This window comes from Eleutherodactylus coqui, chromosome 2 (assembly GCF_035609145.1).
Source record: "Eleutherodactylus coqui strain aEleCoq1 chromosome 2, aEleCoq1.hap1, whole genome shotgun sequence".
Classification (NCBI taxonomy): domain Eukaryota; kingdom Metazoa; phylum Chordata; class Amphibia; order Anura; family Eleutherodactylidae; genus Eleutherodactylus; species Eleutherodactylus coqui.
In genome coordinates, this window is record NC_089838.1 from 213645069 (window position 1) to 213717157 (window position 72089).

Sequence of the window (72089 nt, forward strand, 5' to 3'; positions counted from 1 at the left end):
TCTCCAACAGACTTATTCTACGGGCTTGACACCAACACATGCACACCATAAACAGGAGGGAATCACCTATTGTGTACCTCCAAGCTGAATCACTGCACTTCACACAATGCACCAATGAAAAAGTTAATCCATTAATCCATTATTTTTATACATTGTGGCTTGTTGGGGTTACTTGCCCCGGATCTCTTGCTTATTTTCCCCTGCCCAGGGGTGGCAGCACCGCAATGATGTCCAGAAACAGGGTAAAGTCCAAATGCTGGTTCCTCCAGCGTTTATTTCAGCATAGGTATTCAGTTTACAAACAGTCCAGCATATCATATGCAACATGCAACTGCACACTGTTGTCCACCACAGTGCTCAGAGCAACGCACACCACTTCTTCCAGCGGATCTTCCAGGAAGGTGACTTTGCCCTGACAGGCGATGAGCGAGGGGCCGACTACCCCCTGTCCACCCCGTGTTTCCAGGTCCCTCACAGACCAGCAGCAAGTCTACATAGACCTCAGGCCCCACAGGCCTCCATGGACCTAAGCTCCACAGCTTCAAGGACACTGAGTTTGTGAGGGAGGGGAAATTTAAACTGTGTAGCCGCACCCTTGCAGGTGCAGGTTAGCTAAATCAAACACAATGACTGTGCTCAGAGGCCCTCTGCAGGCCACTCTTGCTACTGCACTGTCACAGCATTTTAACTTGTTTATTTTTTCTATGCTTTCATTTCAAAGTACATTTGAGACAAACTGTGTAAATATCAATAATAACTGGAAAGATTGAGATGTTCTAAAACTTTTGACCAGTAGTGTATGTAATATATACACATACATACATATTGTCTTACTTACAAAGCAAAGCACTCATTACAATTGTAATTAGATGTGTATAAATGTTAAGAGAACGTAATGCTAATAGTTGTGTCAGCAGTAGTATTCTAGGTACTATACATTGACCTAATGCTTAGATATGATAATAAACCTAAACGTACTGATAGCGCACCAGTACAAAGCTTACTACATAAATAAAGTAATAGATCCAAGCCTTCTGATTAGAAGCAGGCTTATGCCTAATTTAGACACAAAGATTATCACTCAAAATATGTCTTTTACTGTGCAGATACAATTTTCACATCTGCATAGTGATTTAACTTCAGGTTTCATAGTGTTATCCATAGTGTTTCTGATGATAAGAATAGTGCAGCACGGTGGCAAAGAGTGAAACTACCAGCCGTCATTGTCCCTAAAAAGGCATTCATGTCTGAATTGATGAGTGGGCTACTATTCCTCAACAGCAATTTGACAGACTGACAACACATTATAGTAAAACCTCGGTGAGAAAACCATTCCTCTATCCAGACCATATTTCTTAGAGCAGCTCTTCAGTTTAACCATATATGGCGCATGCTGAGTATCTGCTTTGACCAGACTACCCCTGTGGCCATGTACGGTCTGAGAACTTCAGATACAAGAATCATTGGGCCATTGGGCAGTACTGGATGCTGCCTGTGTGATGTCCAATCTTAGCCATTCACTGCAAGTCCTACTCTTGTCCGTGAAAACAACAGCGATTCATTTTTTCATATAGACCGTTGGTCTACGAAAAAAGCATCCCTGTGAATAGTCTAATAGTCTATTACGGATTCATGTGCTGTCTATGAAATGCAAAGACAGCTCACAGACTGAAAATATCTAAATGGGCCCTTAGAAGACTACTTTTCAATGCCATTTGGGTGTTCATCTCACAGAAGGTTTCAGTGTATAAAGTGTTTAGTTGCAATGCTTGTATGCACACAATATTAATGAATATTCATTGTGGTTACATATGCAGGTCCAGAACTGCAGTGGCTGTAGCAGTGTATTTGCTTCTCAATTGATATAATCTTATCATTTGATTCGCTATTCGGTTAGATAATGGGTAACCGTTGGACACAAAAACGATAAGATATATAAAAAACTGGTTAGGACACCACATGAACTCTTTAACGACCATTCACTATCTTTTACCATGTTTGTTCATGAGCTATGGCAATGCCCTCAACCGTACCCATCATATGACTGCAAAGGGACAAATGAAACCAAATATACTAATACATAGATACACAAGGTCAGGTACAAACACCACTTCAAAGCAAAATGCTCCATATATTGTAGGAATGTCTGTTTTGTATTTTAAGGTCCATTTAGACAGGATGAATGTTGGGCAAATGATGCCCGACACTCGTTCCGGTGTGTCTTCGGTCCTGTGCTGTTCCACAGAAGCTAGTAGCACTGGCTCACTCACAGAGCAGCCAGCAAAGGGGCGGGGAGGCTACAGGAGATTTCACTCTTCGCATTGACATAACATAGAGGCTGTTCAATACTGAACTGCTGCTATTTGCACTGAGCGATCAGCTCATCGTCCATTGTGTATGCTGCATAAACAATGGGCGGTGAGCTGAACGATCATTGTTTAGTGTAAATAGCAGCCGTTCAGTACTGAACGGCCATTATGTTAAAGGAGATGTCCCGCGCCGAAACGGGTTTTTTTTTTTTTAAACCCCCCCCCCCGTTCGGCGCGAGACAACCCCGATGCAGGGGTTAAAAAAACCACCCGCACAGCGCTTACCTGAATCCCGGCGGTCCGGTGACTTCAATACTTACCGCTGAAGATGGCCGCCGGGATCCTCCGTCTTCGTGGACCGCAGCTCTTCTGTGCGGTCCACTGCCGATTCCAGCCTCCTGATTGGCTGGAATCGGCACGTGACGGGGCGGAGCTACACGGAGCCGCTCTCTGGCACGAGCGGCTCCATAGAAGACTGCTGAAGACCCGGACTGCGCAAGCGCGGCTAATTTGGCCATCGGAGGCCAAAAATTAGTCGGCTCCATGGGAACGAGGACGCTAGCAACGGAGCAGGTAAGTAAAAAACTTTTTATAACTTCTGTATGGCTCATAATTAATGCACAATGTACATTACAAAGTGCATTATTATGGCCATACAGAAGTGTATAGACCCACTTGCTGCCTCGGGACAACCCCTTTAAGTCAAAGGAGAGGGGCAGGGGAGCGCGAGGAGTGAAATCCCCTCAAGCCTCCACACTTTGAGCCAGCGATACTAGCTCCCATGCAACAGCACAGGAGCTAGCATGTGCGGGGACGAGTGTCAGGCATCGTTTGCCTGACATTCGTCCTGTCTAAATGGGCCTATACTTACACATAGATAAGGCATACAATGGGTGCCAAGTCCCATTGATACGTGTAATGCACCATGCAGGCTTACAACCTATTAATGATGTTACATTCAATTCAGCCCGGCTTGTTGCCCTGCACCTCAAAGTGAACCACACTGGCACTAACACTCTAGGCTCACCCAGTATCTAAAGCCAGACTGCTTACTGCAAATACAATTATAAAAACGAGGAATTAGTTAATATTGTGGCTAAAATACGTAAGCTCGCAACTACCATCAAGAGTCCTCGTTATCTTGTGAGTTTTTAACTTTATTTTAATTAAAACCAAATATTGAAAATATTTTGTTGTTGGCTGTTTTTATTTTTTCCTTGTATGTTTTTTTTTTATTCTGTTTTCTGTACATTAATATAGGGCAGCCTTGTTTCCTGGGCTGCTGCTAACATTCAGAAATACTCCTTACAGCAGCCATGTAGACATAGCTACATGTAGTCTGGAGTAATTCCTTGAGTTACTCTGCGATCTATGCAGAGGTCATTGTGCAGGAAGAGGCAGAGGTGAAGTGTGACTATGTCCTATTGTAAGTTTGGGTCCACATTGGGCGTATTTGCCACGGAACTTCCATGTGGACCCTCTGCACGGAACTTCCGCAGTATTTACTGTAGCAACAAAGTGGATGAGATTTTGAAAATCTTGTCCACAAGCTGCAGATATAATCCACACAAAACTCGTGCGGAAATTGACATGCGGTGCAAAATTCAATTTTAGCGCCATTTCCCCTGTGGAATTCACCTTTTATCAATGAAGGGGTGAATTACGCACAGGAATCTGGATAAAACTTTCACCAACTGGTATGAATGTGGAGGCAGGTTTTTTCGTGGCTGATCTGCAGCAGAATGCCCACTGCGGATATTCTGCTGCAGATCAGCCCCTGTGTGGACCCAGAATACTAGTTATTACTTTTCATTGCAATCCTACCTGTGATGATAATGAGATGACTGCAGGGGCGTAATTATAGAGGGTGCAGGGGATGTGGTTGCACCCGGGCCCAGGAGCCTTAGGGGGCCCATAAGGCCTCTCTTCTCCATATAGGGAACCCAGTACTATGAATAAAGCATTATAGTTGGGGGCCCTGTTACAGGTTTTGCATTGGGGCCCAGAAGCTTCAAGTTATGTCTCTGTGCAGCATGGTTTAGGTATGGGTACGGGTACAGATACAGATGGGGGGGGCCCAGCTCACGTTTTGCATCAGGGCCCCTGAGCCTTTAGTTACGGCCCTGGATGACTGCTGTGAAATGATCTCTACAGAGCAGGATATGTCAGCCTATTATGAGGCTCAGTGGTCAGGTTTTTTTTTTATATAGTTGGTAAATAAAAACAACTAATCACTAAAAGTTCTTTAAACACATATTTAACATGAAAACTCAATTTAAACACAGTGCTCTTTTCTGATGGCACATTCTCTAAAAGGCATAATAAGCAGTACCAATATCCCATAGATTTTAACTGTGCTGCTCTCATGATGCGCGTGAAAAATGCATACCGTATCTTGACACATTTTATGCGCGCTTACATGCACACATGTCATTGCGTACTGGCTGCGTGCTCGTGGGCAGTTAAGTACGGTCAAGTGAGGCTGGCCTAAGTCTATGTTCATGTTAGCATCATGAGTTCCTTTCTTGTAGAATGCACAATAGATATAATAATATTACGGATATGTTTCCTAGGACACTTTCTATTAGATTGTAATAATTCTGCAGACTCAGTGCAGCCAAAAGCTGCAGACTCAGTATTAGCAAAAGTGTGATGGAACAACGCTGATATCAATGGAGCTTAAGGGTAGTATTTGTAAAACTTGTAATCTAGAGTGGAAAAACTTGCCTTCTCTAAATATTTATAATCTTTCACCTTCATTATACCATGACGCAAAATATCCTCCAGGGCATCTGTTGGCAGAACTCCACCACACCTCTTTGTTCTGGATACAATAATGTGACTCCACCACACCCACCTTAATCATGCAATAAAGCATTTTACTGTAAATATTGAAAGAAATTTCACAAAGAAAAATAATTGGCTTTCATCAGTATTATCAAATAAGAATTACAAATTACCAACGCATTATCTTTATGAACATCAATTAGTCCTGCAGAGCAGTTCAGGCAAAAATACACTGAACATGGGTGTAACGTCCAAGGTAGAAAGCACAGCAGCTGCCATGGGACCCAACAATTATTGGAGTTCCTTACCACGCAAACACAAGCTGCTGGTAATGATGACTATGGATGATACAATGAAACATATTGATAATTAGGGCTTAAACACATGAGATGAAAACATTGATTTCAATGGTTTCGTTTTCACTATCGGGATTCTTGCATGTTAATACTGTACGCAAGAAAAGATAGGACTTGCCCTATCTTTCTCGCATGTAGTAGGGCATGACCTATCTTCTCACTTTTTTTTCAAACTCGTGCAAAGTTTAAATAGTCAAAAAGAAGAAACCCCGATTTATGCGCTAATATGCTCTATAGCGGCGAGCGCATTAGTGCATGCACCCATATGTTTAAGCCCTTAAATTCAGCTCCATTCTAAGATTTATTATAGAAGCCCATGGTTCTCCTTGTATGCATTATCCTTTCTCTATTACACTACTTTTTGTATTATTTATGTGTTGTGGTATTAGTATTTAACTCCTCGACTGTGATATTATGTGTGCATTATATCTGAAAAAAAAGACCAAAGTAGATGTGCTGGGTGATTGAATACTTTTATTTAATTTCCAGGTTGCCCATTTAGGCTATAACCCCTTTTATTAACCCTTTGCAATCCAATTTTGGATGCATGGTTTTCTAGGGGACTTTCTCTTTCTGCCATTATACAATGGCGCCATCTGCTGGCTAGAGCCAGTACTGCCGTGTGGGACATGCTGGAGAGGCCCCCGACAACAGAGTGGCCAGTAACCTACAGTAAGTATACCTTGCCGGACGTCTTCCGACATCGGAGCTGTGCAGCCTTCAATGAAAATGTCTTTAGATGTCAGACAGTGGATTGGAAAGGGTTAAACCACATTAAAATATATATGATGTTTGTGTTTTATTCCAACTTCTCTCAATCCTTACAAGCAGTAGGAATCTGTCCAGTAAGTGATTATACTCTCTGTGATCTATTGCTACTAGAGATGAGTGAACGTGCTCGGCCACGCCCCTTTTTCGGCCGAATACCGCGATTTCCGAGTACTTCCGTACTCGGGCGAAAAAATTTGGGGGGCGCCGTGGCGGCACGGGGGGTAGCAGTGGGGAGTGGGGGGGAGAGGGAGAGAGAGAGGGCTCCCCCCTGTTCCCCGCTGCTACCCCCCATGCCGCCACGCCTCTCCCCACCCCCCGGCGCCCCCCGAATCTTTTCACCCGAGTACTGAAGTACTCGAAAATGGCGGTACTCGGGTGCGTAAGTACTCGAAACGAGTACGTTCGCTCATCTCTAATTGCTACCCTTTTCATAATAGTCTGGCTACCCTCTAAATTTTAGTTAGCATAGCTAAACACGGTGACCTATTTTTTACCAAAATCTATACATAATCATAATTTAAGAAAATGTAAAGCTTGAATAACTAACACACATGACAATTTTAGAAAAACACATGCATTCATAATAAATGGTGGCTGGATTATTATGAAAAGGGGTAGTGTTATTTCCTAGTGATTGATCCACCAGGTTATGCAACATCGCTTGGCTTTTCCTATATAAGCTAGGGATCAGTGCCTGTAGTAGACTGAACTCCCCTATAATTCATTGTTCTACAGACTATCTAGTTATGTAAAATATACAAAGCACCCCCCAATATCTATAGGAGAAAATATGTAGGGAATATATGATGTATTTGTAGTTACTGATTCCTATTTCAAACTCACCATACCTGCAAACCTATTGATGGTCATGTTATATCTGCTGATACCCTAGTTTGCCAATGTGTTTTTGAACTTTGTCAGGTTGTCTCCTAAACTTTCCTTTGAAACAGCTCATCCTGTTTGGTGGCATATTTATTTTCTGCATTGGATTGACTTAAAATCAGAAGTCACACAGATACTTTACCACACTTGGCTTTTCATGTATTCCATTCTTGGTCAAGGAGATATGATGACAGCAGAAGTTTCTATAAATCCATTTTAAGAAGTAAAAACTTGTTTTTATACTATAGCACCACAAGTATCACACATATTGCAATCTACAAATTATGTTTACATTACATACTATCACAGGCACAATGAGTAAATGCTGCAAGAAAGTGATTGGCAATATGAGGGTTGGGGGTTGTATGTAGGACCTCCGCACGACAGCATTGCTTTCATACCTGAATGGGGCACTATAGTTACCAGTGCCTTTCTTTTCTTGACCAAGAAAAGTAATGACTTTGAAGGGTTAAAAGTTTTAGATAACTTTTATTTCAATATATCTTATTTATGTTAGGCACAAGCATACATAGATAGAACAATTGAGACTTTACAAAAGAATAAATTAACCATGAAATGGTGAATGTGTAGTGGTATATGCTGTACAAGGGGAGCCTCTGCAGTTCTCTGTTACATTAGACCAGTTTTGAGTGAACATTGCCCCTAATGACCTAAATGCTTTGAGCCAACACTGTCCCTATACAACTAAACCTTGGGAAGGGCCCTGCCTGAAAGCAGGATGAGCGCCCTGATAAGGACCGCATGCCTCGACCCCTAGTTGACCGTACGTGGTAAAGAGAAACAGCACAAGAAAACCAAAACTATAAATGAAAACAAATGCAGTACTTAGCTTGAGATGCAGCAAATAACTGAGCAATCCAGGAGCAGGCTTCTGACTGCCATCCCAGTCAGATAAAAACTTAAATCAATCACGGTTCAGCCCACTCCCAGGCCAGGCTAAATAGTCCTAGTAATTACCCACAGGTGCGACTAAGCACTTCACACCTAATACCACACCCACTGAGCCAGAAGATCTAGAAACATCTCCAAAACCAGCAGCAGACTCAGCAGCAAGGCAGCAATCCCAGAACTGCTGCAACACATAGCAGTGCAATATAGATACTTTCAATTCCCTGTCCGTTCTTAAGGTGGAAAATAAACCATAGATTTCAGCCAAACCCCTCCATATGCAAGTACATTTGATTTGACCAAGCGTGCATGTGTTCACAATAGAAAGAGGGAAAGAAGATAGGGCGAACACCTTTCCTTGTGACAACAAAGGATTGAAAACAAAGATCTGGTACCGTGTTAGCCAGTAGAGCAAAATGTGATTGTTCTCAGCAAGAGAAACGACGTAATCTTGTAGATATGATACCTTTTAATGGCTAACAAAAATACATGATGTAATAATAGTGAGCTTCCGAACCAACGCAGGGTTCTTCTTCAGGCTTATGGATTGGATCTGAAGAGGCATGCATATTTATACACACTTATAACATACATACTTATGACAAGGCACAGATATGGATGTGATTGGTTCGCACTTAAAAGAAATTCTGCAACAGCAAACAAACTTTTTTTGTCTAAGCACTGATAGCGGAGTGAAAGTTTTATGGTCCCTAAGCCTGTAGATAAGGGTGGTGCTATAGTCCTCATGAACACATCGGACTACAAAAAGGAAGCAAACAGACAGCTGACGGACACCAGATACTACACCAGACTGAATCAAGACCCGACTCAGAAATATGTAAGGGAATTGAGAAGGGTGATTAGAAGCCTGTCTGTGGGCTCCACAAAACTTCTGGACTTGATACCGGAGAACCCCAAGGTGGGAACATTCTACATGCTTCCAAAACTACACAAAGCTGGCAACCCAGGAAGGCCGATTATCTCAGGTGTGGGAACCCTCACTGAAGGAATCTCAGAATGGGTGGAAGGCATCCTCAAACCACTGGTGAGAAACACAACCAGCTACCTGCAAGACACCACGGACCTACTGAACAAACTGTCAACCGTAGGTCCCCTCCCCAATGGCACCATCCTGGCCACTATGGATGTGGAATCCTTGTATTCCAACATCCCACACGAGGATGGACTGACTGCCTGCCAGGCGCACCTTGAGGCCAATGGGGTCGCCTCTGATGCAGTGCTACAACTCACAAGATTCATTCTCACACACAATTATTTCTCCTTTGGCAAAGAGAAATTCCTGCAACTCACAGGGACTGCCATGGGCAGTAAAATGGCACCGCAATATGCCAACCTTTTTATGGCAAAACTGGAGAGTGACTTTCTGGCCTCTTGCCCCAGCAAACCATTGGCCTACTTCCGCTACATTGATGACATCATAATCATCTGGACCAACACCGAACAAGAATTAATAAAATTCCATGAAAGATTCAATGCATTCCACCCCACCATAAAACTGACATTAAGCTACTCGCATACAGAAATCAACTTTTTGGACACCACTATAAAGATTTCAAACAACTCAATACAGACATCCCTATCCCGAAAACCGATTGATCGGCCCACATACCTCAGATGGGACAGTTTCCATCCTAAACACATCAAAAAGTCCATTGTCTACAGCCAGGCCATCAGATACAACCGGATCTGCTCCAACCCAACGGACAGAGAGGAACATTTGTACCATCTTAAAAGAACATTTATAAATCAGGGCTACCATCCCACCTCAATTGATGACCAAATCACCAGAGCCACCAGGATACCCAGAAATCAACTACTCCAATACAAGGAGAAGGAAAGAAACAATCGTGTGCCTCTAGTAGTGACCTACAATCCGCAACTAGAGGTACTAAGGAAAACCGCAAGAAAACTCCACCATACCCTGCACAAGGATGACCGTCTGAAAACCATATTCCCGGACCCTCCGCTTCTGTGTTACAGGCAACCTCCTAACTTGAGGAACTTTATAATCAGGAGTGCATTACCCTCTGACACACAAAAAGGAACTTATCCCTGTAATGTAAGGAGCTGTAAGACCTGCTCACATATACTGACTGCGGACAGGATACGGATCCCCAACACACAGCAGGACTATAAGATCCCAGGGACATTCACATGTTCCTCGTCCAATGTTGTGTACCTGATCATGTGCAGTAAATGTCCTGTTGGGGGTCTTTATGTTGGAGAAACAGGACAGAAACTGAAAGCCAGGATGAGATCTCATCGCCACACGATTGAACACAGAAAAAGGGAATTACCTGTGGCCGAGCACTTCTCTAACCATGGACATGACATAGGAGATATGAGGGTTTTGATATTGAAGGGTGGTTTCAAGTCACAAAATCACAGAAGAATTTGGGAATATAAATTGATAACAACCTTTGACACGCTGAATACTGGGTTAAATTATTCCCCAGGATTTATGCGTGAATGGGAAGTGTGAGACTTGATTGCACAGATAAGACCCCCATCAACAGTAATTCAGGGATCATAAACTTTCACTCCCTTATCAGTGTTTAGCTAAAAATGTTTGTGTATCTCTTGTAGCAATTCAAGCCTGATGACCTCCCCCCCTCCAACAGTAATTTAGGGACCATAAAACTTTCACTCCGCTATCAGTGCCTAGACAAAAAAAGTTTGTTTGCTGTTGCAGAATTCCTTTTAAGTGCAAACCAATCACATCCATATCTGTGCCTTGTCATAAGTATGTATGTTATAAGTGTGTATAAATATGCATGCCTCTTCAGATCCAATCCATAAGCCGGAAGAAGTACCCTGCGTTGGTTCGGAAGCTCGCTATTATTACATCATGTATTTTTGTTAGCCATTAAAAGGTATCATATCTACAAGATTTCGTCGTTTCTCTTGCTGAGAACAATAACAAAGGATTGGGCATGTTGAAATCGAACATGCCTGATTCTTCTTTGCCCCAACATCTGCCATTGGGGAAGATTTGGGATACCATGCATATTAGGTAGCAGCAATTCCCACTGAAACTGGTAGATGTAGACAAAGTTCAGTTAATGTATATGACTACTTTTATCTCTGTTATCATGTATCCAGCAAACGGTTTATTGAACAATCAGATAGCTGGCAACAGTTGACCATTTGATAAGATACAGAATTTATTTTTATACATATGTTTGTGAGAAAGAGGAGACTGATATCATGTGGTATTAAAATATGAGAGGTCTGTACAAGAGTTATATGATATTCAGTAATATGTCTGGTAATGCAGCTGTTGTCTGGGATGTTGACTATTCTGATTTCAGATCAGCTTGGTCAGTTCATTAAAAATAATAGGTAATAACCACGGTCAATTAAATCTAATTGGAAATTAAGTACTTTTTCTCCAAATCTCAATAACATTCCCATTAACAATGTACTACATAATGTTGTAATTTTTATAAGTTATGACAAAGAACACTACAGAAAAACTCCAGACCACACTATAAATACTGGGTTTACTGTATAGATGCCTGATTGCAGTGCTGTGTTCCTCCAAGTGACCACAGCTCCAGTCACTATTTACGGTACATGTAGTTGGCTAATCAATCAGCTGTACCTTTCGTTAGCCGTAGCCTTCCTCCTCTGCATTGACAGCAAGTTTGGGTTGTCAGGCAATCAGCACACTCATCCGAAGATTAAGGAAGAATCCATGCCTGACTATTTATTCCTGTATTATTCCCAGATTGCGCTTCTGTCTTGTGCTCTAGTTTTTTCACCTAGTTCCTGTGGTTCAATTGCTTATTTTCACTCCTGACTTTTCTTCCTACTACTTTTCCATCTCATCTTCCAGTTTACTTCATTCTGAGTTCTATTCTGTTGATGACCCCCGACTATGTTATTGACTTCTTTACGAGCTTTTAGCTAAAGCATCCCCACCACTGTTTGGTGATTATTCTGGAGACTGCAACATTATCATACAGGAGACACATCTTTAGATGAAGTACTCACTATGCAAGTCAAGCCTGAAATTCAATTTTTTAATAGTCTATAGCCCATGGTGTTGAATAGTGATGAGTGATTAGCGGAGTAATAAGTTTGTGTCGGTATTGGTCTGATTTCACAAAAATCATCATGAATCGGTATAGTTGATTTCGACTTCCATAAAGGAAATAATTGGGAATAAAAATTGTGTTCACTAATTTGCCCTCCAGCAGGTCCCTAATGCATTCATAGTCCCCCAACTTGGATTGGAATACAACCACACATTTGGGAAACACTGTGCTCCTCCCAAAACCTGGTCGAAATAGTGTAGCATGGTGTAAGGAATCACTCGTAACACAGGGGGTCACTAAGAACAAAAGATGGCCCTAAAAGGTTCTCCTAGATCAAAAATTGTGCCAAGGAAAACAGCAGGTGTGTTGCTTGTTTTAAAATTAATATCATAAAATTTGCAAGGAGAAATTCTGCAAGATGAACACAACACTCAAGCGGGGAATGGGGGGGGGAGGGAGAGAGAGAGGGCTCCCCCCTGTTCCCCGCTGCTAACCCCCGCTCCACCATGCCTCCCCCTGCCTCCCGGCGCCCGCCGAATCTTTTCACCCGTGTACGAAAGTACTCGAAAATCGCAGTGCTCGATCGAGTAATTACTCGAAACGAGTAGGTTCGCTCATCTCTACTGAACACCCTTTCTGATAGCACAGTGGCTGTGGGGCAGGTAAACACCTCTAAAGCATGTTGTGTAAGCTCTGGCCACTCATCCAGGTTAGACACCCAGAAGTCAAAGGGGTCAAAGCCATGTCTGAGTAAATTCACATGGAAGTTGATATACTCTTGGGCCATAATGGGTAAGCGCTGTCTTTGACGCTGAGTCCTACTTTATGCTTTTTCTGCAGCCTGTGATGGGCTGTTAAAACTATGCCACGCCTCTGTTAGACCTCCACTGCTACTTGTGGTTGTACTGCTGCGGCGTCTTCCAGCTTGTCTGCCATGAGCTACAGAGCTGCGATCCATTGCAGATGCATCCCTTCTGCCATGGAAAATGCTCTGCTCAAGCTGCCTAACAATCTGCCCTTATAGTGCTTCATTTTGAAGTCCCTCTCCACTGTCGGAATGAGATTCGTCATTTTGGCCTTGTAGCGGGGATCAAAGAGGGTGGCCACCCAGTAACGATTTGATGTTTTAATGAGGGCTATGGGATGGTCCTTCTGCAAGCACTGCAGCATAAAAGCCCTCATATGCCTCAAAGTGCCAAAGGGGTCAAGCCTAACAGTGGCCTCCAGCTGGTCCTGACAATCATATAGAATAGCTTGGGTTAGTAATGGATGGAAGGAACATTTCTTAGCCCCCTTTTCTGCCTCTGGACCTATATTATCCCCTCCTCCTATTTTTCTTCTGTACTTCTCTCATAGGTGTAGAAATGTGTTGGAGAAGGTGCCCCCTTTCTTATCCAAAGCCACCCTCCCTGCTGTGTTGCGTAATGGCCGACTGGCTAGACAGTTGGGAGATTGGTATCCCTTCCTCCTCCTGTGACAACAACACGTCATTGTACATCTGTTCCAGCAGGCAGACAACAGGGATGGTCATACTGATTAGTGCATCATCACAACTGACCATTTTGGTCGATTCATCAAAGCAGGCTAAAATGCACAAACGACTTTGATCAGTAGCCACTCCACAGATGTCAAGTGACCGATCACCATACAGCACCTGCTAACAGCATATATTATCTGATACTCTGTGATAGCTCTCTGCTGATAATCACGGCCCTATAACGGGACAAAACAAAGCCATTGATTTCAATGGCTTTTCAGTGGTTTTGTTTTCACTAGCTCTTTTCTTGGCTGTTGATTATTGGCCGAAAAAAGATAGGACCTGCCCTATCTTTCCCGCACGTAGTGAATACTATGTGCGGGGAAGAGCAAGCAGCACTTATCTTTCCATGGCTCTTTTCAAACCCCTTTGCTCTGGCGTGGAGTTTGAAAAGCCGGCAAAACTAAAGAAATTCTCTCGTCCAAACAAAACTACGCTCTGCGACGGCACTCATCTGAATCCGCCCTGACATTGTATGCTGTATGTTCAGTTCATGGTCTATAAGCAGTGGCATACTCACCATAGAGAAAAAGTAAGCCATTGCTATGGGGCTTGTGATGAGAACTGATCTCCTGCTTCTTAACATAGAGCCATTCCATTGCATTTTCCGCCAGCCACCACTAGGGTGAGCTCAGTGCATAGATTTTTACAGCTTTCTTTGACTTCACTGGTGTCTGTATAACTTCATATGGACTCAGTTCCCCAGTGGTGGCCGCAGGCATCCCTGCATACCGTGTGAAGAGAACTAGATCCGGAAGATTTGTCATTGTATCTATTTATGCTCGTTGTCTGATGTAACTACAATGAAAAACGTAGGGGCACATTTATTACTGCTGTTGTGCCAGAATTCTGCCACATTTTGTGCCTTCTTTTACCTGGAAGTGAATGTAGACAAAAAAATGTTGATTTTCACCAGAAAGTACAGATTTTACACGTCTCTTTCCATTTTTTCAAAAGTGTTTAGAAAAGTGGGCGGGACATGCTGCCTGGTCAGGATTTAGAGACATTTATGACATGCAACTTTTTAAAAAGTTGCAAATAGTGTGTCAAGTGTCTCCACATCTCTAGTCATATTTAAATAAGCAACACATATATCAACATTCTGGGACATTTGATACATCTGTTGCATTTTAAACTGGAGAATGGAAAAAAATCATGTCAGTATGGAGTTCCCCAGAGTGAAGCACGCCAAGTTTATTACGAAGTACACTCCTCTTAATAAACTTGGTGCACATGTCTAAACAGACCAACTGAAGTCTGCACCCGCTAGGATTTGGCATAGATGTTTCACCAGAACTCTGGCATCATCAGGGGTGTAGGAGTTATAGTTGTTGATGCCAGAGTTCTGGTGAAACTAGTTGGGGGAGCTGGTCTTTTAGCACAGAGCCTCATGAGGTTTATCCTGCAAAAGCTCATCTCAGACTTAGTTTATCTGGCAGCATTTATCACACATGCTGGCAATATATGCAGGGATCTAATCACCTGCCAAGTCTTTAGCACATAGCGGTGTACTGCTACATGGTAGCACGCACCATTTGCAGCAAGTGTGAGTCGTGACCCTCATATTTGTGCATAATCAGCGAGGCAGGATATTGTTTCTCTTAGACCGGTTTTGTCTATTGTATTACATTCACTCACACTGAATTGAGACTCGGACCTTTTTTAATTCATTGCTACTCTAATATATTGTATCAATAAAATTTACTTTTTAAGGGGACCCAACTGTGGGTTTCAGCTTATGGCAAAGGCTGTGGTGGGATTGGTTACAATTTAACCCTAGTGGGCCCTTGAGCCCCCAAAATTTTCATTTGCAAAGTTACATCAAAACAGAGATACACCAGTTCCGTATCATAGCTTATCTATTGCGCCTCCATGAAGTTCCTTGCCATACATACGCCGCATTAACCTCCGCATAAACAGTACACCATGTTAACTTCCACATTAAAAGTGTATATATCAACTAGTCACGTCTGTCCGTCACAGTCCATAAAGTCATACAAGTGTCCACACACTTAGTCGCTATAGGCCGGCTTCACATATCTTGCAGCTTTTGATGTTCCAGATCTGTCAGGACCGGCGGTTCGCGGGTCCCTCGTGCCCTCACCACTGGTCCTGTCACATGGGCTGCTGTCATGCGGCGCAGGGGAGCCCCGGTCCTCATCACCTTCCCTACGGCAAAGACACAGAGGCTACTGAACAAGGGAGAGCTGCTGTAATACAGAAATGCTATAGGGAGCAATGTTCTACAAGGCAGAGAAAGCGTGGAACTGTTCCCACGTACAACAGACCAAGGAAGGCAGCAGACATCAGGAGTTCTGCAGCAACTGATCTTGAGTAAGGTCAGCTTCAATAAAACCTAATGTGTGCACATGCATCATGATGGTTAGGAACTATGCAGGCCTGCGAATCACACAACACCATTATGCTGGAGATTAATGAAGATTGGTTCGAACACTTAGCAAAAGGACTGACACTTTAATGTAAATTAACCTGGGATTTTCAGGGACTTCGCTTGCGTATTTATAAATCTGCTTGTTGCAGACAGTCCTTGGGTTATTTACGAACTCTGATTACTGATTTACTAGAGGCTGTTCATGTACTATTTGTTCTATATTTGATGTGCATTGTTGATATTATAATTGATAGTTGTACTACATATCATATATAAAAGACATTATTATTTCTAGTTAGCGATAGTCAGAGTTGTGAAATGAATCCATAGAATTTCCGTAATATCTCAACTGCGTTCTGAACAATTGCATAACGAATGCTCTTTTGCAGTTTATTAGTTATAATAAAAATATATATTTTTGTATTTCCAGTGTCCGCTTCGTATCCTGGTACCTGTGTCCTCTAACATTCACATGTATGTGAGCTTTACTTTAAAGCTTCTTTCCAACATACCAAATCTATACATGAGGCATGAGTGTAGGTATTACCGCTCAGTAATATAACAGCACAATGGTGCATACAACTCCACTGCTATAATAACTCTTCAGGTCAGATGTGAGACGCGGTACAATGCAGGTTGCAAGTGGTTCATCTCAACCTTCCATTTACATATGAAGGATACTAGATGTTGAACAATCTGTTTCCATTGTCCTGGCCACTCCTCTTGTAATCTGACTGCAACGAAATCTGATGGACATCTGACTTCTTCGAAGAAAGAGATTATCATCTTATCATTGTAATGTGATTTACATCTCAAGTTTTCCATGGTGATCTTAACTAATTTACATCACAAGTGAAAATCCGTTGAAAAGAAAAATGACTTCATCGCATTCATTGTACATATAAGTAAAGGTCCTGTGATAGTATGCAGAAATAGTGGTTGCCTGGGACTGAACATACAAATAATAGGCGCCTGATAAACTGCTCCATCCTAGACGTCTTTATACAAAAGTCAAGTTTTCATAGCAGGTATATTGCTTTCACGGTGCATGTGCCTGTTGTTTACTAGGGAGTAAGCAATATTGTAAGTGAGTGGATGTGGATCTGCTTTGCCACAAACTGGTATGGATTTGGGCTAGATCTGAGGTACCTTGGTTTTTACCCCTTCACCCCACTAATTGGATTCTGGTCTTCACTGCAGGATCCCCAGGCAATTGCTCGTGGAAGTATTGCCAGTTATGTGGCAACTGATGCTACATGAGATTAAGTTGCAGTACCTGAGTGTGTGAACAGAGGCATAAACAGGAAACGTAACTGACGTAAGGGTAGGCAGTATAAATTTCAGTATGAGAGTCAGGTAAGAGGTCAGACGTGCGCACTGGTCCTTTAAGTATGGGTGGGTATGTGCATGTGCTGTATGGATAGTTGCAAAGGAATAAGAACTAAGAAGGAGGCGAGGTCTGCCGCATGGGAGAGAGAAGTGTGAATGGGGGCCAACTGCGGCAGCTGCAATAGGAGCTCATGAGCAAAGATGATGGCCGTGACAAATATGTCGAAGAGAATTAGTTTTTTCCGTGGAGTATGGGGCTCAACTGGAATTCTCTTTATTTATTTAGCACATTTTTTTCCTTTTTATAAAGTGCTGATGGGTTCACTTTTAACCCTTTCCAATCCACTGTCTGACCTCTAAAGACATTATGATTTAAGGCTGTACTGCTCCGTTGTTGGAAGACGTCGGTGGGGTTCTCTTACTGTATATTGCCAGCCTCTCTGCTGTCGGAGCCTATCCAACATGTCACCTCAGGCAGTACTGGCTTTAGCCAGCAGATAGCGCGGTTGTATAAAGGCAGAAAAAGAATAAGCCCCCTAGGAAAACCAGGATACAAATTGGATTGGAAAGGGTTAATTGTAATGTCAAATATAATGAAACAGGTCTAATATTACAGTGAGTGCCAGGATTTCCCATCCTCTAGAAATAACTCATTGTTTCACGTATTGAAACAATCCCTTATGATAGATTACATACCGGCAGGAGCCACTAGACATAGAGCTTCAGGTACAGAAAAGATATAACTAAATGGAGGAAGATTGAGATGTTAGTAGATAAATGGTTCTAAAGCAAATTCATTAATCAAGGAACTGTTCATACCGGTAAATCTAGCAATGCTGCCAAAAATAATGACAATCGACTTAGCACTATGATGAATAGCGCATGTGACTGTGCCTCTTGGTTATTATTGTCTATCTAGTTGATTGTATCAACACATCACAATAGTGGATGTTGATATTGGACGAGCTGTATGGTTTTAATACAATAAGTGCTGCTGTATAAGTGCTCTGCAGTAAGCTTCATTTAAACAAATGTGTGATTAGGTTTATTTTGGAACTGCATCTTAAAATGTCCCTCTAGTTTTACTTTCCCATCCAATAACCTGGTCCGATGATCAGCCACCGCCCAGTGCGCAGTTGTGTTTCTCCATGGCTGCTTGAATACCGGTTGAGTAACATTAGATTCACACAGTAAGGTGTTTTAACAGAATTAACTTTTGTCATCTATCCATAAGATAGGTGATACAATTTTGATCAGTGAGGGGTTTCACCACTGAGGCTCCCATCAATACTGAGAACTGGGGACCCATGTCCTCTTCTACTTCTCACTGGATCACTGCACCCTTTGCAGTAAGGAGGAGATTGAATGGAACAGCATTGGTGCATACTCAGCACAGCTCCATTCACTTACAACGGGACTCTTGCAGATAGCTAACCTCTTGTACCTGGCTATTTCCTTTGAGACATGGGACTCCCATTGGGATTGGTTCCGGTCTCAACACTGAGACTCCTACTAGAGATGAGCGAGCACCCAAATGTTCGAGTCCATGTTATTCGAGTCGAGCTTTTCGTAAAATTCGAGAGCTCTACTAGAGTAACGAACCCTATTGACTACAGTGGGAGACTCGAGCATTTTTGTATGTGGGACGCCGGGTGCCGAGCTTTTTTTTTTTTCCTAGGTTCGTCCGTCTCTCTCTCTCTCTCTTTCTCTCTCCCCCCTGCCTGCCAGACAAAAAAATTTGCCAATGATGCGCGCTGCGTTGCGGCAGGGAGGGGCCAAAACAGGCACGTCATAGCGGGGAGGAGCCAAAAACTGGGGCGGGATCGAACACGGCTTGATGCTCGTTCGAGTAACGAGCACCATCAAGTATGCTAATACTCGAACGAGCATCAAGCTCAGCAGAGTATGTTCGCTCAACTCTAACCCCTACAGATCAGAATTTTAGCGCCTATCCTATGATCAGTGGGAGTCCTGGTGCTGGCACCCCAGCTAAATGCCAACGCAAAGAAGCTGCAGCACTCATCCAAGTGTTATACGTTTTTTTTGTTGTCATCGTTCTTTGCTGGCTCTTCTCGGCAGCTGGAGATGGATGTATATAAATATGCATGGATGTATATATCTACAGACATCTGTGCATTCGTCTAAAGCTGCTAAGAAGAGCCAACAAGAAATGATGACAGCTGAGGGAGCACAATGCTCGAGTGAGCGCTGCAACTGCTGCATTTCAGTAATCAGTGGGGGTCTCAGCACCCAGACACCACTGATTAAAACTTTTGATATGTCACTCTGACATGTCAGAAGTTTTTTGAAAGTGCAGTTACTCTTTAACCTCTCAGTGACCAAGCCTGTTTGTGCCTTACATTGGGTACAATTAATGTATTGCATAACTTTTATTCATTTTTTTAGGGGATTGTGGAAAAAAAAGAAATTCTGCCATTTGTGTTTTGGATTTCATTTTTACGGCATTCAGTGTGCAAAAGAAACCATGTGATACCATTGATACCATTATTCTCTGAGTCTGCACGATTCAAGCGAAACCACGTATAAAGTTTTTTATGTTTTGCTATTTTTGTACACAAAAAATACTTTTTTTTAAAGATTTGTTTTTGTGTTGCCGCACTGCAAAAGACATCGCATTTTCTATCGAGCTCTATGGGGGCTTGCTTTTTGTGGGATTAATTCCAGTCTGCATTTATTCAACTTTTGGAAACATGCAACATTTTTTTTTTATTCCATTTTTTTCTAGAGGCAAGATTAACAAAATCTACAATTATGGAATGTTTTTTTAAATTTTCAACAGCAATCACAATGCAGTATAAGGCCTCAGTCAGACGGGCGTTTTTTCGCGCGATTTGCGCATGCGCATGCGTCCGGCGATTTTTTAAAACCATTGCTTTGCAATGGTATCGGACACATGAGCACTTTTTATGTGCTCGTCCGATAAATTATAGAACAGAAATCGCAGATCGCACCTATCTGCGATCTGTGATTCCTGTTCTCTTCTCTATATGCGCTCAATGGGGCCGGCGGCAGCAGCGAATTCATGAATGGGTGTGAGTGAGACCTGCCTCTGATTGGCTCAGCGCTGAGCCAATCAGGGGCAGGTCTGACTCACACCCCCTTCACACCCACTGCAGGCCGGCCGCGGGGAACTCCGGCTGCCGGGAGCAGGTGAGTATGTATATTTTTTTTATTTTAACACTTTTCTGGATGAATTGCAGGGAAGGGCTTATATATTTAAGCCCTTCCCGACAATTCATCCCACACTCGCCCGCAGCGCATTGCTTTCAATGGAGGCGGCTGTATTGCCGGCTCCATTGAATGCAATGCGCTGGACAGCTCCGACCCGTTTCTAATGAAACGCAGCTAGGAGCAGATTTTCGGGCGCTTTTGGGCCCTGGTCACGTGATTTGCGGATGCGCATCCGTCATGCGATCCGCAAATCGCGCGAAAAAACGCCCGTGTGACTAAGGCCTAAAGGGCATATGCATAAAACGGCAGCATTTTACACATTTTGCAGCCATACACTCTGCCGACAGAGGCGGCAGAGACCACATACGGATGTGTATGGCACTGCGCATGCCTGCATATCACACGTATACGGACATGCGAAATGTGACTTTTTTTCTTTCAAAATTCCCCGCTCTGAAACAGTTGTAGCATGAAACAAACGTATTTCATATGGTCAGCATTTCATACGCTGCATATACCAGTGTATAGGGCTTACGCAGCGTGGTACCCAGAGAATTAGTGCATGCTGCGATTTATTTCTCTTTGAATCGATACGCAGTGTCTACATGCAGGTGTGCATGGATCACTTTCATTGACTCTATTCATCGTGTATTATGCGTCCATGCAACACACTCGTGATACCCAGTAAAAACACAGTCATAGAGTCCGAAATGATATGTTGAATGAATTGTGCAGGCCTGTACAATTATTTAAATAACAAATTTATATGGGGTTTTGGGGGATTTTTTTGCAACTTTTTCATACTTCTTTATCACTGCATTTTTCTTTCTTTGTCAACGGTGCTGTGAAAGGGTTTTTTTTTAGCAGGATGAGTGGCAATGGCGCCATTTGTTGATCCATGCGATGTTTTGATCACTTTTTATTCCGTTTTTTGCAAGGCAGATGTGCAAAACGAACTATTTTCGCCATGTTTTTGTATTTTTTTTCATGACGTGCACTCTGATGGTTAAATGATGTACTAACTTTTTTCTGGGTAATTGCGAATGCACTAATACTAGAGATGAGCGAGCATGCTCGTCCGAGCATTAGCCTACTCGAGATACTCGTTACTTGAGACAAGTACCACGGGTTGCTCGATAAAAATTTCCCCACATGTTTTCAATGGAGCCGCGGCAAAAGAATTCCCTGCTGCACCTGCCACATCTGTGACAGATGCAGCAGAGGAATTCTAAATCCCTAAGGGGAATAAAGGATTCCCTACCGCAGCTGTCACACATGGCAGCTGCGGTGGAAGATCCTGCTGATGGCACCCCTGAAATGTTTTTCAGGGAAGGGCTTGAAAAACAAAGAAAAGTGTTAAAAAAAAAATACATACTCACTTCCCTTTGGCTGCCGGGCTTAGCCACGTCTTCTCCTGGCTGTCCCTGGATCTGTAGATATCAGCTATTTTAAATTCCTGCCTACTGGTAGCTCTAATTGTGATTGGCTGAGCAGGGAGGCAAGTATTTATATATATATTTTTTACACAATTTTAAATGGCTTTTCAGGGAAGGTCTTATGAAGCCCTTCCCTGAAAAGCCATTGACGGCTGCCGGGGCTCAGCGGCAATTTCTGCCACTGTCCCTGGGTCTGTGGATCTCAGCTATCAGCATCACTTCAGCCAATCACAATCAGAGCTACCAGCAGGCGGGGATTTTAAATCCCAGCCTGCTGATAGCTGAGAACTACAGAGTCGGGGACAGCGGCAGAAGTCGCTGCTGAGCCCCAAGAGGTGAGTATTTTTTCTTTTACACTATTTTAAATGGCTGTTCAGGGAAGGGCTTATGAAACCTTTCTCTGAAAAGCCATTGACGGCTGCCGGGGCTCAGCGGCAACTTCTGCTGCTGTCCCCGGCTCTGTAGATCTCAGCCATCAGCATGCGGGGATTTAAAATCCCCGCCTGCTCGTAGCTCTGATCGTGATTGGCTGAAGCGCTTCAGCGAAGGGAGGTATATATTTTTTTTAACACTTTTCTTTGTTTTTCAGGGAAGGGCTTATATTTAAAGCCCTTCCCTGAAAAACATTTCAGGGCTGCCGGCAGCAGAATCCTCCACCGTAGCTGTCATGTGTGACAGATGTGACAGGTGCAGCAGGGAATTCTTTTTCCTTGCGGGGATGAAGGAAACATCTGCTGCACGCGGCAGATGTGTTCTGCATCCCCGTGAGACATGGCAGCGGTGGAGAGGTCCGTTTTTTATTTATTTATTTTTTTACACTAATATTTTTGTTTTTTGGGGAAGGGCTTATATGTAAAGCTCTTCCCTGAAAAACATTTCAGGGGTGCCGGCAGACTATTGTTTTCAATGACACCGCCGGCAGTAGCCACGGCTCCATTGAAAACAGGTTAGGCAGCTACCGAGCATTAGTCACCCTGAAAAATGCTCGGGTCTCCCATTGACTTCAATGGGGTCCTTTACATGAAATGAGCTCTCGAGCATTACAAAAAGCTTGGCTCGAGTAACAAGCACCCGAACATTTTGGTGCTTGCTCATCTCCAAGTAATACCACATATGTATTTTTTATTTATTTTTTTATATAGTAAAGGGGGAAAGATGGAATTTTGCCATTTTTATTTTTTACTACTTTTTAAACACTAGAGGACTTGATTAGCACCATATTTTATCATTCTTTTAACACACTACTATACTTCAAGCCTCCAGGTGCCAAAGCAAGCTATAAGGACATCGTGATTACCTCTCATTGGTTTGATGGGTGACAGAGGGAGCCAAGGTTGCAACGGACAGGGGTGGAATACCAGGGATCCAAGGTTTTGTTGGTCCCCAGTTTTAGAGCAAGTGCCTGGCTGTCATACAACAGCTGAGCACCCGCTTTCCTTGGCACGGCAGACTTGTGGCGGGCCTCCCCATCGACCTCACTGCAGGGTTACTGCACCCTTTGTAGTGAGCAGGAGTTTGAATGGAGCTCTGGTCATGCAAGCACAGTGACACTCCATTCATATCCAATGAGATTGCTGGGTATTTTTGAGAGCTCCATTGGAATGAAAGGAGAGCTGACCGCGCATGCTCAGCCAATGCTTAATTTATTCTGATGTCATTGTGGGGGAAGAAGAGGCCCTGCAGTCACAGGCAGATGGGGACATAGGAGTCCTGTTCTGGAGATCATCGTGAGTCTTCTTGGTGAGACCACCCATGATCAGCAAGTTATCCCCTTTCTTGTGGATATCCTGTCCTTAGAGGATACCTTGTAATCCTAGTCCAACCTCTTTAACATCAAGATGGAGTGAGTCTAAGAGGTAGAAGGGAGAGATTTGTATTCCCTTTCTGTACTCTAATGCTCTGCTGCTAAACTGCCATTGGTGAAGCTTCTGGAGCATGGAGCTGCAGGACTAGGAAAGTATTAAATAGTGACAGGACTGAATGGCCACTGTCTAAATCCACACAGCAGCAGAGCACTTCATGAGCTAAGATAAGGTCTGGCTGAGCACTGTCTATGTAGACTAGTGACTGACATCTCTTGCAGCTGGTGATCTTTGTGCTCCTCTGTCTCTCTGCCTTGTCATCCTGATTGATGTTCTCAGTCCTGGCTCCTCCATTCAGAACAGTTCTCAGGCTCCCACAGTAACAGCAAACAGTCCACACTTCCTGCAACAAGCTCATGCTGTTGCTGCTATGCTTATGGCTGTCTGTGATTGGTCTACAGCCCAGCGGGAGGGTAAGCAAAGAGGAGAGTGATTGGATGAGTAATCTCTGCCCCTTCCCATCTCCTGTTGCTGCAACTAGGTGTTTGCTCTGTACACATTGGCACCTAGCAGTGCAAATTTTGCAAACATTTTTTTTTAAATAATGGACACTACAAACGGCAGCAAAAACACCCCTTTTTCGTGGACTGTCTGTGAATTCACAGAGCCCCCAAGTGTGTGACTTATATGGTCATGATTTTAATAGACCCTAGTATTCCTTGAAATACAAAGTTAAGTGTGAAAATTCTATTTTTCAATTCACTCAAAAAAATATTTGCTAACAGCAAATGTATTGGTCAAAAACTGCATGGAACCATTCCTCATAGCTGTAGTTTAGCTTTGTACATCATTTGAGTTGTACTGAGCCATAATAAAGTACTCAGACAGGTGAAAATTAGATTGTGACCCACACCAGGAGCAGGGACCGATGTGATTACAATCTGTGTACAGTACTGGGGAATATCTCAGTATTGTCTAAACTATTAAAAATAATTAGTTCTCCATTTTTCAGCCTGTTAATGGCATCCAATTACAAACTGGATTTTATTGACCCCAATGGAGGAGATGATTCTGCAGTAGTCTCCATTTATACAGAACATGTACAACGTACACTTTGTTATAATTGAATACATAGCACACATAATTGTTTAGCTCCAAATTCAGCTCCAGATGGGTTATTATTGGAGCGTATTCTGGTAGGCCAGTTCTACCTTGAAGGATTCTTAATTTTGTGCCACTCTGGTATAGATACCAAGATCATATACACGTTGTTTAAAGCAATTTAAAGCATGATGTAAATGATTGATAAATCAAAAGCACAATTCAGTACAAGCATTGGTTTATTTATACAGAGTATTATGCAAGATAAGAGGGTATCAATGAAATTATACTACATTCACATCAATATAAATGTAGATACATTTCAGATTTTACAAGTATAATTTTACAGAAATAAAGTCACAGAAAATCCACCTTTAACAATTACTCCAGGAAATCAAAGCTTGCTGAATATTGAGAAATGTTGCACTTGTTAACATCACGTTTGACCTTGGCAAAGCCATCTTCTCCCCATTCTGGGCCCCAGCTGTGAAAAGAAATGCAAACACAGATGATGTAGGTGACTGTAAACCAATAAATGAATAGTGAATAGAAAAAAACATTGAACTGCTGACTCTACTACCAATCTTATGAAGGTTGTGCTCAAAAGAAAATGCAGAAAATGATTTAGTCTGGGAATAAAAAGGAAACATATTTAAAACCCATTGGGAAACATGAATTAAAATAGTGCAATGGCAAAGTTGATGGGAGGTGCATAACAACTAGTTGGGTCACTGCTTTCAATTTCAAAATGGCGTCCAAAATATTTGAGGGTTTTATTGGCAACTCCATGTTTTCTTGGACCACTTTTGATAACTTTCCCCCAGTCATAAATAGTGATACATAAGGTAAAAGCTAATATTTAGCATTAGGCCTCAGTCACACGGGCGCATCAGCAATCGTACACCGGCGCCGATGCGCTCGTGTGACTGCAGGAAGGAGACGGACGTACCTGCAGACGGCCGTCTCTCTGCAGCGCCGGAGGAAAGAACACATGACCGGCAATGAAGCCGGTCAAATGTTCTTTCCTCCGGCGCTGCAGAGAGACGGCCGTCTGCTGGTGTCAGTCACACAGGCGCATCGGCGCCTGTGTACGGGTGCCGATGCGCCCATGTGACTGAGGCCCTAAAAGGCAAGTGCAGAAATGAGAAGTTGCTAAGACATTCGTAGACTATTATACACATATTTATATCATGTTCATGAAGCCCCCCAGGTAATGCTTGATCAGTTCAGAGATGCCCTTAACCTTATCGACAGGGAGAATGTCCTCAAATTTAAGAGTACCGACAATAAATGGGAAATGCTTAAAAACATCTTAAATACTTACTGTGAGAGGTTCATACCTTACAGAAATAAAACAGTTAGGAGTAGGAGAAAACCAATGTGGCTCAATAAAGAAAATGTTTAAACAGTCAGGAATAGGAAAAAAAACAATGTGGCTCACAAAGAAAGCGTTTAAACTACGGCTGGGTTCACACGGGGCGTATTCCTGCCGGAAATCCCGCGGTTTGGCCGCAGCAAAAACTGCGAGATTTCCGCCGGGAGAACCGCCGTGGAAAAACCCGCGGTGGCTTTGAAGCGGCCCGGCCGCCCGCTCTTCCGCTGCGGCCAGCGCTCCCATAGAGGAGAGCGCGGCCGTGGCAAGAAGAAAAGATAAATAGACATGCTGCATCTTCTGAAGACCGCAGCCGCGGTTGCAGCCTGACTTACCGCAGCGGATTGGCCGTCCCGTGTGGACGAGATTTCTGAGAAATCTCGTCCACATGGCTGGCTAAATCCGAGATTAGCGGCCGCAGGCAGATTTGCCGCGGCGAAATTCCGCGCGGAATTTCCGCGGCAAATCCGCCCTGTGTGAACCCAGCCTACTAAAACTAGAAGGCAGCAAAGAAGCAAAAACAAAATCAAGTTATGCAAAAAACAGATAAAAGAAGCAACGGTGGAAACATAGATACTTATTGCCAAAGAGGGTAAAACTAACCCGAAACTGTCCCTCAACTATACAAATAGTAAAAAGTTTAATACTGAAAGTGTTGGCTCTTTAATAAATAACGTAAGAAAAATAGTAGAGGGTAATGAGGAGAGAGTAAATCTATTTAATAGTACAGATAGTCCCCGACTTGCGAACATTCGACTTACGAATTTCGCAAGATACGAACTATCTGTCCTGCACAGTATGATGGAATGCTATGGCATTACATCCTACTGTGCAGGGACCGGGCAGGCTTCTATCAAGCCTGATAGAAGCCTCTCCGGTCAGATTGCGGTTGCTAGGCAGCCGAGCGCCTTCTGAAAGGCCCTAGGGCTGTCTATGCAGAGCGCCTATCAAGCCGTGCGCTTGATAGGCACTCTGCATAGGTAGCCCTGGGGCCTTTCAGAAGGTCCCTGGCTGCCTAGCAACCACACAGCGTCCCGCGATCTCATCGTGGGACGCTGTACAGGCCCCCTGAACGTCGGGTGCAGGCTGTTTCTTACAGCGGACACCCGGCAGCAGCAGTTCCGACGAGACGCGCCGCTCGTCAGAACTGTTAACACTTTAAATACTGCTGTCAGAGCGGTATTTAAAGTGTTAACAGTTCCGACAAGCGGCGCGGCTCGTCGGAACTGCTGCCGCCAGGTGTCTGCTGTAAAAAACAGCCTGCACCCGACGTTGTATGGAGCGGGATCCACCCACGATCCCGCTCCATACTACCATTTGTTCGGACTTGCGAACAGGTTCCTGGAACGGAACCTGTTCGCAAGTCGGGGACTACCTGTATTCACAGAGGAAAATGAAATGTCAGATGAGATGCAGAGTGATAAAGTAAACTCTCCACTAAATGTCACCATTTTAACCCAAGAAGAACTGCAGACCTACATTAAAAAGATTAAATGGACAAATTGCCAGGAACCAATGGTTCTAAAAGAATTAAGTAATAGACAGACTGTTGTTTCTTATATATAAGGACTATATAGTGATGGGGGTCTGTTCCACTAGACTTATACATGGCCAATGTGGTGCCAATATTCAAAAAGTAGTCAAATAGTGAACCTGGATACTACAAGCCAGTAGGTTTTACTTCTATTGTGGGTGAAATGTTTGAAGAGTTTCTAAGAGGTACTATCCTGGAGTACTTCAAGGAAAAAGTAGAGAAGATAAGAAGTATTGTCCCACCTTGTTGGTCGTTTCTGCACTCACTCAGTGCTTGCAGATTTCCTCACAAACCAGCCACACCGCCAAGTCACAGCGGTACTTCATTCATGAAATCCAAGCAATGGCGAACTGGAGGCTTGTGAAGAAATTTCTGCTTTATTATAACATGCTCGATATTACAGGATAAAATTCAATCCTGTAATGTCGAGGACGTTATAATAAAGCAGAAATTTCTTCATAAGGCTCCAGTTCCCCATTGCTTGGATTTCATACTTCAAGGAAAATAGCTGTATAATTCCATATCAGCATGGTTTTGTGAGGGGTTTTTCCTTTCAAACCAATGTGATCAGATTCTACGAGGAGGTAAGTTGTAGACTGTTATAGAGAAAAAACAAATAGCTCACCAGTCTTCTTGCAGGTTTCCTGTTTCTGCTATCGATTGGATTTTTTTTTTTTTCTTGTGTCTGGCTTGCTGTAAGTTTGTACAGCTGAAAATGTTATTTTCAATGAAGTAGCTATAGCCAGTTCAACTGAACTCGCTATTTCTACTTAATTGAAAATAAGTTGTAGACTGGAGTGGGGAGCCTCATTGGATCTTGTATATCTGGAGTTTTCAACAGCGTTTGATACTATACTAAAAGGTTGGTATATAAAATAAGAATGCTTGGTCTGGGTGAGAATGTGTGTAAGTGGGTAAGTAACTGGTCAATGATAGAAAGCAGAGGGTAGTCATAAATGGTACATACTCTGATTGGGTCACTTGGTGTACCCCAAGATTTAGTATTGGACTGTATTCTTCTTAATATACTAATTAATGACCTGGTAGGATTGCACAGTAAAATAGCAATATTTGCAGATACAAACCTATGTAAGTAATTAATACAAGAGGACAGAATGTGATTGCAAAGTAATGGAATGGGTGGAATACAATACACAGAGAGGAGTTATTTAGTTTAGAAAAAAGTTTGCTTGGGGGCGAACTAATAACTATATGCAGATATATCAGGGGGCGGCATACAGAAATCTCCCCAGAATATTCTTATACCCATGATGGTGACTGTAAAGGCAGGTTAAGTCCTTTCAATCTTATTTTTACATACACTATTTATGTGACAGTAAATATATTCAAGAATGCCATGTCCCACAGAGATGTCACAGGAAGATATATTTGCTATACTATGAAAGTAAGGTCAGTGTACCAACATGAATGCAAATCAGTAATTCAAATGTTTGCAAGTGCTCAATGTGCAGAAAATATTATGTGTAATGGAGTTACAAGGACATGTACTATGCAAATCCAAGGGATAGGGTACAATCCCAGTAGCTCAGTAGGGTGGGTTGCTGCAGTGATTGTTTCAAGAAGGCTCATAATAAGCAAATTAAAATCACCACTTCATTTGACTTAATTGATGGATTACAATTACAGAGAAGTCTGTATGGGAATGGAGTCTAATTTTCTAGGTGAAGAATCCCGTATTTGCTTATTGTTTATCCAGCAAATTGAGAGGATATTCAAGAAAGGCAAATAAGAAAGGTGACATTCTGCAGTTGTAATAATTGTTCTGGTTTGCATGAACTATATACAGTATGTCTTCTGGGGAATGATAGAGACAATGTCCCAATGAAAACCTAACATGCATAAAGAATAAGCCGAATCTTATGTACAATATTCCCTTTGTTTGTAAAACAAACAACCATAGGGTTACAGTAGTTAACAGGAACAGGAAATTGATTTAAAAAAGATTTGAAAGGTATTGTGTAAATTGAAAAGTATTCTTATTGAATGTCTTTTAATTTCCTAGCTGTGTAACGATAACCGCTTCAAACTAATCTAAATACTTCTGTTCTACTGACTAGCCAGGGATGTCAGTGATAGGCAAGATCATCCACTAGATTTGAGCCACCAAACTGTCATGATCAGCATTTATGCCACTCACTAGCTGATTACTATTATGGCATCCTGTAGATACTAAAATGTAAATGGATATACATGTGCATAGAAGTCAGTGTAATAGAATGTCCATAGATAGACTGTAGGGGAAATCTACTAAAGACTGCCAATCCTGCACTAGTGTTTAGCTGCAGTGCACAATAGTAAAATGTGGCCAATTTATTAAGAGATGCATACCTCTTAGGGCCCTTTTACTCGGCCGATAAATTGTTCAGACTCCCACATTGTTCAATGTAAATGCATGCCCTGACTGGACTACAAACAAGAATTTGTACACTTCTTGTTCATTGTTCTGTTTCTACAAGCAAAAAACTGAACGAGGGATTGGCCCATTTTAGCAGGCAGCCATTCACTTATGAATGACTGCTTGCTTACTATGGACGGAGGCGGGCTGGAACGATCCCTGGTCTATTCCGCCTCCCTTCACTCAAAAGGGCCCTTAATAAATTTGACGCATCTCTGGCAAGTCTTTGTGCCAGAAAAGAAAATCGACACCAGTCTGTTTCAAGTGTGAATTATAGTAAAACTGTCAGGCAATAGAGACAATGCCTCCTTCAACTAAACCATTCCCACTCTTCCCAAAAGTGGCAAGTGTGGCATAGAAATAAAAAATTGTGCAAATTAGTTTTTGGCATGCACTAATTTTTGCTACTTTGTCCACCAAAAGGATGCAAATGCATAAATAAATTGTCCCTTCTTTGTGCATATGTGTGTAAAGAAACACACACACTCAATGCGGAACAATTTTCAATATTATCACTTAGGGACCGATGCAGCATTTTTGCTCCCATAAAACTCATTTATAGGGACCTTTGAGCCTCATAAATTACCGTATGGGGCTCAAAGGTGAAGGAAGAGAGAGGCATCTTTCATACTTACTGGGTGCCCCGTTTTTACACAGTGTACGCACAAACTTGGCATGACCCTTTCCAGACATTTCTGTGCACTCACTCTTTCATAGAAATGAATGGGAGAGAGCGCACACAGCTTTGTGAAGAGAGTCACACCGTGTCCATGGTTTTAGGAGGTCATATGCTGAGCAATTGCCTAGGGCCTGTTTTCACCTGGAGAAAAATCCTAGTACTAAAGTATTCGCTGTGTGTGGTGACATTATTTGGTGTTTGCAGTATTATGTGGGAACCGTATGGCAGTAACATGTGAACTCTTTAAGAAAGTATTATTTATATGCTGCTTGTTATCTTGACTTTATATGGTGGCACATTATCTGAAATATAGATGCTAGTACGGTCTTATACCCTATGGCCATATGGCCTTATGGAAACAGACTACATGATGGTGTTGTTGGGCAGAGCCCAATTTACAATAAAAAATCTCTCAGGAGTGAATAGGCTTTTTAGACATGTAGGAGACCCTGTCTTATCTGGCCAATGAAGCAGGGATTGTAAATTAAAAAAATGCAATGTATAGGTAATACATCATAATGAAAGCTATAGGACCTGCTTGCAGCAAAATTAGCAAGAACATGCATAGGAAGTGACATACAGAAAATGCTTCAAAAGACCTTTGTGAATTTTCTCTAACAAATAGTCACTTAAACCGTTAGCTCCTCATATAGTTTACATCCAGTCACTGCAGTTAACACTAAAAAAGTTGTTTTCTTACCTATTCTTTATTATCCAGTACGGCACTTCCTTATCATCGTCATTCTTCTCAGTGCCATAACCCACAGCAATAATTGCATGATTAGCACGGTCTGCACAATCCCCGTCAAATATTCCTAGTTTTAAAGGAAAGCATCATGAAAGTTTTCTGAAAATTTGTAAACAACTGTAATAATAAGCTAAAAATGTGTAGGCTCTTCACTGACCAGTAACACATTGCTAAGCTACAGTTTTTTTCCCCCAATTTAGGCCTGGTTCACATTTTGCTGTATGCTCTTTATAGGCTTTGGAAGATATGTTTTTATATTCTAAGTTTTTAAGTTAAAAGATTTTTTCTAAGGAGACAATCCCTATTCATGCACATAAATGTCATGGAGAGGGTCCCCCTAAAAAGCTTTATAAAAAATGATTTTCTGTGTTTATCTGACTGCTTCCATACATCATCAGCATAGAAGAAATATGTTGTAAATTAGTATGAAATCGTGCAAACCTGCATATTGTAGGACAGGATCACTGTACTATTAGCCCAGATGGCACAAACAAATATTGTGCCTAGAGGCACTGATGGCTGCCTGAATGTATAGATGCCAGTGGTCAGACACAAGTTAGGGCAGCATATTGCGATGCCAAATACAGTTTTCATAGTAAGGGTGCATTCACACGAGTGGTACGTACATAGGTGCGCACAAAACGGCGCACCCACGTACCTGCATAAACACATGTGAATGCAGGTCTTTGCAGCATTGCTTCCAATGGGGCCACGGCTGCTGCTGGCAGACCCATTGACAAGCATATGATGCCGGCAACCCCTGCAGTGGTTTTTAGGGAAGGGCCCTTCCCTGAAAGTCATCCCTGGTTTGTGTAAAAAAATAAATAAAAAAATAAATAAATAATATATATATATATATACACTCACCTCTCCACGGCTGCCTTGTAAATATTCCCCGCGGGGAGTCCCCTTGTCACTGAACACCTTGACAGCCCTGTAACAGTGTTCAGTGACAAAGGGACTCCCTGCGGGGTTGAAGAATTACCCTGTCACAGCTGTGGCAGAGGATTTCTTCATCTCCGCGGGGAGTGCCCACATCACTGGACACTGTGACAGCACTGTGACAGTGTTCAGTGACAAAGGGACTCCCCGCGGGGCTGAAGAATTACCCTGCCACAGCTGTGACAGCTGTGGCAGAGGATCGCGATGTTCTCCCATCACTTTCAATGGGACCAGCGCTTCTGTAGCCCCATTGAAAGCAATGGGCTGCCGGCAAGCCTTGCAGGGATTTTTGGAGAAATGCTTTAAATATAAGCCCTTCCCTGAAAATCATCCCTAGAAACTGTGGTAGGGGAATTTCTTCAGCCTCATGGGGAGCCCCCTTATCACTGAACACTGTGACAGTGCTGTCAGAGTGTTCAGTGATGAGGGAACTCCACATGGAGATTAGGAATTCCTTGGCCACAGCTGTCGCAGGGGATTCTTTACTCCCCGCGGGGATGAAGAAATCCTCTGCCACAGCCTGTAAAACACGGATATGTGAACACACCATAGAGAACCAATGATTCTAATAGACGTGTGGTTTTGTGTGCACCTATGTATACACACGTTTGTCTGAAAGCACCCTAAGCACAAGAATATCTATGCGCTATAGAAAAAATATATTGTTATGTTACCGCGGCAATACAGCATGAAATCCTGATCTACCGCAAACCCAACAGTCACAGGTCCCTCTAGTGCCACCGAAGATGCAATGCTAGCTTCATCACGCAGGCTGTAGTATTTGGTAAAATTCAGCTGTATTGCTTTATCTTCTTTGTATCCACAGGCATTTTGCTTGTTTTAAGAAAAAAAGACAAAAGAATTATAATTAATTTTATTTAGCTACTTCCTTACCATGGAACTGCATTTTCCTAATTAGAGTACTTTCACACACAACAGATTTGTTAACAGAAATTTCTGCCATTGACCCCTATTCATTTAAGTGGGATTTCAAGAAATCCATTCACACGCCGCAGAAATACCGCATTCACATGTATGTAAAGGATTTTCAGATGCAAGAATATATATATATATATATATATATATATATATATATATATTTATATATATGCAGTTTTTGTGGATTTTATCTTGTAACATTTTTTACAAGTGTTCGTTTTTGGCATTCTCTAGAGAAGCCTATGAAAAGAAATGCCAGAAAAAGCATCATACCTAGAACATACTGTATTTGGATAAAGATTAGAGATGAGCGAGCACCAAAATGCTCGGGTGCTCGTTACTCGAGACGAACTTTTCGCGATGCTCAAGGGTTCGTTTCGAATAACGAATCCCATTGAAGTCAATGGGCGACCCGAGCATTTTTGTATATCGCCGATGCTCGCTAAGGTTTTCATTTGTGAAAATCGGGGCAATTCAAGAAAGTGATGGGAACGACACAGCAACGGATAGGGCAGGCGAGGGGCTACATGTTGGGCTGCATCTCAAGTTCACAGGTCCCACTATTAAGCCACAATAGCGGCAAGAGTGGGCCCCCCCCCAACAACTTTTACTTCTGAAAAGCCCTCATTAGCAATGCATACCTTAGCTAAGCACCACACTACCTCCAACAAAGCACAATCACTGCCTGCATGACACTCCGCTGCCACTTCTCCTGGGTTACATGCTGACCAACCCCCCCTGCACGACCCAGTGTCCACAGCGCACACCAAACTGTCCCTGCGCAGCCTTCAGCTGCCCTCATGCCACGCCACACTCATGTCTATTTATAAGTGCGTCTGCCAGAGGAACCGCAGGCACACACTGCAGAGGGTTGGCATGGCAAGGCAGCGACCCTCTTTAAAAGGGGCGGGGCGGTAGTCCACAATGCTGTACAGAAGCAATGAGAAATCCAATCCTGTGCCACCTCCATCTGGAGCTGCACACGTGGGCATAGCAATGGGGAACCTATGTGCCACACACTATTCATTCTGTCAAGGTGTCTGCATGCCCCAGTCAGACCGCGTTTTTTTATAAATAGTCACAGGCAGGTACAACTCCGCAATGGGAATTCCGTGTGCACCCACAGCATGGGTGGCTCCCTGGAACCCACCCGCTGTACATAAATGTATCCCATTGCAGTGCCCTGGACAGCAGAGCTAACGTCAGATGAAATGCAGGTGGGCTTCGGCCCACACTGCATGCCCCAGTCAGACTGGGGTTCTTTAGAAGTGGACACAGATGCATTTACAACTCCCTGTGGACCCACAGCATGGGTGGCTCCCTGGAACCCACCGGCGGTACATAAAAATATCCCATTGCATTGCCCAATACAGCTGAGGTAATAATGTCATGTTTAATGCAGGTGGGCTTCGGCCCACACTGCATGCCCCAGTCAGACTGGGGTTCTTTAGAAGTGGACACATGTAGTTACAACTCCCTGTGGACCCACAGCATGGGTGGCTCCCTGGAACCCACCGGCGGTACATAAAAATATCCCATTGCATTGCCCAACACAGCGGATGTAACGTCAGCTGTAATGCAGGTGGGCTAAAAATTAATTTGATTACACTGTAGGCGAGGGCCCACAAAAATTGCTGTATCAACAGTACTAATGTACATCAGAAAAATTGGCCATGGCCAACCAAGAGGGCAGGTGAAACCCATTAATCGCTTTGGTTAATGTGGCTTAATTGGTAACTAGGCCAGGAGGCAGCCCAGTTAAAATAAAAATTGGTTCAGGTGCAAGTTTGAACGCTTTAATGAGCATTGAAACGTATACAAATTGTTTAGAAAAATTATATGACTGAGCCTTGTGGGCCTAAGAAAAATTGCCCGTTCGGCGTGATTATGTGAGGTTTCAGGAGGAGGAGCAGGAGGAGGAGGAGGAATATTATACACAGATTGATGAAGCGAAAAGGTCCCCGTTTTTCATGGGGATACAGAACGATGCTTCCATCCGCGGGTGCAGCCTACGTATTGCTTAGGTATCGCTGCTGTCCGCTGGTGGAGAAGAGAAGTCTGGGGAAATCCAGGCTTTGTTCATCTTGATGAGTGTTAGCCTGTCGCACTGTCGGTTGACAGGCGGGTACGCTTATCTGTGATGATTCCCCCAGCCGCACTAAACACCCTCTCTGACAAGACGCTAGCCGCAGGACAAGCAAGCACCTCCAGGGCATACAGCGCGAGTTCAGGCCACGTGTCCAGCTTCGACACCCAGTAGTTGTAGGGGGCAGAGGCGTCACGGAGGACGGTCGTGCGATTGGCTACGTACTCCCTCACCATCCTTTTACAGTGCTCCCGCCGACTCAGCCGTGACTGGGGAGCGGTGACACAGTCTTGCTGGGGAGCCATAAAGCTGTCAAGGGCCTTAAAGAGTGTTGGCCTGCCTGTGCTGTACATGCTGCCTGATCTCCGCGCCTCCCCTGCTACCTGGCCCTCGGAACTGCGCCTTCGGCCACTAGCGCTGTCGTATGGGAATTTTACCATCAGTTTGTCCGCCAGGGTCCTGTGGTATAGCAACACTCTCGAACCCCTTTCCTCTTCGGGTATGAGATTGGAAAGGTTCTCCTTATACCGTGGGTCGAGCAGTGTGTACACCCAGTAATCCATAGTGGCCAGAATGCGTGTAACGCGAGGGTCACGAGAAAGGCATCCTAACATGAAGTCAGCCATGTGTGCCAGGGTACCTGTACGCAACACATGGCTGTCCTCACTAGGAAGATCACTTTCAGGATCCTCCTCCTCCTCCTCCTCCTCAGGCCATACACGCTGAAAGGATGACAGGCCAGCAGCATGTGTACCCTCACCAGTGGGCCAAGCTGTGTCTTCCCCCTCCTCCTCATCTTCCTCCTCCTCCTCCTCCTCACCGCGCTGAGATATAGACAGGAGGGTGCTCTGACTATCCAGCGACATACTGTCTTCCCCCGGCTCTGCTTCCGAGTGCAAAGCGTCTGCCTTTATGCTTTGCAGGGAACTTCTCAAGAGGCATAGCAGAGGAATGGTGACGCTAATGATTGCAGCATCGCCGCTCACCACCTGGGTAGACTCCTCAAAGTTTCGAAGGACCTGGCAGATGTCTGCCAACCAGGCCCACTCTTCTGAAAATTATTGAGGAGGCTGACTCCCACTGCGCCGCCCATGTGGGAGTTGGTATTCCACTATAGCTCTACGCTGCTCATAGAGCCTGGCCAACATGTGGAGCGTAGAGTTCCAACGTGTGGGCACGTCGCACAGCAGTCGGTGCACTGGCAGATTAAACCGATGTTGCAGGGTGCGCAGGGTGGCAGCGTCCGTGTGGGACCTGCGGAAATATGCGCAGAGCCGGCGCACCTTTCCGAGCAGGTCTGACAAGTGTGGGTAGCTTTTCAGAAAGCGCTGAACCACCAAATTAAAGACGTGGGCCAGGCATGGCACGTGCGTGAGGCTGCCGAGCTGCAGAGCCGCCACCAGGTTACGGCCGTTGTCACACACGACCATGCCCGGTTGGAGGCTCAGCGGCGCAAACCAGCGGTCGGTCTGCTCTGTCAGACCCTGCAGCAGTTCGTGGGCTGTGTGCCTCTTATCTCCTAAGCTGAGTAGTTTCAGCACGGCCTGCTGATGCTTGGCCACCGCTGTGCTGCCACGACGCGCGACACCGACTGCTGGCAACGTGCTGCTGCTGCTGACACATCTTGATTGCGAGACAGAGGTTGCGTTGGAGGAGGAGGAGGAGGAAGGTGCTTTAGTGGAGGAAGCATACACCGCCGCAGATACCACCACCGAGCTGTGGCCCGCAATTCTGGGGGTGGGTAGGACGTGAGCGGTCCCAGGCTCTGACTCTGTCCCAGCCTCCACTAAATTCACCCAATGTGCCGTCAGGGAGATATAGTGGCCCTGCCCGCCTGTGCTTGTCCACGTGTCCGTTGTTAAGTGGACCTTGGCAGTAACCGCGTTGGTGAGGGCGCGTACAATGTTGCGGGAGACGTGGTCGTGCAGGACTGGGACGGCACATCGGGAAAAGTAGTGGCGACTGGGAACTGAGTAGCGCGGGGCCGCCACCGCCATCATACTTTTGAAGCACTCCGTTTCCACAACCCTATACGGCAGCATCTCAAGGCTGATAAATTTGGCTACGTGCACGTTTAACGCTTGAGCGTGCGGGTGCGTGGCGGTGTACTTGCACTTGCGCTCCAACACTTGCGCTAGCGACGGCTGGACTGTGCGGTGCGAGACATTGGTGGATGGGGCCGAGGACAGCGGAGGTGAGGGTGTGGGTGCAGGCCATGAGACGGTTGTGCCTGTGTCCTGAGAGGGGGGTTGTATCTCAGTGGCAGGTTGGGGCACAGGGGGAGAGGCAGCGGTGCAAACCGGAGGCGGTGAACGGCCTTCGTCCCACCTTGTGGGGTGCTTGGCCATCATATGTCTGCGCATGCTGGTGGTGGTGAGGCTGGTGGTGGTGGCTCCCCGGCTGATCTTGGCGCGACAAAGGTTGCACACCACTGTTCGTCGGTCGTCTGCACTCTCAGTGAAAAACTGCCAGACCTTTGAGCACCTCGGCCTCTGCAGGGTGGCATGGCGCGAGGGGGCGCTTTGGGAAACAGTTGGTGGATGATTCGGTCTGGCCCTGCCTCTACCCCTGGCCACCGCACTGCCTCTTGCAACCTGCCCTGCTGCTGCCCTTGCCTCCCCCTCTGAAGACCTGTCCTCAGTAGGCGTAGCAAACCAGGTGGGGTCAGTCACCTCATTGTCCTGCTGCTCTTCCTCAGAATCATCGGTGCGCTCCTCCCTCGGACTTAATGCCCTTACTACTACCTCACTGATAGACAACTGTGTCTCATCGTCATCGGCCTCCTCACCCACTGAAAGTTCTTGAGACAGTTGCCGGAAGTCCCCAGCCTCATCCCCCGGACCCCGGGAACTTTGCAATGGTTGGGCATCAGTCACGATAAACTCCTCTGGTGGGAGAGGAACCACTGCTGCCCAATCTGAGCAGGGGCCCGAGAACAGTTCCTGGGAGTCTGCCCGCTGCTCAGAATGTCTCATTTTCATGGAGTGAGGAGGCTGGGAGGAAGGAGGAGCAGCAGCCACAGGATTCTGAGTTGCAGCAGTGGACGGCGCAGAACTCTGGGTGGACGATAGGTTGCTGGAAGCACTTTCTGCCATCCACGACAGGACCTGCTCACACTGCTCATTTTCTAATTAAGGTCTACCGCGTGGACCCATTAAATGTGCTATGAATGTGGGGACGCCAGAAGCGTGCCTCTCTCCTAATCCCGCAGCAGTCAGCTGCGATACACCTGGATCAGGAGCTCGGCCTGTGCCCACACCCGGACTAGGGCCTCCGCGTCCTCGGCCTCGCCCACATCCTCTAGGCCTACCCCTACCCCTCAGCATGCTGTATTACCAGGAATGCAGAAACACAACACTGTAATTAAATGTGCCGCTTATTGGCCTGTGGTTGGAGGCTGAGTTTGCTTACGGAACGCCAGGAAATAATTTGGCGCAAGCCTGCTGTAACACTTAGCTGGCTGCGTATTTATCTGTAGAACTACTACACCCAGCAGACACGGACCCAGAACACTGAGCAGAGTGACAGGCAGGCCAAATAGATTTTTTTCCTATATTTTTTTCAAAAGGACCACTGCGTATATTCAATCTATAATATATGTCTTCTGTCCCTGCCTACACAATTCTGTCCCTGGACTGTGTGACGGAACTGCAGTGTTGCACTGTTATTAACTGCAACAGACCGGTGATTTCAGAGCCAGGAAATAATTTGGCGCAAGCCTGCTGTAACACTTAGCTGGCTGCGTATTTATTTGGAGAACTACTACCCCCAGCAGACACAGACCCAGAACACTGAGCACAGTGACAGGCAGGCCAAATAGATTTTTTTTCAAGATTTTTTTCCAAAGGACCACTGCGTATATTCAATCTATAATATATGTCTTCTGGCCCCGCCTACACAATTCTGTCCCTGGACTGTGTGACGGAACCGCAGTGTTGCACTGTTATTAACTGCAACAGACCGGTGATTTCAGAGCCAGGAAATAATTTGGTGCAAGCCTGCTGTAACACTTAGCTGGCTGCGTATTTATTTGGAGAACTACTACCCCCAGCAGACACAGACCCAGAACACTGAGCACAGTGACAGGCAGGCCAAATAGATTTTTTTCCAAAGGACCACTGCGTATATTCAATCTGTAATATATGTCTTCTGGCCCTGCCTACACAATTCTCTCCCTGGAGTATTACTGCAGGGCGCAATGCTGTGCACGGCCGATATACCAAAAAAAAAAAAAAAAGTGCAACACTGCTAAAAGCAGCCTCCACACTACTGCACACGGTTAGATGTGGCCCTAAGAAGGACCGTTGGGGTTCTTGAAGCCTACACTAACTCCTAACGCTCTCCCTGCCTCTACACTTCTGTGCCTGGACTATTACTGCAGGGCGCAATGCTCTGCACGGCCGATATACCAAAAAAAAAAAAAATGTGCAACACTGCTAAAAGCAGCCTCCACACTACTGCACACGGTTAGATGTGGCCCTAAGAAGGACCGTTGGGGTACTTGAAGCCTACACTAACTCCTAACAGTCTCCCTACAGCAGCTCCAACACGATACCACTGTCCCTCAGCTATCTCACAACGCATCTGAGGCGAGCCGTGGGAGGGGACGATTTTTATACTCGGGTGACACCTGATCTCCCCAGCCACTCACTGCAGGGGGGTGGTATAGGGCTTGAACGTCGCAGGGGGAAGTTGTAATGCCTTCCCTGTCTTTCAATTGGCCAGAAAAGCGCGCTAACGTCTCAGAGAGGAAAGTGAAAGTAACCCGAACATCGCGTGGTACTCGTTACGAGTAACGAGCATCTCGAACACGCTAATACTCGAACGAGTATCAAGCTCGGACGAGTACGTTCGCTCATCTCTAATAAAGATGCCATTGGCTCCAAAAACCATATAAAATCCTAACAACCAAAATGCTGTGTATGCAGCCATGACAATATGTTTCTAGAGGCTTTAACCCCTTCTTGCTAAGCAATGTACTTGTACGGTGCAAGTTGGGTGTCATTGTATGGATTAGGTACATAAGACAGGTCTGGGCTGTCTTTGATTGCTGACACCCAGCCACAATGTCCAGGATCAGAAATAACTTTGATCCTGACCATAAATCCCTTAGATGTCACTGTCAATATTATGGCACCCCGAAGATCAGGGGATGCTGTTGAATTAACATGGTAGTCAGGAACTTGTGAAGGCCCGCAGGCCTGCCATGGATATTTTAAAAGCTTGGTATACTATAAAAGCATTGTACATGCAATAAGACAGTTGCTAGTTCAAGTCCCCTATGGGTAAAAAGTAAAAATAAGGGTATTAAAGTTTTTGATTATTTTAATCAGATCATTTGCATTGAAATTTTATTTTTGAACACCACTACCCTTTAATTTGAAGACATCGTCACATGCATAAACATCATATACACAGAACACATCATTATACAACCAAAAGAATATAATCAACCACAATGCACTAAATACAATTGCAATACTCATTGACTTTCAGATACAGATATCATTGTAATCATATGCAACACTGTGGCCCATTTATCTTCTCTAATATGGCCTAAATCTTTTTCCTATGTTTCTTTTACGTTTACTCAGAGATAGGTTCCTTAATCTCTCCATACTGCAATTCAACTATATTGGGTGATTGCCCTATCAAACCAGCCAGGAGCTTGATTCCCAAAGGAAAGACAAGAGTGGATAGAGGGCACCCCTACCTTATTCCCCCTCTATAACACAGTCCTTCCAGAAATACAACCATTTAACCTACCTCCTGCACCTAGCATTGAATAGAGCTGTTTAACCCATGTCACAAATTTCAGACTAAAACACATCCTGTGAGGAACAGCCCACAAATAATTCTACTCGACACTGTCAAAACCTTTGGCAGCGTCGAGTGAAGAAATAGCCTTGCTATCAGATACATCCTCCTTAAATTAATCACAGTTGATTTGCTTGGCATGAAGCTGAACTGATCCTCATGTATCAAATGAGCATTTACTAAAAGTAATCTATTCGCAAGTACCTTCACCAAGATTTGACCATCAGTGGTCAACAGAGATATTGGACGATCGGAATCAGGAAGACACAAATTCTTTCCCGGTTTAGGAATCAAGACAATCATATCATCGCTCATTAATGGTAGAAGTATACTTTCATGCAGTAAACACTGATAAATGTTGTAGAAGCATATGCTGCTACTGCATCCCTTAAAGGGGTTGTCCCGCGCCGAAACGGGTTTTTTTTTTTTTCAACCCCCCCCCCCCCCCCCGTTCGGCGCGAGACAACCCCGATGCAGGGGTTAAAAAAGAACACCGCACAGCGCTTACCTGAATCCCCGCGCTCCGTTGACTTCTTACTTACCTGCTGAAGATGGCCGCCGGGATCTTCTCCCTCGGTGGACCGCAGGGCTTCTGTGCGGTCCATTGCCGATTCCAGCCTCCTGATTGGCTGGAATCGGCACGTGACGGGGTGGAGCTACACGGAGCTACACGGAGCCCCACTGAGAAAAGGAGAAGACCCGGACTGCGCAAGCGCGTCTACTTTGGCCATTAGACGCTGAAAATTAGACGGGCACCATGGAGACGAGGACGCCAGCAACGGAACAGGTAAGTGAATAACCTTTGATAACTTCTGTATGGCTCATAATTAATGCACAATGTACATTACAAAGTGCATTAATATGGCCATACAGAAGTGTATAGACCCACTTTGTTTCGCGGGACAACCCCTTTAACTCACTCAGTATCAAAGAAGCCTCTAATATCACTCTCTGATCATCAGACAAAGTTGGCAATTGCACCCGAGCCAAATATTCATAAAGATCTTCTTCACAATCCACACTTAACTTGGAAGCATACGGGTTTTTAAAATAGTGAAAAAATGTCTCCAAAATGTCATCCTCCTTTATAAGGCCTTCTTAATGCTGCCACATAAGATGATGATTCTGTGCCCTGATTATAGAAGCTAGAGAATGAAACTAAAGTTTTTGTTTAAATTATTAGTATATTAAAAAAAATTAAGGGGGGGGAAATGATTTTTCCAATCATTGCATCAAGAAACAAATTTAAAAATCGGTATTGCCACCTCCATAAATGTCCAATTTATTAAAATATCACTTATCTCACATGCTAAAATACCAGAATCGTGATTTTATTTTGGGGTCACCCTTTCTCTAAGAAACATGTAAATTAAAAGTGTTTAAAAAAGGTATATGCACCTCAAAATAGTACCTATAGAAAGTACAGCTCACCTCTCAAAAAAGCCATGCTCACACTGGCCCATTTAAAAAAAATTAAAAAGTTGTTGGGATCAAAAGATGGCAACACTAAGCAATAGAGATGAGCGAACCTACTCGGCCACGCCCCTTTTTTGCCCGAGCGCCGCGATTTAGAGTATTTCCGTACTCGGGCGAAAAGATTCGGGGGGAGCCGTGGGTGAGTGGGGGGTTGCAGCGGGGAGTGGGGGGGAGAGGGAGAGAGAGAGGGCTCCCCCCTGTTCCCCGCTGCTACCCCCCGCTCCGTCACGCCTCCCCCACCCCCCGGCGCCCCCCGAATCTTTTCACCCGAGTACTGAAGTACTCGAAAATCGCAGTGCTCGATCGAGTAATTACTCGAAACGAGTATGTTCGCTCATCTCTACTAAGCAATTAAAAAGGTGTATTCTTTTTAAATAGTACAGCGTAAAAAAACTATTCAAATTTGGTATTGATGTAATTGTATATTAGCCACAGCAGAGGATCGCTGAGTTCTCCCATTGCTGCTGCTGCCGGCCCCATTGCAGACAGCGGTCGATATCGCAAAAATATAGAACATGTGGCGATTTTTTTTTCACACAACATCGCAGGAGGGAAAACATCGCAAATGAGAATAGGACCATTGAAAATAATTGGTTACTTAATCATGGATTTTCACTCCCTCTTGCATCATGACAAAATTGGTCAATTGTCTCACCTGTGTGAAGGCCCCCTTAAGATAACAATAATGTTTAATGGCTTAAAATGAGATAACTTGTCACAGGAAGTTATCAAACTCAAGTTTAAGTTTACTACATCTGTATACATAGCACACCTTTAGGTTTCTTCCATGACCTTAGGCGTTTTTACATGCGCCTGCCGGCGCTGTAAAAATACGTGAATGAGGCGCACAAATCAAATGTTTGTGTGCCCCTTCAGATGGCACAGGCCTGGTCCATATACGGCAAGGCCGGAATGCCGTTGCCTCCCTTTCCCTCCCCCTCACGGCTCACCCCCTCTCTCCTTCCCTCCGGCTGTTTGCAATAGGAGTGGGTGAGATAGGGGCGGAGCTAGGCACCCGCTCCCCCCCTTCCCCTTGTCCGTAGCCAGCAATTTGAGGGGCAGGCGGAGCTCAGCTAAGCTCCGCCCGCCCCTCCCCTTCCCATTGCAAAAAGCCGGAGAAAAGGAGAGAGGAGGAGAGAAGTAAGAGGTAGTTTAGCAGTCACACTGCTAAACTCCCTCCCACCTCCCTTCTCCACCCCCTGTCATTAGAGCCCATGCAGCGGCTGACATATTCTGGGCACAAAGATAGTTCCAGGACTACCTTTCCTGCCTGGTGTCACCCAGCGCTATATTTGCCAGCTGGGCGCTTTTACGTTCCGGGTTACGCCTGTGTGATCTGATGCACTCGAATCCAATGCATCAGATGATAGCGTATATCGGCCGGCTGTGAAAACAGCGGCCGATGTACACTTGTGTGAATAAGCCCTTAATTTGTTAGATGATACAATTTGTACCACATTTTCACCCAAAATGAGTGTATACTATACACATCTATACCATGCAAGCCCTTAGACATATGTACTGTGTAGTTAATGCATAATTTTTCTATTAATGATCCTGACAAGCAGACTGTTAGGAATAAACTGACTGGCAGGAATATAAGACTACACCATATTTCTACATCAGACTCACCCCTTATTAATGCCCTTATGCCCTTAGAATGGAATAAGAAGAAGATTTACCTTCTGTTCATATTCATAATCTTCGGCCTTCATGATTCCATTGCGTGTTACATACTTTAGTGCATAAATTGGGTGCCCTCCACAACATGCCTTATCTACAGCATCACAGTCCACCAGCTGTTGCTCACTCAGAGTCATCAGTTTACCGTTCTTAATGCATGATCGGGATTCAATCACACCCACCTTACAAAAACAGAAATACAGCATCAATTTAATATCAAATTCAGTAGATGGAACACATCAATATATATATATAGAATAGAAAATACCTACTGTTGCAAATGCCCAACATGATCCACAAAGCCCTTGATTCTTTGCATCTGTCACACATTTTTGGTGTCGCCAGTCAACATGTTCAGGTAGATCTTGTCTTAGTTCGGAGGTATAAACGGGTATGTTGGTTTCATCCCCATTTGAACTTAAGCAGTTCTTTCTCTTAATTTCTCCAAGTGTCTATTGTACAGTTAGAAACGAGTTACAGGCATGCATTGTGCTTACTGTCAATGAATAGTAGCAGTCCTGGCTTCATTCAGAAGCTAGAAACTTATGGATCACAGTGGCATAACTAGAGCTTGCACCTCAGTATCAGACTCTCTTAGCCAACTGTGCCACTGTGTTAGATGGACTTCATCAGAACACAGTTGGATGTAAATAAGGTTTTTCCTTTGACTGAGATCTTGAGTATAGTAAGGGTATTTAAAAATTACCTGTGTTTTGCCTTTCAGTCATAATTCCACCTCTTTATTCTGTTTTCTGAGCAGATAAATGAATTTAAAACTGAAATAAACATATTTTTTATTTCCCATTGAGTTCAATGGGTTTTCAAAAAATCAGAAAGCAAACAGAAAGCTTCCCGTTTGCTTCCGTTCCGTTGGGTTTCCATTTTTTTAATTGAGCAAATAGTGCTGCAAACTGCATTAGTTGTTGAGTTAATAGAACTGAAACCAAACAGAATGGAAGCACATGGAAAGCTTTTTGTTTGCTTTCTGTTTTTTTGAAAACTTTTTGAAATCAATGGGGAAAAAATGGTCCAGTTTATTTCAGTTTGAGTTCCATTTCCAATATTACAGAGAGATGGAATTATGACTGAAAGGTGTGAACCCAGCAGGAGATTAGAATGTTCTAGAACCTTTCTTTCCTTAATGAATGTGCTTGACTACATGACAAAAATGCCTTTTAACCCCTGTGGACTAGAGATGAGCGAACGTGTTCTTAACGAACACTTACGCACCCGGACACCGGCTTTTCCGAGGACTTCCGTGTTCGCGCGTAAGTATTCGGGGGGCGCCGGGGGGCGGGGAGAGGCGCGGCGGCGCGGGCGGCAGCAGCGGGGAACAGGGGGGAGCCCTCTCTCTCTCCCTCTCCCCCCCACTCCCCGCCGCAACCCCCCGCGCTGCCACGGCGACCCCCGAACTTTTTTCGCCCGAACACGGAATTCCTCGCGAAGTTCGGTGTCCGGGCGAAAAGGGGCGGAGCCGAACACGTTCGCTCATCTCTACTGTGGACCAAGTCAATATATTGCATATTTTTGAGCATCATTATTGGGTACATATATGTTTATTTTATATGAAGTTTTTAGGATATGGAATGCATGAAAATACAATTTTAACAAATGAATAGAAAGCTTAAGTTTAATGTGTGGGTCAAGAAGTGTATAGGCAATATTATGTAAACACTATTCTACTAAAAGTAATTGGACTAGTATTTACTTATATATGTTAATACTCAGCAGGGCCTTCTTTGGCTCTAATGAGATTGGAGATTCTCCATGGCATACTTTCTACTAATGTCTGAACACTTCAGCTGGTGTTTTCCTCCATTCATCCTGCAAATGTCTGGAATATCCCACTAGCACCTCCAAGTCCAGCTTCGCTTTGAAATAGCGGGAAACCTCCAGGTCCGTCCGAATCCCGACATGCAGGAGAGCTGCTAAGATGTATTGGCTTACTGTGCCACAAGCATAGGATAAACCGTTCAAATGAAAAATAGAAAAAAGGTCTCTGCGCTCGTAGTCCGGCAATAGAGGCAGCCGCAATTGCTAAATAGCAATATTTTTTTATTTTGGTGTCAAAATATATATATTATTTTTTGACACCAAAATAAAAAAAATATTGTTATTCAGCAATTGTAGCTGCCTCTATTGCTGGACTACGAGCGCAGAGACCTTTTTTCTATTTTTCATCTTAAAGAAGATGGAAGTCAATGTCCCAGCTTCTCCCAAACATGCTCAGTAGGGTTCAGGTCGGAACTCTGTACAGGCTTTAAAATACGTTTGGCAGCATTGTGCATGTTTTATATGATTTTGTGACTTTTTTTTATATAAACAGCTTATTTTCAAAAGTGCCGTGTATTATATACCTTTGTGTTGTGCTGTGATTTTATAAAAACATTTATTTTTTTCATTATTCAAGGATTTTTAATTTTTTTTTTACATTTTTAGGACCTTTATTTCAAGATCCTGCACTGTCTTTTTGACAATGCATTATTGTGTGTACTTCTAACATACACAAAGCATATTTTAGACTTGTGGTCCTCAACCTTTTGAAGGTTACTACTATTAATATGGTTTACTACTAGAGATGAGCAAACGTGCTCGTTTAGGACAATTACTCGATCGAGCATCGCTTTTTTCGAGTAACTGCCTACTCAAACGAAAAGATTTGGGGGCACAGGGGGAGGCGGAGTGGAGCGGGGGGTAGCAGGGGGGAACAGGGGGGAGCTTTCTCTCTTTCCCCTGCACTCCCCCCGCAACCCCCAGCTCACCTCCGGCGCCCCCCGAATCTTTTCGCCCGATTAAGCAGTTACTCGAAAAAAGCGATGCTCGATCGAGTAATTGCTCTAAACGAGCACGTTCACTTATCACTATTTACTACCTGCGGTAGCTGTAATAATGTTATGACATTGCTAATACTACTAGTGAATAATAATGTCTGCACCGCTGTAAGCATAGAAATCCACATGCTCAGGGTCCAAGAGCCACATATAGCTCCTGAGCCGTTGGTTGGGGAACTCTGTGCTAGGACATAACTAAGGTATAATGTACATGATTGGAAATTCCAATCGACTAGTTACATACCTGTACATCACATTGCTTACGGTGGTAAGGCATGGTGCTTGGGAATTTGACCAAAATTGGAACCATTTGCAAAAGTATTATTCTTAAGGCTATATTAACATTTTGAACATATTTGGTGCTCTTGGTAGCTCTTCTAGCCATACTCCAAAATTCAAATGCCAGTTTAAGTACTGTGCTATTAACTATGTTATTTATAGCATTATAACATGATACACCTTGTAACTCATTTGCAAAAGGTAGTGATAGAAAAGATGAGATTGAAATACTTGTGTTATATTATACAATGCAGAGCATGGAGAACAAAAAGGTTGTCAAAGTCAAAGCTAATACTTAAAGGTGATGTTCAAAATTATAAAATTAGGTCTGCTGTTTTCCAAAAACAGAGCCACACATGTCCAGAGGCTGACCGTGGTATTGCAGCTCCATTCACTTCAATGATGCAGCTGAGCTGTAATATCAGACACAACCCAGGGACAGGAGTGGTGCCATTTTTAGATGAAAGTAGACATGTTTTCTAATACTTGACAATCTCTTTAATTTGTTCTTACACAGAATATCAACTAAAGAAGATACATGTATGAACATCTTATTGTCTAATTATACCCCCATTCTCCTGCCAACATATACAGCATTATCTGGTGAATAATTTGAGTCAACAGCAGACTATTCATTCCCTGAATATATATGTGCATGAACTTACTAAGTCAGCAAAATGATTCATTGCCATCCAGTATTTGGAGCTGCCTTCGTCGGCAAGCTTATTATGTTTCTGCACCTTATTCCAAGTTTCTTCCCAAATCTTTCTCCGGAATACCTCTTCTCTGGTAGATGAATAATTTTTACCTGGTGAAAAAATATTTTTAGACACTGTTACTGGCTTATCAATAGTAGGCGCAGACTGGCCTCAGGCTATAAGCCGCATCGATTGTATATAAAACGTTGAATACTAATATATATATATATATATATATATATATATATATATATATATATATATATATACATACTTACACAGACACACATATACACATTCTTTGGAGCTATTGCTATATTTTTGTATTGCCTTATAACAGCAATGCTTCTGTACTAAATAAGCCTATGAGATAGAGCATGCAAGGGTTAGTTCATACTGGTGTTAGTCTAAGTTAACCATTCCTGGTTGTCTGTTCCATTTGGGGAGCAGCAAAACGAAAATAAAAATGGATGTAAACATTTCCATTGGTTTCCCCATTGATTTCAATTGGTTTTAGAAAAAACTGATATATATTCATTTATTTACATTTAATTCTGTTTTTGAAATTGAACAAGTAGTGCAGCTGCCTCACTTCACCTAGGATTAGAACCAGAATTTTCCTATTAAATACGTTATTTTTATTTTGCTTGATGTATGTGCATTCTAAGCTTTGCTTGGTATTGCCATGACATGTCTTTATTCAATGTAGTAGCTATATTACAGTGCACTGTGAAAGATCACTTAAGCTTCATACATTAAATGTCATAAAGCTTCTCAGAATGCAGCTCATGGATACTCACACAAACCTACAAGCTAGTGCTTTGTCAAATAGTAACGATTTCCTGTTCACATGATCTTTTAGCATATCACTTACTGTATTTTGCCTTCCATATACTCCATTCCTGATCGAAGAAGGTAGAAGCCCAAGTACAGATGAGGAGCGTGGCAAAAATACAAAGACTTCTATTCAAATACATTCTGAAAGACAACATAAGTTGATGAACCAGCAATACATCTACTGATATTAACTCATTATCAGCATTGACTGAGCTGTAAAATAACGATAATAGACAAAATAACCTGCTCAAGTATTAGTAGCCTCAAAAAATTCACAGACGCATTTATTTTTTTTTTCAAGGACTGGTCAGACAATTTTGCCAATCCTGATACGCCACAAATACAGCATGAAATAAATGTAGTTCAACAAAGAAACCAACACAAAGAGGCAGTTCTTATTGTTAGTAATATTCTATGCTGTTCCCCCATTCTATATTCCATTCACCTGAAAGATACGCTGTCAAATATAATTGTAATTTCTTGGTCTCACCAGCCTATTTATACCAAAGTTTTACATGCGTTTTAAGAATTATCAGATTATTCTAACTGAATATCGCAACCCCTGACTGATTACAGACGACAGTTATATGCGATAAGATAAGCAAATTGATATTAAAGGGGCCTTTGTCTTTCTAAATTAATCTTTACTGGCTTCTAAGAACTTATTCAATGTTGTAACATACTTTGTGTTTCAATTCTCACCCCTTTCAAGAGAGACATTTCCCATGGACAGCATGCAGAGATATCAAAAAGGGTGAGGAATTGAAATCCAAAATGTATTATTAAAGAGAAACTGCGCTTACATTAATAAAAAGAAATACAATATAGACAATTTAAAGCCTTTCATCAGTATATTTATTTAACCCCTTCTGGATGCTTTTAGTTGAAAGTCGCTCTTGAAATGTTGCCCTTACTCTTATTCATCTATGCAGCTAAAGACCCCTGACAATGGAAAATCTGTCTTCAGCTGCATAGATGAACAGGACTACTACTAATTGTGACCGCAGCCTTCCAAAGCTATTCCTGGTACAGTTCTAAAGGCATGATTGATCCCAAACCACTACCTTTATGACTCACAATGCACTTTTATAATTATGTCCATGGGTTATCTGGCACTGCTGTTCAGCTCTATTGTAGTGAATGGGGCTGAGAATGTTCATACACACACACACACATATATATATATATATATATATAAATATATAAAATATTTTTTTTAAAGTTGATATGATGCTGTTTCTTCAACTGACATAGGAAGCGGGATGACGTAGAGTGTGCCTATGTAGGAAAATGTGAAGAGAGATCTGAGTAAAGGACTCAGTAAAGAGAGAAACAGAGTGTGTTGTTCCCAAACAGCTGCACCATTTATTATGGTTGCTGTGATGAGTCAGAGACAGCGGAACAGAAAGCCAGGTGAGTGCCACACTCCACCACCAACATGGCCAAAAAGTGATCATAGCAACTTGACTACAGAGATAAGGATGCTTCTGTACATGATAGATAATTGAGTTATTTAACATCAGGAAAGGTATCTTGCACAATTGAATTATTATTCACTAAATCATAGACATGGTGGCTAACCAAAGATGTCATGGCTGAACCTAACATGATCTGATTCTACTACATGCTGATTGAGTTCAAGAAATCCCTTCAACCAGAATTTCTTTCTGCGATATTCCCTAGCGGTTATCCTGTGCAGGGTAAACACCCTCAATACCAGTCCCCTCCACCTCCGGGCCAACCCATCTTGGAACCCGACCAACCCTCTACCCTACAGCACCAGTCACAACCTGTTTTTGGAACAAAGCAGCCATGTCTTATCCTGAGCAACAATCTTTTACTATATTTTTATTCTTGGTGGTATATAAGGACTGATGAAATTAATGCTAATGTTTTTTATGGTTTAGAGCAGTAGTTCTCAACGTGGGCATTACTGCCCACTGGGGGGTGTTTTTACTTCTCAAGGGGGAGGTGGAACGAAAAGGGGCATCAGGGGGGCATTGGTACATAAAGGGGGCGGTAGAGGAGTGTTCTGTGTTTGCTTTGTTGATTTTTTTCGTCTGGTAACTACATTTTCTCAAAATTAGTAGTGATACATCAGTTTTCATTGATAATCTATCCTAAAACAATCGGTGAAATCAGAAACCGACGAAAACCGAGGCAATTAATCCAATATGAATCACTTACATGGAATGGGAGTTGTGTGCAGCCTGCATGCCTTTATCATATAATGTATAACTTTTATAACTCCATGAATCCACTACAGATCAACCACACTTCATAATACTTGATAACCTACAGCACAACCTAACCTGCTGTATTCCATAATGCCGCTGATTGGCTGGAACAGCTTCAAACTTTCACTCATGTGGGTCTCTAGGAATTGTAGTCCTAGTGGACGCCAAGTGTCTTTTCAGAACACTGATATAAACTGCAACTCCCAGAGACCCACACAATTGAACGTTCCAGACATGCAGCGGCATTATGGAATACAGCGGGTTACGTTATTCTTTAGGTTATCCAGTGTGATTGATGTGTAGTGGAGTCATGGAGTTATAAAAGTCATACATCATTATATGATAGAGCGACATAAGCAGTGCATTCTTGAAGCATACTTTATGAAAAAGGCTTAGAAGAAGAAATGTCATGAGTATTCAAATGACTGCTTGAAATACTGATTCACTCCTTCTCTTACAGTTTACCTTGTGCCTTGTTTGTGAAAACGCATTTTCAAATAAAGCTATGAAGCCTTTAAGACTGAGTGATCACCTTGCAAAAATGAATTCAAATGAAGTGGGTAAGCCTATTTAATTTTTCCAAGGTTTAAAGTCAAAGTGTGAGAACCGCAGCATGGTAGGCCAACTATTTAGAAAATCTGCTCTCAATGCTGACAAAGGCTTCCTTGCGTCGTATAAAGTCTCTTTATTAATAGCACAATGTGGCAAATCACATACCATTAAAGAGATTGCCAGTACTATGCTGGGGCCTGACGTGTGTGCCATGGTGAAATCGGTTCCTTTTAAAAAAATGACACTATTTAAAAAATAATTGATGGAATCGCTGCTGGTGTGAAAAAAACGCTTTTGGACGTGACAGAATTTGTAATGCAAATTGATGGGTCACTGGTTAGAGACAATGAAACATTGCTGCTAGCTTACATTTGTTTCATTAATCGGAATGAAGAGTTAGTGGAGGAACTGTTGTTTACCAGAAATTTACCCACCGAAATGAAAGCCTTCTCTATCTACAAAAGAGTGGAAAAATTTTTTCAAGAAAAAAACATCCCATTAACAAATGTACTTGCTTCTGCAAATGACGGAGCTGCATCCATGATTGGTTGATATTTTGGATTTATAGCTCATTTAAAATCTGCTATACCTGGCTTAATTGCAGTCCACTGTATGATCCATCGGCAGCACCTTGTTGCTAAACATTTATGAGAGATTGCATGATTCTCTGTGCTATGTAATTAATGCTGTTAACAATTTAAAAGTGCACTCTTTGAATGGGCATCTTTTCCACAAGCTCTGTCAAGACCATGACGAAGAATTCGAACGTCTACTCCTACAAACCGAAGTGAGGTGGCTTACGACGCTTCTATGAACTTTTCGACGCAGTAGTCAAGTTTCTTCAACTGATTGACCAAAACCTTTATGATGCAATCGAACTACGACTTCTTGACGTTGCCTATCTCACAGACATATTTGACAAACTCAAAGAAGTCAACACAAAGCTACAATGGTGTCCAAGGAGGCGGCAGCATCAACGGTGTAGAAATTGTAGAAAAAGGTTTTACTGCTCCATAAAATGGTGACGTTTCGACTTAATCTAAGTCTTTTTCAAGCCTCAGGCTTGAAAAAGACTTAGATTAAGTCGAAACGTCACCATTTTATGGAGCAATAAAACCTTTTTCTACAATTTCTACACCGTTGATGCTGCCGCCTCCTTGGACACCATTGCATTTATTTGGGGTTGGGTTCATGACCCCACAGGTGGCTTGGCATACACAGATTGGCACCTCTGCACTTAAGTGCATGTGTTAGGTGTGCTGCGGGACTTTCCTATTTCTACTAACACAAAGCTACAGGGAGACAAAATGAATTTCATTAAGGCTAAAAGTATAATTTCTTTCTTCATTGCCAAACTGGCGCTTCCCACCATTAACCTGAGTCGACACGAGCTCTGTCAACTTTCGTGGTTCAGGAAATTGCACATGAAGACAAAAAAAAACTTCAGGTTGCAGACTTAGACAATTTTTGCTCACATCTCAAACAAGCCAAAGAAGACCTGCAAACTAGGTTTCATGATCTATGTCCTTAAAATACTAACATGGGTACTCAATCCATTTTCAGCAGATGCAGGAGAATTTCATCCCAGATTATAGGAGCAGTTGATCGACTTGAAACGCGATAGCGAAGCCCAAGCACTTTTCCAACAATGTGGCTATAAATGTTTTTGGGTGAAAGTGGAAAATTCCTATCCTGCGACAGGAAGTTAAGTTGCTCGTGTTAACTTTTCCATCTACGTACTTAGTGGGGATGGGCTTAGTTCAGCAGCTACTGACAAAAGGGAGAAACAAACTTCAGATATGTGTAAGGGGCAACTTGAGACTGCGGTTGATGAAGATAGTGAGAAGGAAATATATATATCCTTGTAGGTAGAAAAGAAAACACTGGAATATATACATTTATAGATGTAGTTATGTGTCTTTCTTTTTATATGTATACCAACTTTATTCTCATATGTACTAACTCTATGAAAAACTTAATACTTCCCCTTATATCAGATATGCCAAGATGCTTTGCAAGGCAAACAGAGAAAGAATGTCCAAAGAAACTAGATGAAGGATGAAGGTTAAAGTGAAGGAGAAAAGAGATATGAAGAATGCATAGCCGCTTTCTCAGAATTGACTGCGTGATTCTTTGCACTGGAGGTAATTGAATACGTGATTTTCTGTACATAAGCCAGAGGCGCCATATCAAGATAATGACTGTTTAACAACGTATATGACAATCAGTGCCTCAGCCGGAAATCCGGACTTAACATATATGGTTATGCGGTGAATTTGAGCCAATGAGCCCATCACCACCCATTCCTAGTGATGAGACCAAAGGGTATAAGATCCCATGTAATCTGTAATAAAGTGCGCAGTCATGTCCCCGTGTGAGGAGCTATACCAGACTTCCGTGTGTGGTGTTTTCTTCTTTACCGCCGGCAGCGGGGCAAGTGGGGTGGGCCTGATTGGTGCTGTACGCAGAAATTTCCCTGACAATTGGCGCAACCAACTGGGGCGACAAAACCGGAGCCGTACAACGCAGTCCACCCGGATCCACGCCACGGGGAAGCCGTCCTGCTGCAAACCGAGCCTGATCAACTCACAGAACTCCAAGTAAGACCGGCATATATTTATGTTGTGTTTTACACTGAGAGTCTTGCAGCGGGAGGGACTATCTGTGGTTTGTGACTGGACGGGTTGGGTTAAGAGTTTTACACGGTAGCTCGTGTGGGCTTCGGGTTTGCCGTCACGGACCACTGACCGTGCTATGCGCAGCAATCGCTCACCCAGGAACTAGTCTGTAGTCTATTTGTACTTTGAAGTCCGTAGTGTTTTAACGATAGTGAAGGTTGTTTGTTGTATCTGCAGAATTTTTTTCTCTTTCTTTTCATTTAGTCTCACAAGAGAAGGGACCCTCGGTTGTTTTTCCAGTATATAAGGGGCTAACAATTTGAATTTAAGAGGGATGCATTTTGTGAGACAGGCTTCATAGGAGAAGGGACTCTTGGTTGTTTTGCCTTATATATGGGGCTAGCGATTTGATTTCAGAGAGATGCATTCTGTGAGGCTGGTTCCATAGGAGAAGGGGCCCTCGGTTGTTTTGCCGGTATATAAGGGACTGACAATTTGGAATTAAGAGGGATGGATTCTATGGAGCGTGTTATTATTGTTGTTGTTGTTCTAATATGCGTAAGACCTTATTAAAGAAGACGGAGCCCTTTATAGGCCGCTGCCGTGCGGATCAATTGATGGAGGAGAGACAGTAGAAGAGACAAGGGTCACAATTTGTAAACTGTAAGAAAACTTATGAAAATGTGTGACATCGACCCGCACGGTAGATTACAAAAATGGTGACTGGGAGGAGGTCTTTAGGACCAAGAAGGGCGCCTTGAAAGACCAAGGTTTGCTAGAAAGTGCTGGAGTGAGGAGGAGAGAGAGACAGTCAGAGAAAGTTAAGTATGTACACATTATTTGTTTAAGAAAGTATCCGTAAGTGAAATGTTGGAAAGTACAGTAAGTGATCAAGAGGGTGTTGGGAGAGTGTCTATTGAAGGTTACATTGGCAGTTAGGTAGGGAGAGAAGTATGGGGAACAAGCAAAGTCGAGAGGAAAGTTACAAAGCATGTTATTTGTTGGCAGAGAGAAAGAGGAAAAGGTGTATAATACTAGATAGATAATAGATATAGATGTATGTGTATGTGTATATATGTATATATGTGTGCAAATGGTTAACTGAGCTTGCTTTTAGAGGAGAAGGATTGTTTACTTAAAGCTGCAGCGTCTTTGTCTAGCTTTCAAGGTCAAGAGATAACAAAGCGAGAGAGAATGCAATAATAACCCTGAAAAATATCTGCTTGCTTAAATGGAATGGAAGTTTGAAATGAATTTAATTAATTATACTGTCTTAGTAGGCAGGAAATATAGCAATTTCTAAGGTATATTCTTACTGGGTTCTGAGGTCACAAATGGAGACGTCTTGGTCTCTTTCATACGGTGTAAGCTGTCAGAAGGTCCCAGCATATGTGTTATTTATGAGTTCAAATGCAGGGAATAGTTAAACTAAAACAACTCTGTTCAGTTGGTTTTGCAAAGGTGGGGGCTTTCAGGCTTCACTTTTTGTTCAGGGTCACAGACAGAGAAGGAAAGAGAAGGAAAGACAAGGGGGGCTGAAAGATACCCACGCATTCTAAAATACTTCAGTGTTTAATATAGCATATAATAGCTTCAGTAGATAAGAAAGATAGAATGTCTCAGCAAACTTTTTCCCATAATTTGTCAAAAATAGCGCTCATTCACAATCTCATCTCAATAGAATCATGTACTTTATAACATTATAGCACTCACCTCAATGTTTTTCAACTGATGTATGTATGTTTGTCAAACTTTTTTTGTCTGTGCATCTGTATGTACTGGTACACCTTCAATGGGGGGTGACGGGGCAGACTTGAGCACATGGATGGATGAGAGTTAATGCCCAGTGTTCAAGCTGTGATGAATGTAAAATGTGTGATGCAGGTATTGACTGGGGATAAAAGCCCCTCCATGCATAAGACTTTACTTGTTTGAGATGTGGATGCTTAGACTGTTAAGCTGAAATGAAGGTGTGAAAAAAGACGCACGCAGCCAGTATCGAAGGGGTGAAGCTAGATGATGTAAAGGACGTAATGTTTCATCTCTCTTGTCCACAAGGGAGGGGGTGAGGATCTTGAGCAGCTAGTAAAAGTTTTTTTGGTTTTTTTTTTTCTCTCTCAAATTTGATGACATTGCAGGCAGGATCAGATTAATAATGAATTTACTTAAAGGATATCATATTTCAAATATGGATAGATGTTTGTAGATTATTCTGCCCCGATGTAACTTATGTCTCTGTTATTGGTGCTAACATCTTACAGGCCTTATCTGCATCCATCAAATCTTTTTACAATGTTGTACTACTTTAAACCCGGCTACTCTTCTTACAATTGAGTACCCTGGTTCAAAGGGGGGGAGGAGAAGGCATAGGTGATCTAGGTATTATCAGCCATTTTTAATTTTTTTGCAACAAGATTCTGATCTTTTTGAAATAGAATATCAGCCTGATTGTCTAGCATTGATGCAACAAGAAAATTTAAACCAAATCACAGTGGTATAGAGATCTATATAAATTTAACTGAAACCCTTCACAGATATAGATTAAAATATAATGACATTTATTGAAAATTTCTAAAATTGTGGGCTCACATATAACACTTATAGACAATACGTAAAAAGGACAGGTAACATATAAGCAAAGAATAGGCCCTTATGGATATATGTAAGACAACGTATCTCTCGGATAGATTTTTAGAGATAGCTGCCGCTCATACAAATGAGAGAGGATAGAACTCCAGAAGGTAAAAGAGTGATATCCACGTCTAAGGATTATTTGTACTTAGATGTTGATATGGTACAGGAATTGGTACCTGTACTAGGGCACAGTATTCTTATGTGTACTCTTGTTGCTAGAACAGTTTATTTAATAACTTCCCATTGGTAGCACAGTTATTGTGTATACAGGTGCTAAACACATGGGCTCATTGTGTGTCAGTGATGCTGACCAGAACGTTTCGGAAAGCTCGCTCGACGCGTTTCCCTACCCATGTAGGGGGCAGTTCCTCAGGAGCGCGGGTAATTATTGCCCGAAAAGTACGTAAAAATAATAAAGCAACAGGATTAGTGCGTCAGGACATAGTCCTGCTGCAGTTTGATACTGCTAAGGTGATGCCACCTGTTCGATAGTCACCTCTTCTTGCTTGTCACTTCCCGTGCGGTATCTGTATTGGTACCGCTATCGGGCTCTCTATTTGAATATTCAGAGAGGGAGAGGGTCATTCATCCCATCTGGCATATAAGATGGTATGTGCCAGTATTTGAATGCCTCAGATAGCACTTCCGTGTAGCAGATGGCGCCCTTTAATAAGGCTTAGTCACCGGCTACTACGGCAGGGCCAGGTGATACCCTCCTAGAGAATTCCTGCAATATCCATTAGGGTACTTGCATTGGTCTGTAGATTTCTGTGACCAGTGTGGATTAATGCAATACCCAGATGGAAATTGTTCTGTCTCTCAGTGTTTGTTAAAGCGAATGCTTCTCCAGGATCTATGGCCGACCCTTCTCACACAGCTGGTAGTTATCCCGGGTGTGTGATGAGGGCAATGACTACACAGGTGAAGCTCAGGTAAGTAGCACTATAAGTCTCAGGTAGAGTTAGCTTCAGAGAATAGAGGGTTGTTTCGGCTAGACCTGGGGGATAATGCCCCTAAGTTCTTTCATAGAGACCAGGAAAGACAGAACCCCTACAGTGTCAATCCTAGCTGGATTAGACAGGGGTAAGAGGCAGGGACAGAGCAAGAGAGGTAGCGCCTGCGGCTCTGATGGTGAGCGGCCGGCTATGAGGTGTTGGAGCTACTGACAGTGTTTAAATGGAGGTATGGCTCCTCCTCTATGGGAGGGGTAATGTCCTCCAGCCTATTGGGACTCCAGGGGGCGGTAGTGGTTGTCCCAGGAAACGCCCACCTGATCATTGTGTCCAATTTCACATGCTTCTGCTTAGCAGAGCGATGGTAGAATAGAGTGATACTGTTAACCCCTTCTTTCACAGTTTGTTATTTCCCAACCGATCATTGGGAGTCTCAGTGCGATGTATTCACATCTAGCAGCCGTGTGCGAACTTCCGCGTCCCACGGTGGAACGCATGACGCGCTGCGCGGTGACGTCATCGCGCAGCGTACCTCCTTATTGGCTAATGTATCAGGATGGGTGGAGCGTCGCATAGAAGTATCTCCTATGCCTTTTATTGATCGTTCCTTGGTGCGGTTTGTCCCTAGGGGGTACAGGTGTGTAAATCCTGTTAGTGTCCGCCGCACGCAGGCTATATCGCGCGGCGCGTCCTTGCATGTGTTTTAATGTCAGATGTCAGTGTGTGAGACATGACATCTGTATACCATCTGACAGGGGGCGTGGTTTAGATTTAACCCCACTCCTCCTGGATCCTGATAGAGCATTTATATATCGTAGTGAAGCTCATAACGAAGGTCCTGCCCCTTGATGGATTAACATATTACACCAGAAGAACGATAAGGAGGAATAATTGAAAGTAAATTCAAACAAACCAATAAAGGATAATGCGGTTAAGGGTACTAACGGAGGCAGACTTTTGCACAAGTTTTGCATACACTCCTTTCTCTGTCATTTAGCACTCCATCAAAGTGTCATACATAAGTTAAATGATACCCCAGATATTAGATAGTGTTGGAAAATATATCAGATTCTGCTTGTAAGGTGCCGGAGAAAAACATTTGCATAATATCTAGATATATATCTATAGGATGGTACCTAGAGAGGATTTAATGCATTCGACCATGCTCTGAAGATTCTTTGTCAGCATAGAAGGAAAATCGTCTTTTATATAGTAGAAGGAGAAGCCTCTCAAAATTTACAAAAAGCAGTTAAAGCTCAGTGTCGCATTAAGGCCTTCTGGTTTTACCGTGTTTAATCTAAAAATCCAGTTGGCCTCTTTTTGTAGCAGCTTTTTATCGGTATCGCCTCGTCTTGCATTAGTCCGTAGGACCTCAATTCCCTGAAATTTAAGGTCTTTTAGTTCGCTCTGGTGAAAATCTCGGAAATGATCCGCCAGTGGGGTTGACTCTCCCCGACGGATATTGCCAACGTGCCCCAGGATACGACGCCGGAACTCCTGTGTGGTCTTTCCGACGTAGTTCCTGGGGCACGGGCAAGAGGCCATGTACACGACATTGCGAGTACGACAATTGATAAACCCGCGATTGGTGTATATCTTGTTTGTACTCGCACTCTTGAAGGTCTTACTTTTTAGAATGAACCCACATGCTTCGCAGCCGTGACACGGGAATGTTCCAGATGGTTTATGGCTGCTGAGCCAGTTCTCATTTGTGTCGGGGTCCAGGTGGCTTTTAACAAGATGGTCTCTTATATTATGTCCTCTACGGAAGGTTATCATTGGGGTGGACGGCAGGATTTCTGTAAGATCCGGGTCATTCGCAATTATACTCCAATAGTGTTTTAGTATATCCCTTACTTCGCGTGAGCCCGTATCAAATGTTCCTATAATTCTGGAGATTTGAGTATTCTCTCTAGATCGTGGGGTTAGGAGATCCCTTCTCTCTTGCTGTTCTGCGTATCTACAGGCGTCTTCGATGATGTCGCCTGGGTAGTCCCTTTCTCGAAACCTCTGTTTTAGACCTATACTTTTTGCTTTGAAGTCCTGATTGTCAGAGCAGTTTCTTCTGACACGAAGAAACTGCCCTTTAGGGATACCTCGTTTGAGAGCAAACGGGTGATGACTGTCCCATTTTAGGAGGCTGTTAGTAGCAGTTGATTTGCGGTGAAGCGTGGAAGTGATTGATCCATCATCCTCCTTGGATATCTGTAGATCCAAAAAAGTCACCGAGTTTTTATTTATTTCTGCTGTGAATTTTAGATTTAGATTGTTAATGTTCACTGTGTCAACGAAGCTCTTAAAGGATGACTCCGTGCCTCTCCAGAAAATCAGGATATCGTCGATGAAACGTAACCATAACAAAATCTTGTCTGACCATTCCGGATTTGAATAAATGAACTTTTCCTCCCACCAGCCCAGGTAGACGTTAGCGTAGGATGGGGCACAAGATGTCCCCATCGCGGTCCCCCTGAGCTGGTGGAAGTACTGGGTATTAAACAAAAAGTAATTATGGGTCAAAATAAACGAGAGGAATTCGAGGACGCAATTGTTATGTTGGGAGAAGTGTGATCCCCTTTGCTCCAGAAAAAAACGAGCCGCTCTAATGCCCCCCTCGTGTGGGATGGAGCTGTAAAGGGACTCCACATCGAGGGTGGCAAGAAGAGTCTCCGAGTCCACCGTGATACCTTCAATTGTTTTGAGGACATCCATAGTATCCTGGACATGTGATCTTAATGATGTCACAAAAGGTCTTAGAATTTTATCTACATAGATACTCAGGTTCTGTGTAAGATTATTTATACCAGAGACTATTGGTCTTCCACGAAGGGGAATTGTGCCCTTATGCACCTTTGGGAGAGCGTAGAATGTGGCTACGACTGGATGTTTAGGGTTCAGAAACTCCCACTCTTTACGATCAATGCATTTATTCTCAAAGGCAGTAAGCAGGAGTTTATTCAGTTCCATCTGGAACCGTGTGGTCGGATCGGAGGATAGTATCTTGTATGTATCGATGTCCTTGAGTAGCGCAAGGCACATCGACACGTAATTCTCTCGATTCAAGATCACCACATTTCCCCCCTTATCGGCAGATTTTATTACCAGTTTGTTGTTGGATTTTAATTTCTGTAGTGCTAAACTTTCTGCTTGAGATAAGTTAGGGTGCATTCTACGAGGTTTTAATGTTTTTAAGTCTTCTGTTACAAGCTGCTCAAAGATGTCCAACTCAGGACATGGACAAGCTGGGGGATTTTTTGTGTTTGGGGACTTCAGATCGGTGAATGGTCCGTGCCCCACCGGTCTTTCATTCTCTTCTTCAAGTTGTTGTAACATCTCAAGACCAGGAAGGTCAGAGATCTCCAGCCCCAGTTCCTTTGCGCGTTCACGATTTTTGATCATGAAGAACTTGCGCCATCTTAGTTTACGAGTGAAGAGGGAGATGTCCTTCGCCCACACGAACGCATCAAATTTGGTCGTGGGGACGAAGGACAGACCCCTCTACAGAACTCGTCTCTCATCACCCGATAGATGATGGTCAGATAAATTAACGACTTGTAGTTTATCTGTAGATACATGTGTCACCGCCCTCATGGTCGTGTTGTTAGGGTCAGGAACAGTCTGTATGTCAAGGCCAACCTGAGGGTCCATGTTATCACTCAATAGTCTCTCCTCCCTCGCAGAAAGTACTGCGATATTGGCTGTTCTAAAAAAACCCCCGCTTGTGTCGTTTTCCCGCGTCCTTTAGATTGTTGTGGGTGGCGTCCCCTTCTAGGTGGTTTCGGGGCTCTTTTATTTCTATTTCTCTCGCTATCTGATTGTTCGTAGTCAGAAGAACTAACGTCTGTTTCAGAGTACGTATTTCTCTCTGGATATATTTTATTTTCCTTGAAATCTTGTAGATCTCTATTAAATTGTGTATGCTTGCGTTCCTTTATTTGTGTTGCAAGCTTTTCTATATTATTTTGTACAGATTTTTCCTTGGCCGGAAATTCAGGGTCAGAGGAAAATGTTTTCGCTTTTTCCAGTAGGTCGTTCAGTTTTTTCTGATTCGTAATTAGTGACGCCTTTTCTTCATCTAGTAGTAGTTTAATCAATTGAAGAGAGAAAGATGTAGATTCGCTTTCCCACTTTTTTATAAACTCAGGGTTTTTAATTCGTTTAGGTGGTAAAATGGGGTTTCTTAGACCTCTTGGGATGATCTTATGTTCATCATATCTCTGGAGGCCCTGCACCTCCCACCAATTGCGAGTGAACTCACGGTATTGTGCAGTTAGTTCCTTAAAACATGTATCAATAGAGTAATTCTGAGTTTGATGGCTTAATTCTCCTTCAGAAAAGACGGCACCAGCATCTGATAGCCATTGGGTGGCGGTAAGGTCCCTCGAGAGGAAACCAGCCATACCATACAAAATTTGAACCAAATCACAGTGGTATAGAGATCTATATAAATTTAACTGAAACCCTTCACAGATATAGATTAAAATATAATGACATTTATTGAAAATTTCTAAAATTGTGGGCTCACATATAACACTTATAGACAATACGTAAAAAGGACAGGTAACATATAAGCAAAGAATAGGCCCTTATGGATATATGTAAGACAACGTATCTCTCGGATAGATTTTTAGAGATAGCTGCCGCTCATACAAATGAGAGAGGATAGAACTCCAGAAGGTAAAAGAGTGATATCCACGTCTAAGGATTATTTGTACTTAGATGTTGATATGGTACAGGAATTGGTACCTGTACTAGGGCACAGTATTCTTATGTGTACTCTTGTTGCTAGAACAGTTTATTTAATAACTTCCCATTGGTAGCACAGTTATTGTGTATACAGGTGCTAAACACATGGGCTCATTGTGTGTCAGTGATGCTGACCAGAACGTTTCGGAAAGCTCGCTCGACGCGTTTCCCTACCCATGTAGGGGGCAGTTCCTCAGGAGCGCGGGTAATTATTGCCCGAAAAGTACGTAAAAATAATAAAGCAACAGGATTAGTGCGTCAGGACATAGTCCTGCTGCAGTTTGATACTGCTAAGGTGATGCCACCTGTTCGATAGTCACCTCTTCTTGCTTGTCACTTCCCGTGCGGTATCTGTATTGGTACCGCTATCGGGCTCTCTATTTGAATATTCAGAGAGGGAGAGGGTCATTCATCCCATCTGGCATATAAGATGGTATGTGCCAGTATTTGAATGCCTCAGATAGCACTTCCGTGTAGCAGATGGCGCCCTTTAATAAGGCTTAGTCACCGGCTACTACAGCAGGGCCAGGTGATACCCTCCTAGAGAATTCCTGCAATATCCATTAGGGTACTTGCATTGGTCTGTAGATTTCTGTGACCAGTGTGGATTAATGCAATACCCAGATGGAAATTGTTCTGTCTCTCAGTGTTTGTTAAAGCGAATGCTTCTCCAGGATCTATGGCCGACCCTTCTCACACAGCTGGTAGTTATCCCGGGTGTGTGATGAGGGCAATGCCTACACAGGTGAAGCTCAGGTAAGTAGCACTATAAGTCTCAGGTAGAGTTAGCTTCAGAGAATAGAGGGTTGTTTCGGCTAGACCTGGGGGATAATGCCCCTAAGTTCTTTCATAGAGACCAGGAAAGACAGAACCCCTACAGTGTCAATCCTAGCTGGATTAGACAGGGGTAAGAGGCAGGGACAGAGCAAGAGAGGTAGCGCCTGCGGCTCTGATGGTGAGCGGCCGGCTATGAGGTGTTGGAGCTACTGACAGTGTTTAAATGGAGGTATGGCTCCTCCTCTATGGGAGGGGTAATGTCCTCCAGCCTATTGGGACTCCAGGGGGCGGTAGTGGTTGTCCCAGGAAACGCCCACCTGATCATTGTGTCCAATTTCACATGCTTCTGCTTAGCAGAGCGATGGTAGAATAGAGTGATACTGTTAACCCCTTCTTTCACAGTTTGTTATTTCCCAACCGATCATTGGGAGTCTCAGTGCGATGTATTCACATCTAGCAGCCGTGTGCGAACTTCCGCGTCCCACGGTGGAACGCATGACGCGCTGCACGGTGACGTCATCGCGCAGCGTGCCCCCTTATTGGCTAATGTATCAGGATGGGTGGAGCGTCGCATAGAAGTATCTCCTATGCCTTTTATCGATCACCGATCTGAAGTCCCCAAACACAAAAAATCCCCCAGCTTGTCCATGTCCTGAGTTGGACATCTTTGAGCAGCTTGTAACAGAAGACTTAAAAACATTAAAACCTCGTAGAATGCACCCTAACTTATCTCAAGCAGAAAGTTTAGCACTACAGAAATTAAAATCCAACAACAAACTGGTAATAAAATCTGCCGATAAGGGGGGAAATGTGGTGATCTTGAATCGAGAGAATTACGTGTCGATGTGCCTTGCGCTACTCAAGGACATCGATACATACAAGATACTATCCTCCGATCCGACCACACGGTTCCAGATGGAACTGAATAAACTCCTGCTTACTGCCTTTGAGAATAAATGCATTGATCGTAAAGAGTGGGAGTTTCTGAACCCTAAACATCCAGTCGTAGCCACATTCTACGCTCTCCCAAAGGTGCATAAGGGCACAATTCCCCTTCGTGGAAGACCAATAGTCTCTGGTATAAATAATCTTACACAGAACCTGAGTATCTATGTAGATAAAATTCTAAGACCTTTTGTGACATCATTAAGATCACATGTCCAGGATACTATGAATGTCCTCAAAACAATTGAAGGTATCACGGTGGACTCGGAGACTCTTCTTGCCACCCTCGATGTGGAGTCCCTTTACAGCTCCATCCCACACGAGGGGGGCATTAGAGCGGCTCGTTTTTTTCTGGAGCAAAGGGGATCACACTTCTCCCAACATAACAATTGCGTCCTCGAATTCCTCTCGTTTATTTTGACCCATAATTACTTTTTGTTTAATACCCAGTACTTCCACCAGCTCAGGGGGACCGCGATGGGGACATCTTGTGCCCCATCCTACGCTAACGTCTACCTGGGCTGGTGGGAGGAAAAGTTCATTTATTCAAATCCGGAATGGTCAGACAAGATTTTGTTATGGTTACGTTTCATCGACGATATCCTGATTTTCTGGAGAGGCACGGAGTCATCCTTTAAGAGCTTCGTTGACACAGTGAACATTAACAATCTAAATCTAAAATTCACAGCAGAAATAAATAAAATACATTGGGGGTACAGGTGTGTAAATCCTGTTAGTGTCCGCCGCACGCAGGCTATATCGCGCGTCGCGTCCTTGCATGTGTTTTAATGTCAGATGTCAGTGTGTGAGACATGACATCTGTATACCATCTGACAGGGGGCGTGAAGGGGGCGTGGTTTAGATTTAACCCCACTCCTCCTGGATCCTGATAGAGCATTTATATATCGTAGTGAAGCTCATAACGAAGGTCCTGCCCCTTGATGGATTAACATATTACACCAGAAGAACGATAAGGAGGAATAATTGAAAGTAAATTCAAACAAACCAATAAAGGATAATGCGGTTAAGGGTACTAACGGAGGCAGACTTTTGCACAAGTTTTGCATACACTCCTTTCTCTGTCATTTAGCACTCCATCAAAGTGTCATACATAAGTTAAATGATACCCCAGATATTAGATAGTGTTGGAAAATATATCAGATTCTGCTTGTAAGGTGCCGGAGAAAAACATTTGCATAATATCTAGATATATATCTATAGGATGGTACCTAGAGAGGATTTAATGCATTCGACCATGCTCTGAAGATTCTTTGTCAGCATAGAAGGAAAATCGTCTTTTATATAGTAGAAGGAGAAGCCTCTCAAAATTTACAAAAAGCAGTTAAAGCTCAGTGTCGCATTAAGGCCTTCTGGTTTTACCGTGTTTAATCTAAAAATCCAGTTGGCCTCTTTTTGTAGCAGCTTTTTATCGGTATCGCCTCGTCTTGCATTAGTCCGTAGGACCTCAATTCCCTGAAATTTAAGGTCTTTTAGTTCGCTCTGGTGAAAATCTCGGAAATGATCCGCCAGTGGGGTTGACTCTCCCCGACGGATATTGCCAACGTGCCCCAGGATACGACGCCGGAACTCCTGTGTGGTCTTTCCGACGTAGTTCCTGGGGCACGGGCAAGAGGCCATGTACACGACATTGCGAGTACGACAATTGATAAACCCGCGATTGGTGTATATCTTGTTTGTACTCGCACTCTTGAAGGTCTTACTTTTTAGAATGAACCCACATGCTTCGCAGCCGTGACACGGGAATGTTCCAGATGGTTTATGGCTGCTGAGCCAGTTCTCATTTGTGTCGGGGTCCAGGTGGCTTTTAACAAGATGGTCTCTTATATTATGTCCTCTACGGAAGGTTATCATTGGGGTGGACGGCAGGATTTCTGTAAGATCCGGGTCATTCGCAATTATACTCCGATAGTGTTTTAGTATATCCCTTACTTCGCGTGAGCCCGTATCAAATGTTCCTATAATTCTGGAGATTTGAGTATTCTCTCTAGATCGTGGGGTTAGGAGATCCCTTCTCTCTTGCTGTTCTGCGTATCTACAGGCGTCTTCGATGATGTCGCCTGGGTAGTCCCTTTCTCGAAACCTCTGTTTTAGACCTATACTTTTTGCTTTGAAGTCCTGATTGTCAGAGCAGTTTCTTCTGACACGAAGAAACTGCCCTTTAGGGATACCTCGTTTGAGAGCAAACGGGTGATGACTGTCCCATTTTAGGAGGCTGTTATTAGCAGTTGATTTGCGGTGAAGCGTGGAAGTGATTGATCCATCATCCTCCTTGGATATCTGTAGATCCAAAAAAGTCACCGAGTTTTTATTTATTTCTGCTGTGAATTTTAGATTTAGATTGTTAATGTTCACTGTGTCAACGAAGCTCTTAAAGGATGACTCCGTGCCTCTCCAGAAAATCAGGATATCGTCGATGAAACGTAACCATAACAAAATCTTGTCTGACCATTCCGGATTTGAATAAATGAACTTTTCCTCCCACCAGCCCAGGTAGACGTTAGCGTAGGATGGGGCACAAGATGTCCCCATCGCGGTCCCCCTGAGCTGGTGGAAGTACTGGGTATTAAACAAAAAGTAATTATGGGTCAAAATAAACGAGAGGAATTCGAGGACGCAATTGTTATGTTGGGAGAAGTGTGATCCCCTTTGCTCCAGAAAAAAACGAGCCGCTCTAATGCCCCCCTCGTGTGGGATGGAGCTGTAAAGGGACTCCACATCGAGGGTGGCAAGAAGAGTCTCCGAGTCCACCGTGATACCTTCAATTGTTTTGAGGACATCCATAGTATCCTGGACATGTGATCTTAATGATGTCACAAAAGGTCTTAGAATTTTATCTACATAGATACTCAGGTTCTGTGTAAGATTATTTATACCAGAGACTATTGGTCTTCCACGAAGGGGAATTGTGCCCTTATGCACCTTTGGGAGAGCGTAGAATGTGGCTACGACTGGATGTTTAGGGTTCAGAAACTCCCACTCTTTACGATCAATGCATTTATTCTCAAAGGCAGTAAGCAGGAGTTTATTCAGTTCCATCTGGAACCGTGTGGTCGGATCGGAGGATAGTATCTTGTATGTATCGATGTCCTTGAGTAGCGCAAGGCACATCGACACGTAATTCTCTCGATTCAAGACCACCACATTTCCCCCCTTATCGGCAGATTTTATTACCAGTTTGTTGTTGGATTTTAATTTCTGTAGTGCTAAACTTTCTGCTTGAGATAAGTTAGGGTGCATTCTACGAGGTTTTAATGTTTTTAAGTCTTCTGTTACAAGCTGCTCAAAGATGTCCAACTCAGGACATGGACAAGCTGGGGGATTTTTTGTGTTTGGGGACTTCAGATCGGTGAATGGTCCGTGCCCCACCGGTCTTTCATTCTCTTCTTCAAGTTGTTGTAACATCTCAAGACCAGGAAGGTCAGAGATCTCCAGCCCCAGTTCCTTTGCGCGTTCACGATTTTTGATCATGAAGAACTTGCGCCATCTTAGTTTACGAGTGAAGAGGGAGATGTCCTTCGCCCACACGAACGCATCAAATTTGGTCGTGGGGACGAAGGACAGACCCCTCTCCAGAACTCGTCTCTCATCACCCGATAGATGATGGTCAGATAAATTAACGACTTGTAGTTTATCTGTAGATACATGTGTCACCGCCCTCATGGTCGTGTTGTTAGGGTCAGGAACAGTCTGTATGTCAAGGCCAACCTGAGGGTCCATGTTATCACTCAATAGTCTCTCCTCCCTCGCAGAAAGTACTGCGATATTGGCTGTTCTAAAAAAAACCCCGCTTGTGTCGTTTTCCCGCGTCCTTTAGATTGTTGTGGGTGGCGTCCCCTTCTAGGTGGTTTCGGGGCTCTTTTATTTCTATTTCTCTCGCTATCTGATTGTTCGTAGTCAGAAGAACTAACGTCTGTTTCAGAGTACGTATTTCTCTCTGGATATATTTTATTTTCCTTGAAATCTTGTAGATCTCTATTAAATTGTGTATGCTTGCGTTCCTTTATTTGTGTTGCAAGCTTTTCTATATTATTTTGTACAGATTTTTCCTTGGCCGGAAATTCAGGGTCAGAGGAAAATGTTTTCGCTTTTTCCAGTAGGTTGTTCAGTTTTTTCTGATTCGTAATTAGTGACGCCTTTTCTTCATCTAGTAGTAGTTTAATCAATTGAAGAGAGAAAGATGTAGATTCGCTTTCCCACTTTTTTATAAACTCAGGGTTTTTAATTCGTTTAGGTGGTAAAATGGGGTTTCTTAGACCTCTTGGGATGATCTTATGTTCATCATATCTCTGGAGGCCCTGCACCTCCCACCAATTGCGAGTGAACTCACGGTATTGTGCAGTTAGTTCCTTAAAACATGTATCAATAGAGTAATTCTGAGTTTGATGGCTTAATTCTCCTTCAGAAAAGACGGCACCAGCATCTGATAGCCATTGGGTGGCGGTAAGGTCCCTCGAGAGGAAACCAGCCATACCATACAAAATTTGAACCAAATCACAGTGGTATAGAGATCTATATAAATTTAACTGAAACCCTTCACAGATATAGATTAAAATATAATGACATTTATTGAAAATTTCTAAAATTGTGGGCTCACATATAACACTTATAGACAATACGTAAAAAGGACAGGTAACATATAAGCAAAGAATAGGCCCTTATGGATATATGTAAGACAACGTATCTCTCGGATAGATTTTTAGAGATAGCTGCCGCTCATACAAATGAGAGAGGATAGAACTCCAGAAGGTAAAAGAGTGATATCCACGTCTAAGGATTATTTGTACTTAGATGTTGATATGGTACAGGAATTGGTACCTGTACTAGGGCACAGTATTCTTATGTGTACTCTTGTTGCTAGAACAGTTTATTTAATAACTTCCCATTGGTAGCACAGTTATTGTGTATACAGGTGCTAAACACATGGGCTCATTGTGTGTCAGTGATGCTGACCAGAACGTTTCGGAAAGCTCGCTCGACGCGTTTCCCTACCCATGTAGGGGGCAGTTCCTCAGGAGCGCGGGTAATTATTGCCCGAAAAGTACGTAAAAATAATAAAGCAACAGGATTAGTGCGTCAGGACATAGTCCTGCTGCAGTTTGATACTGCTAAGGTGATGCCACCTGTTCGATAGTCACCTCTTCTTGCTTGTCACTTCCCGTGCGGTATCTGTATTGGTACCGCTATCGGGCTCTCTATTTGAATATTCAGAGAGGGAGAGGGTCATTCATCCCATCTGGCATATAAGATGGTATGTGCCAGTATTTGAATGCCTCAGATAGCACTTCCGTGTAGCAGATGGCGCCCTTTAATAAGGCTTAGTCACCGGCTACTACGGCAGGGCCAGGTGATACCCTCCTAGAGAATTCCTGCAATATCCATTAGGGTACTTGCATTGGTCTGTAGATTTCTGTGACCAGTGTGGATTAATGCAATACCCAGATGGAAATTGTTCTGTCTCTCAGTGTTTGTTAAAGCGAATGCTTCTCCAGGATCTATGGCCGACCCTTCTCACACAGCTGGTAGTTATCCCGGGTGTGTGATGAGGGCAATGCCTACACAGGTGAAGCTCAGGTAAGTAGCACTATAAGTCTCAGGTAGAGTTAGCTTCAGAGAATAGAGGGTTGTTTCGGCTAGACCTGGGGGATAATGCCCCTAAGTTCTTTCATAGAGACCAGGAAAGACAGAACCCCTACAGTGTCAATCCTAGCTGGATTAGACAGGGGTAAGAGGCAGGGACAGAGCAAGAGAGGTAGCGCCTGCGGCTCTGATGGTGAGCGGCCGGCTATGAGGTGTTGGAGCTACTGACAGTGTTTAAATGGAGGTATGGCTCCTCCTCTATGGGAGGGGTAATGTCCTCCAGCCTATTGGGACTCCAGGGGGCGGTAGTGGTTGTCCCAGGAAACGCCCACCTGATCATTGTGTCCAATTTCACATGCTTCTGCTTAGCAGAGCGATGGTAGAATAGAGTGATACTGTTAACCCCTTCTTTCACAGTTTGTTATTTCCCAACCGATCATTGGGAGTCTCAGTGCGATGTATTCACATCTAGCAGCCGTGTGCGAACTTCCGCGTCCCACGGTGGAACGCATGACGCACTGCGCGGTGACGTCATCGCGCAGCGTGCCTCCTTATTGGCTAATGTATCAGCATGGGTGGAGCGTCGCATAGAAGTATCTCCTATGCCTTTTATCGATCGTTCCTTGGTGCGGTTTGTCCCTAGGGGGTACAGGTGTGTAAATCCTGTTAGTGTCCGCCGCACGCAGGCTATATCGCGCGGCGCGTCCTTGCATGTGTTTTAATGTCAGATGTCAGTGTGTGAGACATGACATCTGTATACCATCTGACAGGGGGCGTGAAGGGGGCGTGGTTTAGATTTAACCCCACTCCTCCTGGATCCTGATAGAGCATTTATATATCGTAGTGAAGCTCATAACGAAGGTCCTGCCCCTTGATGGATTAACATATTACACCAGAAGAACGATAAGGAGGAATAATTGAAAGTAAATTCAAACAAACCAATAAAGGATAATGCGGTTAAGGGTACTAACGGAGGCAGACTTTTGCACAAGTTTTGCATACACTCCTTTCTCTGTCATTTAGCACTCCATCAAAGTGTCATACATAAGTTAAATGATACCCCAGATATTAGATAGTGTTGGAAAATATATCAGATTCTGCTTGTAAGGTGCCGGAGAAAAACATTTGCATAATATCTAGATATATATCTATAGGATGGTACCTAGAGAGGATTTAATGCATTCGACCATGCTCTGAAGATTCTTTGTCAGCATAGAAGGAAAATCGTCTTTTATATAGTAGAAGGAGAAGCCTCTCAAAATTTACAAAAAGCAGTTAAAGCTCAGTGTCGCATTAAGGCCTTCTGGTTTTACCGTGTTTAATCTAAAAATCCAGTTGGCCTCTTTTTGTAGCAGCTTTTTATCGGTATCGCCTCGTCTTGCATTAGTCCGTAGGACCTCAATTCCCTGAAATTTAAGGTCTTTTAGTTCGCTCTGGTGAAAATCTCGGAAATGATCCGCCAGTGGGGTTGACTCTCCCCGACGGATATTGCCAACGTGCCCCAGGATACGACGCCGGAACTCCTGTGTGGTCTTTCCGACGTAGTTCCTGGGGCACGGGCAAGAGGCCATGTACACGACATTGCGAGTACGACAATTGATAAACCCGCGATTGGTGTATATCTTGTTTGTACTCGCACTCTTGAAGGTCTTACTTTTTAGAATGAACCCACATGCTTCGCAGCCGTGACACGGGAATGTTCCAGATGGTTTATGGCTGCTGAGCCAGTTCTCATTTGTGTCGGGGTCCAGGTGGCTTTTAACAAGATGGTCTCTTATATTATGTCCTCTACGGAAGGTTATCATTGGGGTGGACGGCAGGATTTCTGTAA

General features: G+C 43.4%; 1 protein-coding gene across 1 annotated transcript; it reads right to left on the bottom strand.

Moving 5' to 3' along the window:
- Window positions 1-25085: 25085 nt before the first annotated feature.
- On the bottom strand, window positions 25086-49356 carry LOC136612250 (cathepsin K-like). The gene is made up of 7 exons (XM_066592467.1): window positions 49239-49356; window positions 48332-48474; window positions 44829-45008; window positions 44556-44738; window positions 33230-33389; window positions 31566-31680; window positions 25086-25348 (listed from the first exon to the last, which is right to left on the bottom strand). Exons 1-7 carry the CDS (start codon window positions 49354-49356, stop codon window positions 25246-25248), a joined length of 1002 nt encoding a protein of 333 aa, XP_066448564.1. The 3' UTR covers window positions 25086-25245.
- Window positions 49357-72089: the final 22733 nt, after the last annotated feature.

Bases quoted from the DNA above. Each gene is read 5' to 3' on its own strand.
- LOC136612250 (XM_066592467.1), bottom strand. From the start codon at position 49,356: ATGTTGTCTTTCAGAATGTATTTGAATAGAAGTCTTTGTATTTTTGCC. The intron at 44,739-44,828 runs GTAGGTATTTTC...TGTTTTTGTAAG, and splicing joins CATGTTGGGCATTTGCAACA to GTGGGTGTGATTGAATCCCG. The intron at 31,681-33,229 runs GTAACATAACAA...CTTTAAAACTAG, and splicing joins TTTCATGCTGTATTGCCGCG to GAATATTTGACGGGGATTGT.